This window comes from Schistocerca piceifrons, chromosome 2, assembly GCF_021461385.2.
Source record: "Schistocerca piceifrons isolate TAMUIC-IGC-003096 chromosome 2, iqSchPice1.1, whole genome shotgun sequence".
Classification (NCBI taxonomy): domain Eukaryota; kingdom Metazoa; phylum Arthropoda; class Insecta; order Orthoptera; family Acrididae; genus Schistocerca; species Schistocerca piceifrons.
This window is the reverse complement of record NC_060139.1, coordinates 187,956,870-188,028,958: the sequence shown is the minus strand read 5'-3', so window position 1 is coordinate 188,028,958 and position 72,089 is coordinate 187,956,870.

Below are 72,089 nucleotides of genomic sequence, written 5' to 3'. Positions count from 1 at the left end.
ATATCTCTGTATCTCCTCTACGTCCGAACAACATATCTTTGGTTCACTCCGAGACGCCTGGACACTTCTCTTGTTGAGAGCCCTTACTGGCACAAAGTAACAATGCAAACGCAATCGAACCGCGGTATTGACCGTCTAGCCATGGTTGAACTACAGACATCACGAGCCGTGTAGCTCCTTCCTGATGGAATGATTGGAACTCATCGTCTGTCGGATCCCTTCCGTCTCATAGGCGCTACTCATGCATGGTTGTTTACGTCTTTTGACGGGTTTAGTGACATCCCTGAACAGTCAAAGGGACTGTGTCTGTGAAACAATATAGAAAGGCAACGTCTGTCTTCAGGAGTTCTGGGAACCGGGGTGATGCAAAACGTTTTTTGATGTGTGTATTTCGTCAGCCGCAAGCTAAATGAATTATTGTAAACAATAGTACCCATTCAGTCCACACCCCAGAGGGGGAAAGGGAAGGGTTCGGGGTGGGGGGGGGAGAGAGATCATATCTCCTCTTCAGAATTTCACAGCTAACTTTCGGAGAATAAAACAACATGAAAATTGAGCGAAACGTCTCGAAAATGGTAAGGAATCGTTGAATGTCAATGCCTCAGCGCAAGACGTGGAAGTCGGTGGCCTGCCCTCTCTGTAAAGCAGAACAGGTGGAAATTTTGCGTTTAACATAGGAAACCTTTCTGTTGCTTACGTGAGGCCCTGCCAATACGTGTTGGATTACGGCCTGACCAGTAGCATTGCCCTCATTTTCGTCGGTTTATTTTAGAATTTAAGCATTTTCTCTATGAGACACGCCAATATACCCAGAAAAATTTTAATGACTTTGAATCTACGTTTGTATATTTTCACAAAACCATCGGTTGCAGTGCGTTAATGTACTGCTCTCATCCCAAAGAAAAATATGGAATAACGCTAAAGAATAAAAAAAATAATAAAAATGTCAACCACATACCACAGTGCTCTGTTACCATTCGGAGAATATTGCTGAAGTTTAATGGCTCTTCGTGAATTCTCAAGAAGGAAATACAAACTTAATGCTACCACCTCGTGGAACATTTGGTGTCAGAGAACCGAAATAGTAATTTCCACAATTAAAAATGTATCCACGATTGAAAATCGCAATAACAACTTTTAAGTACTCGTATCTCCATCTGCATCTACATCAATATTTTGCAAGCCACCCGACGGTGTGTGGCAGAGAGTACTTCGGGGTACCACTGGCTTATTTCCCCTTCCCTGTTACAGTCGCCAATGGCGCGTCGGAAAAGGAATTGTTGAAAAGCCTCGCACAAATGAGAGTTCTTAATGTAAGTTCTATGGTACTAAAAACTTTTAAGACTATTAAAATCGAATGAAACATCAAGCGTGACAAAATTCCTAATAGAGTTTTCTTTGAATACGCCCAGCGAATAGTCCCGTGCGCCTTCTGTTTCTGCAAAAAGTGTAAAACATCGGAGCGGCAGAATTACAGATCAGTGTTGCTGATGTCTGTGTGTCGCGGGAGCCTAAAACATATTCTATGAGCGAATAATGTGGCATTCCCGGAGGGATATATTCTTCTCGCAAAGCATGTGCACGGCTTAGGAAAAACCCTCTTGTGGGACTGGGGAAAATAGACTAACGAGTTGGGGAAAATAGACTAACGAGTATGCGGTTTACACCGGGTAGCTTTAGATTTCTGCGACTGGCGCAGTCATTGATCTGACAACACTCTCAACTACTAGCAGTCGTGATTCTGGGAATTGTAAATAACCGGCATTTGTATCCGCCCGTTGCCTTTTCCTTCTAAACAGTTTTAAAATTTTTGCCGAAATTTTCTTCGATATTGGCGCTTCTTGGAGTAGCATCTTGAAGAGAAACATTATTTGATATAGTTATGTAATTATTTCGATAAGCATGTTTTTCAGTGTATTTAAAAGATTGCATGATGTACATAATGTGAATGCTACCTTTCCAACGTCATGTTGTGTTCAATCTTGCACTGTGGGGCAAAATCCGGTGTCCTGGGCGGGACAAAACCGAGTTGGAAAAAACTTCTAATTCCTCTTCCAAAGAATGACTTGCTGGAAACTGCAAAGACACCACCAAAAAGAGAAAGGGTAAAGCAGTAATACTGATCTCTTCTCGATATAAAAATGAAATGTAATTTGAAGAAAAGGCTATGAGGTATAAAGATGAGAAGAAAAATTCGAAACGAAAACTTTTTTATAGGGAAGAAAGAAAAGGATCAAGCGGTAACGAAAGCGAAGTAGCAGAAAACGACAATTGGTAAAGGCTGTACCAGCTCAGAATAATTGAAAAAACAAGATTCTTCATCAGGCGAAGCAGACCCAGTCGAAACATGTATATTTTGTAGTGGGCTGTAATCGGATTCGTTACCAAAGGAAGGATGGATGCAGTGTTTATCTCATGAACAATGTTCCAGTACCGAAAAAGACAACTACTTCGTCTGTCATTTCTGTTCCTAATAAAATCTCTTTTCGGTTTTTTAATATGAGCAGTTATTGTGACCCTTGCCTATATTAGTGGAATATTTTGAATTGCTGAAGTTCTTTGTTAAAAACGAGTTTTGGTACTTAAAAATAATTTATCGTATTCCTTGGTAGTGTATTTAAGGATTTATCCCTTTTCATATATCTTTTCCAGCAACATAAAACTTTTTTCCTCTTTTGGAGTTTTTCCAGTCATTTAAATGTGTACCCCACTTTACCCAGAGGTTTCCTCGTATTATTTTGTATGTTGCGATGGTTTCTCTTAAACTGAAAGCGAACTACTATCATGTTCCTGAAAATATAAGAGATCTCTACACCTTAATTTGTAAACTTATTGATCACTGAAAGTAATCTTCATGAATTAAAAGATACACGACTTTATTCTACTTTCCCAGCAGTTTGCTATATTCAAGCGCGACATCTTGCAAACAATAGATACAGATGAACAGTTAAATTGCGTCTTCCTAGATTTCCGAAAAACGTTAGAGACTGTAGTATATTGTCGGTCCATAACGAAGACATGACCATATTGAGTCCTTCGGAAGTATGTGACTATCTCGGAGAATTGTCGACTACTAGAAACCAATATGTTACACTCGATGCAGAGTTTTCAACAGAAACGAAAAACACACACGCACACACACATCGCGTTTGGCTGACGGCAGCACTAATGTTCTCAGTACACACGAACGTTTATCACATAGCGCCAGCATATGTATCAGACTTTGGATTACAGATAATTATTTTCTCTGGTAAATTGCAGAACGGTGTAGAACGACTTACCGGATGGTTACAAGATATGCTGAACGAGTTGGTATAATTAACGCGGTCTAAGGCGCTGCAGTCATGGACTGAGCGGCTGGTCCCGGCGGAGGTTCGAGTCCGCCCTCGGGCATGGGTGTGTGTGTTTGTCCTTAGGATAATTTAGGTTAAGCAGTGTGTAAGGTTAGGGACTGATGACCTTAGCAGTTAAGTCCCATAAGATTTCACACACATTTGAACATTTTAATTAACGGCGGCTGACTTCAAACGCTGATAAAGCCCTTGAGGGAAACAATGTGATAGTATGAGATTACAGAATTATTGGTGAATGTCCGGTGCACATCATATGGCTTACGTATTTAGGGGTAATTCTAAGAAGTAATATGAAATGGGGCGGTCGCCTAAAATCAGAGGTAGAAATGGCGAATGGGAGACTTAGATTTGTTCGAAGCGTTCTGGGAAATAGCAGTGTATCTGTAAAGGAAACCGCATACAAGACGCTGAATTCTCCCATCATTTGGTGTCCTTATATAGGCAGCGGACTTAGAACGAATTCCAAGACGCTTGTTACGATCGTAACCGTCCGGTGCAACCCACACAAGAATGTAACAGAGGTGCTCAGGACGCCAAATAGGATACTATTCAAAAGAAAGACGATGATATTCACAAGAAATCATGTTCGGTAAACAAAGGTCTTAGTCATCTGCGAGTATAATGCGAGTATAACGATAAAATTATTGACAGGAGGCACTCGGAATCTCAGAGCAGTAGTCAGTGTCACTGGAATGCAGAGGTGATTTTTCCCGGAAGCAATTACGTCACCGGTTTGTGAGCTCTTCGTTGCCAGCTGATCTATTGCTCTACTTTTTTTTTATCTTGTGCATCATTCAGGTCTGTGTGCGCCGACTATTTCTCGACTCACTCGGACCTGTGGAAAAAAGTTAATTGGCCAGTGGGTCTGAGGGACACAAGGTGCGCTGCGGGCAGCGTGTACCTCAGGCGCTTACGGCAGATGGACCAGCTGTGGTATCCGTGCGGAGGCGAATATACGCTCATCTCGTTAACGCTTGAGGCTATTCTGGCATGGTCTACGCTTATGTGTCTGGAGCACTGCTGACGAGGCTTGGAATCCTATTAGGTGGAAGATGCTTCTTTCCGTATCATTTCAATGGTCGTAGAGGTGTGAATGATACAAGGATGATTTAGTTAGCATTCGAGTTGACAACCGGATAACAACTTTTATGGCGTTTCGAAGTTTTTTATATCTGAATATTGTTTAATTCGGCAGAAAGTTGTGATTAAATTTAGGATTTTTCAGTAGAGAGGGTACAGCACTTTACCTTGTATAGAGAGTCATCAACAGATGTAGCTGTAATTCCAAGCGAACTCCACGGAACTGCGTCTGAACTTCCGTTGTCTATGTTGTATATTAATGACCTGGTAGACAGTATTAACACTAAACTAAAACTTCTTGCAGATTAAGCAGTTATCTATAAAGAAATAGTAAGAAAAGTTGTACAATTTTCCAGTCAGATCTTCAGAGATCATACCATACCGTTACACTACATCTCAGCCATTCATACTTAAGTATTTGGAAGATAGTTCGCAGCTCCACTTTCAACCAATTTCTCTAACTTTCCATTCTCGAACAACACGTGGCAGAAACGGACGCCTAAATCTTTCAGTGCGAACTCTGATTTCTCTTATTTTATTACGATGCTCATTTCTGCCTATGTACGTAGACTTCAGCGAAGTATCTGCGCGTTTGGGAGAGAAAGTTGGTGATTGAAATTTCGTGGGAACACCAAGCCACGACGAAGGGTGCGTGCTACTGCCACTCGTTTGTCGTAGCCTTTGCGCAATCTCACTTATTTCGCGATAATACAAAACGAGCTGCCCTTTTCCAACTGTTTTTATGTGAATACCAAGCAGCAATAGAAGGAGACGGCCAAGAGTTGTGTAGGTGGTGTTTTTGATAAATTTGTTGTTCTGTCAATTAAAAGCAGTCTTTTCTTTGCTTTGCCTCAACATTATCTATTTGATCGTTCCTATTTAACTTGTTCGTGATTCTAATCCTGAGGTCTTTAGATCAGTGGGCAACATTTGAAACTGTATTATTTATAGTGTAACCTAAATTTAACGGATCTTGTTAGTACTCATATGGAGCACTGCAAACTTTATTGCTTAGAGTCAGCTGCCACGTTTTGCACTATCCAGATATCTTGTCTACATTTACACGATAACTCCATCATTCACCTTTAAGTATCCGGCAGAAGGTTCACTGAACCACTTTCACACTATTTCTGTACCGTTCCACTCTGGAACAGCACGTGGGAAGAACGAAACTTGAATCTCTCCGTGCGACCTCTGATTTCTCTTATTTTATTACAATGGTTATTTCTCTATATCTAAATATTTTTACAATCGGGGGAGAAAGTTGAAGATCGAAATTTCATCAAAAGATCTTGCCCAACGAAAAACGCCCAACTCGCGTATTACATCCGTGACACTATCTCCCCGTTCCGCGATAATACAAAACGAGCTCCCCTTTTTCGCACTTTTTCGATGTCCTCCGTCAACCCTTTATGATGCGGATGCCACAGTACACAGCAATACTCCAGAAGAGGACGGCAATCTCCTTAGTGGATATGTTCCATCTTCTAAGTCCTAATAAAACGTACTTTGGTTTCCCTGCCCCATAACATTATCTGTGCAATCGTTCCAATGTAAGTTTTCCATAATTTTTATCTCTAGGTGTTTAGTTGAACTGATAAACTTTAGATTTGTGTCATTTATCGTGCAACCGAATCTAACAGATTACTTTCAGTATTCTTCCTTATTCAGAGTTAGTTGACACTTTTCGCTCCATACAGATACCTCGTCTAAATTACTTTGCTATTATGTTATTAAATTGAACACTTACAGCCGTCCTTACGCTGTTATTTATTATATGGCTTCCAGTTTCGGTGCTTCAGTACACCATTTTGAGGCCTGAGTGGGTTGACTACAATCGTACATACGATTCATCAGCTGCCAATATGCGTGAACTGGTTTTCGCAGACTATATGTAACAACGATGTTGTTTCTCCAACTATCGACCTGCAACTGACTGGAGAAATATTTTTTTAATATTTCTTCAGGCAGTTGATAACTGATGGTTGGAGACACAACATCATTGTTATACGAGGGTAATCCCCAAAGTAAGGTCTCCTATTTTTTATAAGTACATAGACCTTTTTATTTCTTCAGTGGTTGACATCAGTTTACAGCTTGAACATTCGGCTATTTTTCGACATAGTCCCCATTTCTGTCGATGCATTATTGTAGACGCTGTGGCAGTTTTTGTATGCTCATGTCATACCAGCTCGCCGCCGTGCTGTTCAGAAAGCTATGAATCTCTTCTTTCACCTCGTCGGAGCTGAATCGCTGGGACCACAATTAATACTGACTGAGACTCCGAAAATATTCAAACGGGCACTTCAGAACCGGAGAAGAGGAATGTTGAGCAAGGCGTACACATTCTCCATTACAACGCTCGCCCACACATCGCTCGGCAAACCGTTGCTCTCCTGCAACAATTTCAGTTGGAACGTAATCACCCACCCACCCTATAGTCCTGCCTTGGCGCCCAGTGACTATCACCTGTTCTCTAGTTTAAAAGACCATTTGGCTGGAAAGCGAATCATCTCCGACGGCGAATTGAAAGAAGAGGTTCATAACTTTCTGAACAGCATTGCGGCGAGCTGGTATGACATGGGCATACAAAAACTGCCACAGCAGCTACGAAAATGCATCGACAGAAATGGTGATTACGTCGAAAAATAGCTAAATGTTCAAGCTGTAAACTGATGTAAACCATTGTAGAAATAAAGAGGTCTATGTACTTATAAAAAAATAGGAGATCTTACTTTTGGGATTACCCTCGTAGATAGCCTGCGAAAACCAGTTCACACATATTGGCAGCTGATGAATCGTATGTACAGTTGGAGTTAACCCACTCAGCCTCAGTTAAGGCCTGAAGATGGTGTACTAAAGCACATAAATTGGTAGCCATATAATAAATAGCATCATAAGGATGTCTGCAGGTGTTCCATTTTATCACGTAACTGAACGACTGAAGTCCCTCAGATCTCCAATCAGAAGGATGGACACATAAAAACATTTTGATCTTCTAATGACTCTACTTGACTGTCATCTGCAAACAATTTAAGAACGCTGCTAAGAATGTCTCCCAAGTCGTTTATATAGATCAAGAACAGCAGAGAGCCTATAACACTTCGTTGGTGAACACCGGGTATAGTTTTGGTTTCAGTAGATGGCTTACCGACTATTACGAGGTCTATTCAAGTTCTAAGGCCTCCGATTTTTTTTCTAATTAACTACTCACCCGAAATCGATGAAACTGGCGTTACTTCTCGACGTAATCGCCCTGCAGACGTACACATTTTTCACAACGCTTCTTTAGGAGTCTGTTTTGACCACTGGAAAATCGCTGAGGCAATAGCAGCACGGCTGGTGAATGTGCGGCCACGGAGAGTGCCTTTCATTGTTGGAAAAAGCCAAAAGTCACTAGGAGCCAGGTCAGGTGAGTAGGGAGCATGAGGAATCACTTCAAAGTTGTTATCACGAAGAAACTGTTGCGTAACGTTAGCTCGATGTGCGGGTGCGTTGTCTTGGTGAAACAGCACACGCGCAGCCCTTCCCGGACGTTTTTGTTGCAGTGCAGGAAGGAATTTGTTCTTCAAAACATTTTCGTAGGATGCACCTGTTACCGTAGTGCCCTTTGGAACGCAATGGTAAGGATTACGCCCTCGCTGTCCCAGAACATGGACACCATCATTTTTTCAGCACTGGCAGTTACCCGAAATTTTTTTGGTGGCGGTGAATCTGTGTACTTCCATTGAGCTGACTGGCGCTTTGTTTCTGGATTGAAAAATGGCATCCACGTCTCATCCATTGTCACAATCGACGAAAAGAAAGTCCCATTCATGCTGTCGTTGCGCGTCAACATTGCTTGGCAACATGCCACACGGGCAGCCGTGTGGTCATCCGTCAGCATTCGTGGCACCCACCCGGATGACACTTTTCGCATTTTCAGGTCGTCATGCAGGATTGTGTGCACAGAACTCACAGAAATGCCAACTCTGGAGACGATCTGTTCAACAGTCATTCGGCAATCCCCCAAAACAATTATCTCCACTTTCTCGATCATGTCGTCAGACCGGCTTGTGCGAGCCCGAGGTTGTTTCGGTTTGTTGTCACACGATGTTCTGCCTTCATTAAACTGTCGCACCCACGAAAGCACTTTCGACACATCCATAACTCCATCACCATATGTCTCCTTCAACTGTCGATGAATTTCAATTGGTTTCACACCACGCAAATTCAGAAAACAAATGATTGCACGCTGTTCAAGTAAGGAAAACGTCGCCATTTTAAGTATTTAAAACAGTTCTCATTCTCGCCGCTGGCGGTAAAACTCCATCTGCCGTACGGTGCTGCCATATCTGGGACGTATTGACAATGAACACGGCCTCATTTTAAAACAATGCGCATGTTTCTATCTCTTTCCAGTCCGGAGAAAAAAAAATCGGAGGCCTTAGAACTTGAATGCACCTCGTACTACGAACTGTGTGTCCTTTCTGACAGGAAATCACGAATCAAGTCCCACAACTGAGACTATATTGCATCGGTACGCAATTTGGTCAGAAGGCACGTGTGAGGAACAGTATCAAATTTAGAAATGTGGAAATAACTTGATACCCACTGTCGACAGCATTTATTACTTCGTGTGAGTAAAGAGCCGGTTCTTTAACTCGTTTTGGAGCACGGGCTATAGGAATTTAGTAAAGAAAAACCCTCGCGAAGTGAAACTCGTCATCGATCGTAGGTCTGGAACATACATTTGAACAAAACAATTTCTTGGCTTTTGTCCAAAGTGCGTGTCTATCACGCTTCATAGTCACTTCATTTAAGTGGATTCTGTTTCACGCGAAGCCGGCAGAATCAGCCCAGGTAGTTTAACTTTCTGCTTTCTTTGAAGTACGATTTTCGTCCCTGAGTGGTTCATTAGGAAAGTGACAGGCTGCGTGTTCAAACGTCTAGGGTTCGGCCCACAGTGGGGTATAGTATTATCACTTGTTTCACCTCTGACAGTCAGAGGAAGGCAAGATTATGATCATCTCCATTAGAACCATGCCCAGCAAAGCAGTGAGGTGTTCAAGGCAACCTTTACTTTCAAGCTTGTATGTTCCCTATTTTGTGCTTTATACGTGTCGTTTGGGTGAGTGGTCGGGGATTCGGTAGTGGTAAGTTCAAGCTGCCTGCCACATTTACCAGTTCAACACACTGTATTTAATATTACGCCTTGTAGGCAAAATAACACCATAAAACAACCTGGCAATAAAAGATCGCACGCGCCGCTGTATGCGCTTGCAGGTGACGTCATTTACCCAATACAAAATAATTATATCAAATCTCCTTCCACTTGGTAATTTTTCTAACAATGACACTGCAACGTCCCCTTAGAATCAATTTATACATGACTGGGCTTAAACTGACACACAATATTTTTAGCGCAACGCAATCTAACTTTCAATAATCCCTACAAAAGAATGGCCCTGACTAACATTAACCTATACCTTTCACAAATCACTTACCTCACAAAAATCTTCGTTACTCGAACTACTGCAATATAGCGAGCGCCACTACTGCCAGCTAAATAAAAGATTCTAACTACTGAGGGCACTAACTACTGATAGGCATAGTTAGCAAATGAAAGATTTTGATAGAGAACAAATGATGTATTTACCTTAATAGTCATAATATACGAGGGCCGTTCAGAAAGTAACCTCCGGTTGATTTAAAAAAATACACCAAGTTAAATAAAAATATTTTAATATATACATCTTACAACTACATCTTTGCACTATTTTTCTACATAGTCTCCATAGCGATTGAGGCACTTATCGTATCTCTTCACAAGCTTTGAAATTTCTTCTGCATAAAAATCACCCGCTTGTGCCTGGAGCCAGCCTGTGACCGCATCTTTGAGCTTTTCGTCGTCATCAAACCGCTGTGACCCGAGCCATTTCTTCAAATGCATGAAGAGGTGATAATCACTTGGCGCCAGGTCTGGGCTGTAAGGTGGATGGTTGATAACGTCCCACTTGAAGGACTCAAGAAGGGGCGTTGTTCTGCGAGCAGAGTGAGGACGGGCGTTATCGTGCAAAAAAACGATACCGGAAGTCAGCATACCACGGCGTTTGTTCTGTATAGCCCGTCGTAACTTTTTTATTGTTTCACAGGACACGTCTTGATTAATGGTCGTACCACGTTCCATGAATTCAACCAACAACACCCCTTTGGCATCCCAAAACACCGTTGCCATCAGTTTTCTGGCAGAAAAATCTTGCGAGGCTTTTCTTGGTTTGGTAGGCGGATTTGAATGTGCCCACATCTTTGATTGTTCTTTTGTCTCAGGGTTCACGTACTTAATCCAGGTTTCGTCACCGGTCACGATTCTGTTTAACAATGGTTCTCCTTCGTCCTCATAACGTGACAGAAAGTCTAATGCAGAGGCCATTCTTTGAGTTTTGTGGTGGTTGGTAAGAATTTTGGGCACCCATCGTGCACAGAACTTACGGTAACCCAATCTTGCTGTCACTATCTCGTACAAGAGAGTCTTAGAAATCTGTGGAAAACCAGTAGACAACTCCGACATTGAGAAACGTCGATTTTCACGAACTTTTGCATCAACTGTCTGAACGAGTTCGTCAGTCACCAATGATGGTCTACCACTCCTCTCTTCATCATGAACGTTTTCTCGTCCACTTTTAAATAAACGTACCCATTCACGGACAACTCCTTCACTCATAACTCTTGGTCCGTACACGGCACAAAGCTCACGATGAATAGCTGCTGCAGAATATCCTTTGGCTGTAAAAAACCTTATAACAGCACGCACTTCACATTTGGTGGGGTTTTCTATTGCAGCACACATTTCAAACTGCCACAAAAACTAAACTAGCGCTGGTACGACGTTCACTCGACCACAGCTTGATGCCGACTGACCTGTTGAGTGCATGAACGCACAGATGGCGTCGTTACTCCCCCCACAACCCGCACTGTGACCAATCGGAGGTTACTTCCTGAACCGCCCTCGTATATAGCAGTTCATGACATCCATTCTTACAAATTTCAAAACTCCGCCATCTCTCTCCACACATCCACCACTGCTGGCGGCTCACCTCCAACTGCGCAACTCTACGCGCTGTTAACATCCAGCTGCCCAACACTACAATGGCAGACAACAATGCAAACTAGCCACAGACTGCACACAGCACAGCCAGTGATTTTCCTACAGAGCGCTACGTAACGTTGCCAATAAGAAAACATAAACAGCCTACTTACGACACCTGTTGTACATGGAAAAACACCTCCACAGCAAGACTACAGTTTAGAACTGCAGAAATGCATTGATGATATTTGTGAATTATCGGTTCGCCTCATCGGTTAGTTGTAAGGAAGATAAGATGACACTAAATCCATTCATGTTCAATTAAAATATTGAATTAATCAATCCAATTACAAATTGTTGGGTACGAGAACGTCATTAACAAGCATGAAATTAAGCAAAAATTAATGACATCAGTTATCAATATGAGCTTATTCAGTGCTACTGATTACCTTTATATGTGCCAAAGGCACCTGAATTTCATGTGGAAGACTGCTGTAGGATGAATCAAACGATTAGTCAGAGTCTGAGCTGCTCACAAATGTCACTAAGCTGGGAAAGATCGATCCACAATTTCTAAAGTGTAATCTCTCTACGTTAAATAAGAAAACAAATTCCGTCGCTGAATAATTACGCAAATTGCGAGCTGCGCAGAACAGGAAGCATCGCAATGCTAAATGCGACACTTACTCAAAACAGCCGCATGCTAGCTGCAGGTGGACGCCTCTGGAACTCCGTGTGTGCGCTCAACCCTTCGCCCTGCAGTCACGAACACTTAAAGCTGTGTTACACATCGAGAGTGTCGAACAGAAAGTTCAATACCTATTGAGCTAACACACACGTCCGTACACCACGCGGTACTTGAATAATGGTGACAAAACCAGCAGCTGTATTGGAATCAAACGCCGTTTATTCTTTTCAACATATGCTACCAGCTTCGACACCAAATGGTGTCATCTTCAGGCCCCAAGCGTAACCCGCCATCCACTACAGCAACGACAGAGATAAACGAAATCTTCAAATGGGAACAGTTATCAAGCATGTACGCGCATATCCAACGAACAGAGCCGTATACAGCGGGGCCAAAATTAACTGGATTCCGTACCATGGTAGCAGTAACAAGCACCTACGAAAGAGGCTTGTCCGGCTGCTGTCCCACTTTCTCTTGATGGATTACCAGAGAGGTACACCACGAGCGTCAGACATCCAAGACGCGTGCTGTTGCGCTCCGTCCCACTCCCAAAAGCTATTCCGTGGAGGCGGAGGAGGGGCATTGATACGAGGGCTATCCACAAAGTACATTACGTTTTGGAATTAAATATAAATAAAGTATTGGAAATTTTTTTATTATATACAGATGAAAGCCACACTTCAATACTACTTTTCTACATAGTTGCCATTTAAATTAAGGCACTTATCGTAGCGATGGACGAGCTTGGAAATTCCTTCGTCGTAAAATTCGGCCGCCTGCGCCTTCAACCACGTGGTTATCTCTTCTTGAAGCTGTGCTTCGTCATCAAAACGCTGCATAGCCAACCACTTCTTCATTGCTGGGAATAAGTGGAAGTCGCTTGGTGCCAGGTCGGGACTGTACGCCGGTTGAGGAAACAACTCCCACTTAAAAGATTCGAGAACTTCACGAGTGGCATTTGCCGTGTGGGCCCGGGCGTTGTCGTGAATCAGCAAGATCTTTGCGCCCAACTTTCCCCTGCGATTGTTTTGTATTGCTCTTCTGAGGTTGTGCAGAGTTTGGCAATACCTTTGAGAGTTTATTGTAGTGCCTCTTTCCAGGAAGTCCACAAAAATCGTATTTCTACCGATTACTGATTAACCACGTGGCTGAAGGCGCAGGCGGCCGAATTTTAAGACGAAGGAATTTCCAAGCTCGTCCATCGCTATGATAAGTGCCTTAATTTAAATGGCAACTATGTAGAAAAGTAGTATTGTAGTGTGGTTTTCATCTGTATATAATAAAAAAATTTTCCAATACTTTATTTATTTTTAATTCCAAAACGTAATGTACTTTGTGGATAGCCCTCGTATTTTTGCCACTCTGCCAATTGAGAATTTCCCCGTTGCCTTCGAAATACTGAGAAAATAACGCAGAATTTTCTCAATAAGCGACTGTAGCTTACCTGTTAAGTCACTGGGAGTTGTTACTGTACAAGGCTCTCACCATCATTGGTTGAGAATTTTTGAGGGCAAGGAGTCAGCTGCTTTCCCACGCTGTGTACGGAAAGCCGACGAAGGTACACTCAAGCGGGAGAGCCATGGCCCACCGTAGCTTCGCTCAGACGATTCGCAGGGTGCTCATGCCTTTTGGAAACACACTTCGTATCTCCGCTTACGGTCGCCGCCACCAGAAGCGAGACCATTCAAGTCTTTCGGTCACGGAAACACGGATGTCTTTTTCCCGTAACCCTTGCTTTGTGCGCGCACCTCCGGCAGGTCTGCCGCCAGCTACTTCTGCGTCGCACCAGCAGCAGAAAAATTCTGCTCTCATGTTCCAGACTTAACAGACCTTGTGGCTTTTCTACTAAAGTTACCTATGATACACGGATTCAGAAAATATCGCTCTTGTGCAACACAGCTAGCTCTTTATTTCCATGAAGTAAAGAGTGCTGTCGACAAGGGATCTCAAATCGATTCGATATTATTAGATTTCCAGAAGGCTTTTTATACAGTTCTTCACAAGCGACTACTAATCAAATTGCGTACATATGGAGTATCGTCTCAGTTGTGTGATTGGATTCGTGATTTCCTCTCAGAGAGGTCACAGTTCGTAGTGATAGACGGTAAATCATCGAGTAGAACAGAAGTGATATCTGGCGTTCCGCAAGGTAGTGTAATAGGCCCTCTGCTGTTCCTGATTTACATAAATGATCTAGGTGATAATCTGAGCAGCCCCATTAGATTGTTTGCAGATGACGCTGTAATTTACCGCCTAGTAAAATCATCAGACGACCAATTCCAATTACAAAATGATCTCGAGAGAATTTCTGTATGGTGCAAAAAGTGGCAATTGGCATTAAACAAAGAAAAGTGCGAGGTCATCCACCTGGGTACTAAAAGAAATCCGATAAATTTTGGGTATACGATAAATCGCACAAATCTAAGGGCTGTCAATTCGACTAAATGCCTAGGAATTACAATTAGGAACTTAAACTTGAAAGACCACATGGATAATATTGTGGAGAAGGCGAAACAAAGACTGTGCTTTGTTGGCAGAACACTTAGAAGATGCGATAAAACCACTAAAGAGACAGCCTACATTACACTTGTCCGTCTTCTGCTAGAATATTGCTGCTCCGTGTGGGATCTTTACCAGGTAGGATTGACGGAGGACATCGAAAAAGTGCAAAGAAGGGCAGCTCGTTTCGTGTTATCGCGCAACTGGGGTGAGAGTGTCACTGATATGATATTCGAGTTGGGTTGGCAGTCACTGAAACAAAGGCGGTTTTCTTTTCAGCGAGCTGTATTTACGAAATTTCAATCACCAACTTTCTCTTTCGAATATTTTGTTGACACCCACCTACGTAGAGAGAAATGATCATCATAATAAAATAAGAGAAATCAGAGCTCGAACGGAAAGATTTAGGTGTTCCTTTTTCCCAAGCGCCATTCGAGAGTAGAATGGTAGACAAGTACACTACTGGCCATTAAAACTGCTACACCACGAAGATGACGTGCTACAGACGCGAAATTTAACCGACAGGAAGAAGATGCTGTGATATGCAAATGATTAGCTTTTCAGAGCATTCACACAAGGTTGGCACCGGTGGCGACACCAACAACGTGCTGACATGAGGAAAGTTACCAACCGATTTCTCATACACAAACACCAGTTAACCGGCGTTGCCTAGTAAAACGTTGTTGTGATGCCTCGTGTAAGGAGGATAAATGCGTACCATCACGATTCCGACTTTGATAAAGGTCGGTTCGCATCCTATCGCGATTGCGGTTTATCGTATCGCGACATTGCAGCTCTCGTTGGTCGAGATCCAAAGACTGTTAGCAGAATATGGAATCGGTGGGTTCAGGAGGGTAATTCGAAACGCCGTGCTGGATCCCAATGGCCTCGTATCAATAGCAGTCGAGATGACAGGCATCTTATCCGCATGGCTGTAACGGATCGTGCAGCCACGTCTCGATCCCTGATTCAACAGATGGGGACGTTTGCAAGACAACAACCATCTGCACGAACAGTTGGACGACGTTTGCAGCAGCATGGACTATCAGCTCGGAGACCGTGGCTGCGGTTACCGTTGACGCTGCATCACAGACAGGAGCGCCTGCGATGGTGTACTCAACGACGAACCTGGGTGCACAAATGGCAAAACGTCATTTTTTCCGATGAATCCAGGTTCTGTTTACAGCATCATGATGGTCGCATCCGTGTTTGGCGACATCGCTGTGAACTCACATTGGAAGCGTGTATTCGCCATACTGGCGTATCACCCGGCGAGACGGTATGGGGTGCCATTGGTTACACGTCTCGGTCACCTCTTGTTCGCACTGACGGCACTCTGAGCAGTGGACGTTACATTTCAGATGTGTTACGACACGTGGCTCTACCCTTCATTCGATCCTGCGAAACCTCACATTTCAGCAGGATAATGCACGACCGCATGTTACAGGTCCTGTACAGGCCTTTCTGGATACAGAAAATGTTTGACTGCTGCCCTGGCCAGCACATTCTCCCGGTCTCTCACCAACTGAAACGTCTCGTCAATGGTGGCCGAGCAACTGGCTCGTCACAATACGCCAGTTACTACTCTTGATGAACTGTGGTATCGTGTTGAAGCTGCATGGGTAGCTATACCTGTACACGCCATCGAAGCTCTGTTTGACCCAATGCCCAGGCGTATCAAGGCCGTTATTACGACCAGAGGTGGTTGTTCTGGGTACTGATTTCGCAGCGTCTATGCACCCAAATTGCGTAAAAATGTAATCAGACGTCAGTTGTAGTATAATATATTTGTCCAATGAATATCCGTTTATCATCTGTATTTCTTCTTGGTGTAGCAATTTTAATGGCCAGTAGTGTAGTATGTAAATGGTTCGATGAACCCTCTGCACGGCACTTGCAGAGTAACCATGTAGATGTAGATGTAGATGTAGATGCAGAAACACATCGTAGCCCCACCACACCCAGGCCTGTCAACCGAGAACGAGTAAGGATCACTGCAATGGTTCAATGGTTCAAATGGCTCTGAGCACTATGGGAATTAACTTCTGAGGTCATCAGTCCTCTAGAACTCAGAACTACTTAAACCTAACTAACCTAAGGATATCACACATATCCATGCCTGAGGCAGGATTCGAACCTGTGACCGTAGCGGTCGCGTGGTTCCAGACTGTAGCGCCTAGAACCTCTCGGCCACCCCGGCCGGCCCTGCCATTAAAACCATAACACAAACGGCGGCATCTGGAGTGGTGCCTTGACTAGGAAACATAGACTGCTGATAAATGACATCGCGCTCTGTTCAGAGATGAATAGCAGCTCTGCACTACTTCGGATGATCACAGCCGGCGAGTCTGGCGGCGACATGGAGGAAGGTCCCATTTTTCCAATTTTTTGAATAGGCTCGACCATTTTACATTTTCGCTATGGTTTAGGGAGTCATCGCATATGACTTCCGATCGTGGCTGATACTGATCGAATGAACTCTGACACTACAGCGATACGTCGGAGACAACCTGCGCTCTCATGTGTTAGCCTTTCATGCGAAAGGATCGTGGTGCCATTTTTCAACAGGACAACGCTCGTCTACACACAGCAGATGTCTCTATGAATTATCTACGTGATGTTGTTGTACTCCCGATCTCCAGATCGGTTCCTGACAGAACACGTGTTGGTCCAGCTTAGACGTTGACTACATCCAAGTGCCTCTATCCAGGCTATCGAAGACCAGTTACCAATAGATGTGGGCCGGATTGCGTCAGGAGAGGACAGAACAGCTTTATGACACCATTAACAACCGAATCAGTAGGTGTATCCATATCAGAGGGTGTGAAACGTCGTACTGATAAGTGAGCTCATGGTGACAACTCCTTTGTAAATTTCACTAGTTTTTAATCACGTTAGAAACCCTGCCAGCCTGAGAAGTTCCTCTTCGTTTCCGACCCCGTTTCTGGGCACTTCACTTTGTGGAGAGGAGAACATGCGAAATTAATTAAATTTTGCAGGCACAAGTGTGCACTCCTGGTACACATACAAATTATCACGCCACAGTACTGTAACAAGCCACAAAAAAATAGCACGTAAATGTGGAGTATCGTTCGAAATTTCGTTTCGGGTGCAGCAGAAATGTTGCAGCTTAGGAACGCCAGTCCAGAGGGCGCAACACTCCACTTCATCAATGGACTGCACTATTTCATTCTCTTTCCTCTCGGAGCGTGCTGCGGCACTATGGTACGGGGATTTCAAACTGCTCCAGGACTAGAGGCTTATATCCGCGAACAAACAAAAAACTCCAGAATTATTTTTCACTCTTCATCATGATTTGCGTTGGTCTGAAACTTCCTGATGGATTAAAATTATGTGCCGGACCGGGATTTGAACATTGGACTTTCGACTTTCGCGTGCACATGCTGCACCGAGTTCTTTTTTTCCATTTTTCCACGCTATATTCCTCAACGATTTGCTGAAGTTTAATACGTAAAACTCCTCTTCAGTGCAACATGATAATAGCGGTTTCTCTTATAAACAAACTCCTTCCAAGATAAACAGGACCCCTCTTCCAAAGCAAGTAAAACCCTTCTTCTGAAGCAAGCAAGACTTCTTTTATATGACGGCAGTCAAATGAGAACTGAACACCTGTCACGACCGCACCGTGGAATGATTCCACTCAAAATAAATCACGACACGCGTTGAGAGATTTATCCCACTGGGAGACGAAACGATCAATTTCTGTTTTGCCGGCAGGTTGGCCGAGCGGTTCTAGGCGCTACAGTCTGGCACCGCGCGACCGCTACGGTCGCAGGTTCGAATCGTGCCTCGGGAATGGATGTGTGTGATGTCCTTAGGTTAGTTGGGTTTAAATAGTTCTAAGTTTTAGGGGACTGATGACCTCAGAAGTTAAGTCCCATAGTGCGCAGAACCATTTTTTTTTTTTTTAATTTCTGTTTTGAAGAACTAGGTCGATCGCTAACGGATGGCGGGAAGATGCTACACCGAGTACTTTTTTTTTCATTTTATCACGCTATATTCCTCATCTTCGCTAGTGTGAAACCCATCTCCTCTATTAAACAATTTCTCATAGCTCTTAAGGTATGCATTTTACAACCTATGTTCACTTGACATTTTTTCTTGTTGGTAGAATGAAATTTTCACTCTACAGTGGAGTGTGCGCTGATATGAAACTTCCTGGCACATCAAAACTATGTGGCGGACCGAGACTCGAACTCGAGACCTTTGCCTTTCGCGGGCTTGCGAAGTTTTGATCTGCCAGGAAGTTTCATTTTTTCTTGTTTTCGTTCAAACTACCGCATCTTAAGGTTACCTTATAACCGCTCTTTTAATTAAGAACAATATTATCAGGCTTATTTTCGTTTAGGGGAGAGGTGATCGATAATATCGGTAATAGTTAATAGCATTAAAAAGGTTTTAATTAAAATGATCGATACATAATCTCTCATCAGAATAACACCCGCAGCAAAGTAGCGCTTCAAGGAAATTAAAGGCGGTTTAATGCGGCTACTTTTGTTTCTAAATTCCACTATATAAACCGTGCACGGGTATTGTTAGCTCTCTTGTCTTATTTTCAGCGCTCTGAATAAGTCTACGTAGATTCTGCGTGCGATGTAGCGGGCATTTCCGTGTGATATGCTACGGAAAGGATCAGGGCAGTTTTGTTAAATTGCAAGAAAATTGACTACAGTTAATTTATACGGGACAGACTTTTGCCGTAAGTTCACGGACTAAGAATATCTGTGCGAAAAAAGTAGCGCTCAGTATTAAATTCTATTACATGCCGAATAACTGATAATAGGATCTGTTGACTATAGGAAGAGACGTTAAACTGAATATAAAAACGGAATTGGACACTTAGCTTTGTGAAAATAAAAGCATACGAAGTTTGAATGACTGTATCGAAGTATAGTAATGGACCATAGCCCTTGCTATAATATCTTTGAGTGACGAACTGTGAAATTAGCGGACGATTTAGTTGCCGTAGTTGCTGAGAGTAATTGTAGGATCAACCATACCTTTCCCTCTATACAAAACGCAATCATTCATGATCATTTAATTATTACTGAATGTTGTTAATAAAAACACTAGATTGATTTCCATAGTTACGTGTTATTAGTAACTAATAAATAACACCCAAAGACGTTATTAACTATCGTGTCTCCGGTAACGCAGCAACAAATGAAGGGTGATCGATTGAGCAAAAAGTTAACAGTAGGTGACAACATCAGCTTCGTACGTCACAGAAGTCGACGACAGCAGATGGACGGAGGGCGCCTACACCGACCTTACAATCTCAGTAACAGCAGTACCAGTACATGCATTACACTGTCAGAGGTATCAGAACAGTGTTCGCTTATAACTTTCGACTCGTTCGTTTCCGGTGCAGGGACCATTACCTCAAATTGATACATTCATCCGTCTTCATCAGCCTTGAAAGTTTGTAACATCATCACGAAATCACTACGTGTGTATCTAAATTTACAGGCGCCTATAACTATGACGCTCTTTAGCGTCGTTGGGTAACTATTCCGGCCTTATGTTCCTAGGGAAAACTTGATTTACTAAGCCGACACTACAACTTCTAAAAGTGTCTAATGCACTACTGGCCATTAAAATTGCTGCACCACGAAGATGACGTGCTACAGACGCGAAATTTAACCGACAGGAAATGATTAGCTTTTCAGAGCATTCACACAAGGTTGGCGCTGGTCGCGACACCTACAACGTGCTGACATGAGGAAAGTTCACAACCGATTTCTCATACACAAACACCAGTTGACCGGCGTTGCCTAGTAAAACGTTGTTGTGATGCCTCGTGTAAGGAGGAGAAATGCGTACCATCACGTTTCCGACTTTGATAAAGGTCGGATTGTAGCCTATCGCGACATTGCTGCTCGCGTTGGTCGAGATCCAATGACAGTTTGCAGAATATGGAATCGGTGGGTTCAGGAGGGTAATTCGAAACGCCGTGCAGGATCCCGACGGCCTCCTATCACTAGCAGTCAAGATGACAGGCATCTTATCCGCATGACTGTAACGGATCGTGCAGCCACGTCTCGATTCCTGAGTCAACACATGGGGGCGTTTGCAAGACAACAACCATCTGCACGAACAGTTCGACGACGTTTGCAGCATCATGGACTATCAGCTCGAAGACCGTGGCTGGGGTTACCCTTGACGCTGCATCAGAGACAGAAGCGCCTGCGATGGTGTACTCAACGACGAACCTGGGTGCACAAATGGCAAAAGTCATTTTTTTCGGATGAATCCAGGTTCTGTTTACAGCATCATGATGGTCGCATCCGTGTTTGGCGACATGGCGGTGAACGCACATTGGAAGCGTGTATTCGTCATTGCCATACTGACGTATCACCCAGCGTGATGGTATGGGGTGCCATTGGTTACACGTCTCGGTCACCTCTTGTTCGAATTGACGGCACTTTGAACAGTGGACGTTACATTTCAGATGTGTTACGATCCGTGGCTCTACCCTTCATTCGATCCCTGCGAAACCCTACATTTCAGCAGGATAATGCACGACCGCATGTGGCAGGTCCTGTACAGGCCTTTCTGGATACAGAAAATGTTTGACTGCTGCGCTGGCCAGCACATTCTCCAGATCTCTCACCAATTGGAAACGTCTAGTCAATGGTGGCCGAGCAACTGGCTCGTTACAATACGCCAGTTGATGAACTGTGGTATCGTGTTGAAGCTGCATGGGCAGCTGTACCTGTACACGCCATCCAAGCTCTGTTTGACTCAATGCTCAGGCGTATCATATTACGGCCAGACGTGGTTGTTCTGGGTACTGATTTCTCAGGATCTATGCACCCAAATTGCGTGAAAATGTAATCACATGTCAGTTCTAGTATAATATATTTGTCCAATGAATACCCGTTTATAATCTGCATTTCTTCTTGGTGTAGCAATTTTAATGGCCAGTAGTGTATGAATTGTGAAATACCCTTTATAACCTAAGCGAGAAAATAAAGGAAGATAGGAGAAAATGGAAGGAACATGTAGACCGTATGGGCGAAGAAAGGTTCCCGGTAAAGAATAAATTATAAACGTACTGGTAGAAGATGTAGAAAGACCATGCAAGAGATGGGTAGCATGACAGGCAGTTTGCCTAATCTATAAAGTGAAGAACAAGAAGAACTTTTATTTTTCTGTGGTGATAATGAGAGCGTTATATCTATCCCCAGCACATGCCCTCTATCGAGCTTCGTAACTACTGCTGTACCTACAACAACGATCGTGGGAGTTACGGCCTGCGTCGCACACCCCACTGCGGATTACAAATGCAGATGTCACTCGGACAGGGATGGGAAGGCCCTGATAAGATTAACCGCTCATCTGGATGCTGTCTTGTGCGCGTGTGTGTGTGAATAGTCGCGGGTGACCCACTAGATGGACGCCGCCTCCTGCGCCCACTGGCCGGCAGGGGACTCCCCACCCCGCGCCTGCCGCGACCCGCCGCGCTCTCCCATTGGTCGGCGGCACCCGCGCCGGGCCCCGGGCAGCGCATAGCGCCCCGACGCTCGATTCGGGGCCGGCGGGCGCACGCGGTGTCGGCCGGGCGCGCGGGTCCCCCCAGTGCGGTGCCGAACTCCGCGGCCGAAGGAGTGCGGGCGTGACCGAATACCCTACACACACGCAGACACGCATTACACCCTCCTCTCCCGTCCCACTGTGCGTGCGCCTCGCTGTCTCCCTCTCCCGTCAGCTGTGGCCGCGAGTGCGATGTGCGCGCCGGTGTCCTGAGACGCTGCCCCGCCGGCGGCTCGTGGTGCAGTTGGTGTTGGTGGCGGTGGCTACTACGGCGGCGACACGACGCTCGAGGACGCGGCGCCCGGCTGCTGCCCCCCGCCGGAGATGATAATTTCCAAGGACCTCTTCCTGCTCGGCGACCAAGACTACCTGCGCCTGCCCACCGACAAGAAGAGGCCGCCGCCGCCGCCTGCCATGGTGCGCCCCGTCTCAGGCGACAGGTAGGCAGTCGCTGCCCTCAACAGCTGCTGCAGCTACGTAGCGGCGCGTCTCTATCCACTCACTAGCCCCCCCTCCCCCTTTCTACATCTCGCCACGTATCGAAAGCAAGAGTGATTACTTACCGGCATACTCCAGGTGCACTCTCCTCGCGTACCCTACAGTAGGATTTCGGAACGATCAACAAAAGCAAAACGAGGATAAGGGAATGTAGTCGAATTAAGTCGGGTGATGCTGATGGAATTAGATTAGGAATTGAGACACTTAAAGTAGTAAAGGAGTTTTGCTATTTGGGGAGCAAAATAACTGATGATGGTCGAAGTAGAAAGGATATAAAATGTAGACTGTCAATGGCAAGGAAAGCGTTTCTGAAGAAGAGAAATTAGTTAACATCGAGTATAGATTTAAGTGTCAGTAAGTCGTTTCTGAAAGTATTTGTATGGAGTGTAGCCATGTATGGAAGTGAAACGTGGACGATAACTAGTTTGGACAAGAAGAGAATAGAAGCTTTCGAAATGTGGTGCTACAGAAGAATGCTGAAGATTAGATGGGTAGATCATATAACTAATGAGGAGGTTTCCAGAATGAGATTTTCACTCTGCAGCGGAGTGTGCGCTGATATGAAACTTCCGGGCAGATTAAAACTGTGTGCCCGACCGAGACTCGAACTCGGGACCTTTGCCTTTCCCAGGCAAGTGCTCTACCATCTGAGCTACCGAGGAGGTATTGAATAGGATTGGGGAGAAGAGGAGTTTGTGGCACAACTTGACTAGAGGAAGGGATCGGTTGGTAGGACATGTTCTGAGGCGTCAAGGGATCACCAGTTTAGTATTGGAGGGCAGCGTGGAGGGTAAAAATTGTAGAGGGAGACCAAGAGATGAATACACTAAACAGATACAGAAGGATGTAGGTTGCGGTAAGTACTGGACGATGAAGAAGCTTGCACAGGATAGAGTAGCATGGAGAGCTGCATCAAACCAGTCTCAGGACTGAAGACCACAACAACAAAATGGTTCAAATGGCTCTGAGCACTATGGGACTTAACATCTGTGGTCATCAGTCCCCTAGAACGTAGAACTACTTAAACCTAACTAACCTAAGGACATCACACACATCCATGCCCGAGGCAGGATTCGAACCTGCGACCGTAGCGGTCACGCGGTTCCAGACTGAAGCGCCTAGAACCGCAAGGCCACACCGGCCGGCACCACAACTACAACAACACTGTGTTCGAACACTGGGAATGACCTCGAAGAAAACGATTTATTACCTTATGTCGTCCATGTTAGACTCTTGTAAGGAACTGCGTGATTATGACTAAGTTCTGCTAAAATAATTATCAGCGCCAGTCACTCTTTTTATTTCATCCCACGACGCGTTTCGAGAGCTTACACTCTCAGCTTCAGGCGGAACAATGATATTGTGTTACATATTCGCTTGCTGGATGCAGCGGACCAATAGCATATGATATTTGGTTTGTTTACGTTGTTGGTTCGTGTTCTGTATATTTATGACGAACCGCATTGTTCTGTGCACCGAAACTGATTGTAACTAACTCTATCACCGTTTAATGTTTCAAATGGCTCTGCGCAGAACCATTGGACTTAACTTGTGAGGTCGTCAGTCCCCTAGAACTTAGAACTACTTAAACCTAACTAACCTACGGACATCACACACATCCATGCCCGAGGCAGGATTCGAACCTGCGACCGTAACGGTAGCGCGGTTCCAGACTGTAGCGTCCAGAACCGCTCGGCCTCTCCGGCCGGCCCACCGTTTAAAATTTATAATCTTAGTGCTATATTACTCTAACAAGTGCCTCTTAAATATTCTGGTACAAAATGAAAAAGGGTCAGGGATTTTCTCTGCCTCGTGATGACTGGGTGTTGTGGGATGTCCTTAGGTTAGTTAGGTTTAAGTAGTTCTAAATTCTAGGGGACTGATGACCATAGATGTTAAGTCCCATAGTGCTCAGAGCCATTTGAACCAACATGAAAAAAAAACAACCAACCACTGGCTGCATCCAGCTAGCAAACATGTAACACAATATCATTGTTCCACTTGAAGATGGGAGTACAAACTCTCGAAACGCCTCGTGAGATGAAACAAAAAGAGTGACTGGCGGAGATAATACTTTTATTGAACTTTTGTAAACTAACACGAATTCAGAAAATACTGTTCTTGTGAAACGCAAATAGCTCTTTATGAGTCCTATCAACAGGGGACGTCAAATTAATTCCATATTTCTAGATTTACACAGGGTTTTTGACACCGTTCCTTACAAATGACTTCTAATCACATTGCGTGCCTTTCGAGTATCGTCTCAGTTGTGTGACTGGATTCGTGACTTCCTGCAAATGTCACAATTCGTAATAACTGACGGAAATCCATCGAGTAAACCAGAAGTAACATCCGGCGTTTCCCAAGCAAGTGTTATAGGCAATCTGCTATTCCTGGCCTTTGTAAACCATTTAGGAGACAATGTGAGCAGATCTCGTACATGATGTGCTGATGGTGATGTCATTTACTGTCTCGCAAAGTCATCAGATGGTCGACACCAATTGCAAAATGATTTAGACAAGGTATATGTACGGTGCAAAAAGTAGCAATTAACTCTAGATCATGAAAAGTGTGAAGTCATCCACATGAGTACTAAAAGGAATCCGCTAAATTTCGGTTACACGATATGTCACACAAATCTGAAGACTGTGAATTCAGCTCAATACTTGCAATTACAATTACGAATAACTTAGGTTGGAACGATCACATACATTATGTTATCAGGAAAGGAAACCAAAGACTGTGATTTATTGGCAGAACGATTAGAAAATGTCTGCTAAAGAGATTGCTTACACTACGCTTGTCCGCTTTCTTCTGGAGTACTCCTATGCCGTGTGGGGTCCACATCAGATAGGTCTGGCGGAGGACATCGAAAAAGTTCAAATAAGGGCAGCTCTTTTTGTACTATAGCGAAGTATGGGACAGATTGGCACGGATATGAGACACGAATTGAGATGGCAGTCATTAAAACAAAAGCATTTTTCGCTGCGGCACGATCTTCTCATGAAATTTCAGTCACCAATTTTCTCCTCAGAAAATGAAAATATTTTGTTGGCGCCGATCTACATATGGAGAAGTGAGCATCATAATAAAATAAGAGAAATCAGAGCTCGCACGGATGATTTAAGTGTTCGTTTTTCCCGCGCGCTATTCGAGAGTGGAACGCTACAGAAGTAGCTTGAAGGTGGTTCGATGAACCCTCTTGCCAGGCACTTAATTTGAGCTACAGAGTAATCATGTAGATGTAGACATCTCTGCAAACCGCGATAAAGTGACTGACAGACATATCCACAAATCACTTAGGAAAAAGGATTGCGTCTCATAAATATAATAATACCTTACTCCTGGTGCATAATGTGCATTCTACGCGTGCATCTACGCTAATAGCAATAAATTGCTTGGCAGAGGACAGTGTTCAATACCTTTCGCTGTATATGCACGACATATAAAGGAGAAGTGATCCGTGACATGAATACGACTACATACTGTCTTACTCCTGGAGTGCAACATCAACTGTATAGGGTGTTCGGAAATTCTCGTTACAAACTTCGAGGACCTGTAGAGGAGAGTGAGAACATAATATTTTGAATAGGAACCCATGTCCCGGACGAACCGTTTTCATTCTACGATAGTTTCAATTCAGATGTTTAACTGATTCACTTCTTCTTGAGAAAGTGAATTAGGCGTGACGAAGTTCATTTATTAGGTAACAATTCGAAATGCAACATAAGAAAACTCCATTTATCACTTAAGAATTTTACTTTTGTATCAACACTTAAACATTAGGAGTTTAACCTTTTCCAAAACGAAAAAGAACCCAGCGTGCTGTACGTTTAGGACACCACTGATGCATTACAACAGCGTGTGGCTACCAGCAACGTTGTTACAGACATTGTACCTATGAAGTATGCCCTACAAAGGGCTTTGCACGATACATCTCGCAACACATTGCGTGGGAGCTTAATTAAATATGATTGAAAATACTTTTTTAGTTTTTAGTAGCTGTATGTCCGATTACGCTGTTTCGTAAACGGTTGGCCCTGACTAGTATTATTACGCAATCTGACTGCATAGAATAACAACAAACAATGAAAGAAAATTTTCGTAAACACAGTAAAATTAATTAAGTCCCCAGCAACTATAAAACCTACAAAACCCAAGCACAAATGTAATTGTTCTATGTGTGGGAGTGTGACTCAACGTACACATCTGGCACGGTTCTTCTTCAACAAGACAAGAATTTTTAAATACCAATTATACTGACGTGATAAAAGAAAATTAGAAATACGATAATTGCGTAATGAGAGCAGAATTACACTCTAATACAAGAACACACGCCAGATGCTTTGTTGACTGAACCTGTAATGACGCATTATTTAGGACACTGAAATAAAAACAAACGGAGTTAATTACCTCATTTATATTGATGAAAATCATTCTAATCCTTACATTATATCTCAACCAGAACTCTCCAATATCACGTCTCAGCAAGCACTGCCTAATAGCACATCTCAACAAACACTCTCTGCTACAACATCTCAGCACAGACTACCACGAGACCTCGACAGGCACTCACTAGTACGAGCTCTCCCCAAGCACTGACTACTACGAGCTCTCGACAAGCACTGTGTAGGCGGCTTAATAATACTCTTTGGCGCAATCTCTGGCGCAGTGGCTCAGTGTAGCCACCTTTCAACATTCACAATTCATAATGGAAAAAGCGATTACAAAACATAAATAGCTACTACCCTCCTCATCGTGAGTAGTAGTCTCTCTACACATCAACTCAAATTTCTATAAATATGTTAAAAATTTTAGTAGACTGATCGCGATAAAAAATAAAATTACTATTCGCTGATTACAGGTTTCGGCTGACTAACAATCCTCACGTCATGCTTACTAAAAAGAAACGGTACTCATGTACAGTGTTGGCTTCACCTCAATCGTTACTAAGTGTACCTCAGACCATGCTTACTGAGGAATCGGTACCTAAGTACAATTTTGACCGCATCGACGTTACTAAGTGTGACGTGTCAACAGCAAAAAGTTGGTCAAAGCATGTCTTTTGGCGTATAATGACCAGAAGACTTTTAATAACGCTGTTCCTATCGCCAACATTGCACACGGGTCCTACTTCTTTAGTGAACATCATCTGAGGGTAGTTGTTAGTCAGCCGAAACGTTAATTAGCAAAAAATTTCTATTAATTGCTGGCAGACGGTACTTTTCAAAATATTTCGTGACACGTCCACAGTTCAAAAATGGTAAGTTATTGTGTGACATATATTTTTAGTATCTTACTAGGGTCGTACAACATCATCTGTGCAAATCGCGACAAATTTTTGTCAGAAGATGGTTTTCAATACATCTCGCGATATACCCATGATTCGGTGGTGAATTGCATAACGCAAGTACTAACCGTGACACTCTTGGGGTGCCATATCCTCAGTAGACGTCCATATACGCAGACCGCTATTAAGTGTTGGCAGTTCTCAATACATACTCACAATTCTCGTTCCTCTTCGAGTGCTGTCTTCTTACAGAACTTCGACGACCCTCACGGAGCTCTCTTCTCCACTGTCAACAGTTGTAATCAGTGACGCAATGTGAACGTCGAGTCACTCTCGGGGATTCTGCGACCGTGAAACTCCTTCTCACAAGTCCCACCTCTTCTGTCCTGTTCTCCTCAACGACGAGGAACGTGAGCTGAGATTCGCGCGTCCGTAAACGGAGTAGAGCGAGGTTGCCGAGTGGTAACACACTGGACCTCCGATTCGGGAGTATCGCGGTTCGATTCCCCGTCCGGCCGCCTAGCCTCAGATTTTACGTAGTTATCTTACCCGCTCCTGGCAAACCCGGTTATGGTTTCTTTAAAAGCGACAAGGTTGATTTCCTTCTCCACTACCAGCAATCTGAGCTTGTGCTTCGCGCAAATGACCCCATCGTCAACGGGACATTAAACCGTAATACTGTATCCGTAAATGTGCCAAAAATACGCTAACTTCTTGCATTTCACAGTGGTTACAACTTCAAGATATTCGCCAGTTCGGTGGAGTATTTCACTAAAACTCACATGGCATGCCCATGAGATATAACCTTTCAAACGTATTCAGCCTGTTCTCGGATGCCTGCCTGATAGCACTGACAACTCTACCCCAACGCCGCTGTTCTCGATCGTAAAGTGAAGGCCACCAGCCACTGCATAGTACGTTATGAGAGATAATACTTGAAATTTGGTATTCTGGGCAGACAGCATTTCACACTTCCCTATCGTGTGTTACATTTAGATCGCGAACGAATATAAGACGCGTCACTTTTTTAAAAGCTGCTCGTTCAATACCAGTTTTAATTGTGATCTCTTCGCTATGATTCTATTTTTCTATTAGCAAGCGTCTCACGTGTTTATCTTTTATGAGAAGTGGGAGAGTGTCACATGAGATAATTGCTTACCAGCTTATTCTGACGTACATATACACTGAGGGGACAAAAAATGGCTCTGAGCACTATGTGACTTAACATCTGAGGTTAGAACTTAGAAATACTTAATCCTAACTAACCTAAGGACATCACACAGAACCATGTCCGAGGCAGGATTCGAACCTGCGACCGGAGCGAAGGAGACAAAGGTCATGAGATACCTCTCAGTATCCGGCCGTGGTGGCCGTGCGGTTCTAGGCGCTACAGTCTGGTACCGCGATACCGCTACGGTCGCAGGTTCGAATCCTGCCACGGGCATGGATGTGTGTGATGTCCTTAGGGTAGTTAGGTTGAAGTAGTTCTAAGTTCTAGGGGACTGATGACCTCAGAAGTTAAGTCCCATACTGCTCAGAGCCACCTGAACCATTTTGAACCATACCTCCCAGTATCATGTCGGACCTCGTTTTGTCCGGTTTGATGTAGCAACTCGAAGTAACGTGGACCCACAGAGTCGCTGAAAGTCCGCTGCAGATATATTGAGCCATTCTTCCTCTATAGCCGTCCTAATTGCAAAAGTATTGCCGGTGAGAATCTTGTGCACGAATTGAGCTGACGATCATGTCCCATAAATATACCATGGAATTCGTGTCGGTCGATCAGGGTGGCCAAAACAATCGCTCGAATTGTCCAGAATGTTCTTCAAACCACTGGCGAACAGTTATGGCCCGGTGACATCAAATCGTTGTTCGGGATCGCGAAGTCCATGAATAGACGAAAATGGTCTCCAAATAGCCGAACATAACCATTTCCAGACAATGATCGCTTCAGTTGGACCAGAGGACCCAGTCCATTCCATGTAAACATGGCCCACAGTTATGGAGCCACCACCAGCTTGCACAGTACTTTGTTGACAACTTGAGTCCACGGCTTCGTGGGGTTTGCGCCACACTCGCGCCCTACCATCAGCTCTTAACAACTGAAATCGGGACTCATCTGACCAGGGCATGGTTTCCAGTTTCCATCAATATGATCTTATGCCCAGGACAATTGCTGCAGGCAGTATCATGCTATTAATTTATTTTTTTGTTTAGCAAAGGCACTCGCGTCGGTCGTCTGCTGTCACAGTTTATTAACGCCATATTTCGCCGTCCTATCCTAACGGATGCATTCGTCATACGTCCCACATTGATTTCTGTGGCTATTTCAAGCAGTGTTGCTTGTTTGATAGCGCTGACAACTTTATGCAAACGCCGCCGCTCTCAGCCGTTAAGGAAGGCCGCCGGCCACTGCATTGTCCGTGGTGGGAGATAATACCTGATATTTGGTATTCTGGACACACTCTTGACACTATGAATCCCGGAATATTGAATTCCCCAGCGTTTTACAAAATGGAATGTCCCATGCTTCTAGCTGCAACTACCATTCCGCGCTCATAATCACGTCAGAAACCTTTTCACATGAATCCCCCGAGTACAAAAGACAGCCCCACAAATGCACAGGCTTTTTTATATTCATCAAGAGGAGTGACTGGCGTATTGTGACGAGCCAGTTGCTCGGCCACCATTGACCAAACGTTTTCAGTTGGTGAGAGATCTGGAGAATGTGCTGGCCAGGGCAGCAATCAAACATTTTTTGTATCCAGAAAGGCCCGTACAGGACCTGCAACATGCGGTCGTGCATTATCCTGTTGAAATGTAGGGTTTTGCAGCTATCGAATGAAGAGTAGAGCCGCGGGTCGTAACACATCTGAAATGTAACGTCCACTGTTCAAAGTACCGTCAATGTGAACAAGAGGTGACTGAGACGTGTAACCAATGGCCGAGCTGATAGTCCAAGCTGCTGCAAACGTCGTCGAACTGTTAGTGCAGATGGTTGTTGTCTTGCAAACGTCCCCATCTGTTGACTCAGGGATCGAGACGTGGCTGCACGATCCGTTACACCCATGCGGATACGACGCCTGTTATCTCGACTGCTAGTGATACGAAGCCGTTGGGGTCCAGCACGGCGTTCCGTATTACCCTCCTGAAGCCATCGATTCCATATTCTGCTAACAGTCACTGGATCTCAACCAACACGAGCAGCAATGTCCCGATACGATAAACCGCAATCGCTATAGGCTACAATCCGACCTTTATCAAAGTCGGAAATGTGATGGTACGCATTTCTCCTCCTTACATGAGGCATCACAATAACGTGTCACCAGGCAACGCCGGTCAACTGCTGTTTGTGTATAGAAATCGTGTTGGAAATGTTTCTCATGTCAGCACGTTATAGGTGTCGCCACCGGCGCCAACCTTGTGTGAATGCTCTGAAAAGCTAATCATTTGCATATCACAGCATCTTCTTCCTGTCGGTTAAATTTCGCGTCTGTTGCACGTCATCTTCGTGGTGCAGCAATTTTAATGGCCAGTAGTGTAGTTAGCATAGAGGAAGTCAAAGAACATTTTCCTGTGCTCTACATGCGAATAGAATGTGAAGTTATCCCAGTGTATGACAGGACAGTAAGTACCCAATGCCATGCACTTCACAGAGATTCGCGGAGTACGGATGTGTCTGCAGATATGTGAGATTTGCGCGAAAGCTTCTTTCTGCTTGCGCTCTGGCACGCTATGCGTTCCAGTGCGTCATTGCCGCAGTCGTATCCGAATCAAATGTACCTTGTACGGTGGCTTAGTCAGCTGTCTGGCTTACAGTGACAAAGGCACCATTGTCCGGCTGGTCCTCAATGGGTCCGCGCGCACACACCTCTCTGTTACTGTGACGCCCTTATTTCAGGACAGATTAACGCCGCGTCCCGCCAGAACATACACGCGCCCAAGTAGCTATAAAGTGTGCTTCCTCATTGAGTGCGCTTTACGGCGCACTGCTAACGAAGGGTAGGCGAGGGTAGCTCCCTGGCTTCTGACGTTTATGACGCTTGTGCTCGTTGGAGTGCGGCCCCTAGGGTAATTGCCGCGCCGACTTTCTGCTACTCTGTACGCCGTTATGTGGGGAACTTTCGTAACCGGTTCCGCCACGGTGGCTTCCAGGCGCTGTAAGCGTCAACAGTAAACCTTCCGTAAGTAACGTTCTATCTCATTATTCGTTGCGAAATGCCGATCTTTGTGGGGAAAGGTTACCCTGCTATGCCATATTGGCCTCTTTCGTGGATATGTGTGGATATTGTGTCACAGTCGTAACTGTTTAAAGTAGGTTGCTGTTCGCATAGCATACAGTGACGTGTTTGTGTGTTTGTTGACCATGAGGATTCTTCTCTTACAAGCCAATCCTACTTTAGTAATTTTTTATATTTATGGTACTTGAAGTTCGGAACTCCAATATCCTGCCAAAGCAGTACAATGCAACTCTCAGAAATTCTCGAGAAAATCTTCTTCGAAGTTAGAATGTTTTACTGCGGCAAGAACGGCCTGTGTTCGGTTCCCTGCACAGGTAAATTTTTAAACAAAGGTGCATGTCCTCCGAACATTTCTCTAAAGCGTAAAACACTCAAACAAAACAAAACAAAAATGTTGTAGCATTGGAGACTGGTAATAGCTGCTTCTAGTCTTGTTTCGGTCATTATTTTTTCTTTTTTTTCTGTTCAATTACAGCCCCTATGTCATTTAAATGTATAAAATTCAGCAAATATATCCTAATTAACAGATATATTAATAATTTTTATGAAAATCGTTTGTGAGTTGAGGAAAAACGAGATGAAGTTGCAGCATTTGTATAGCGTGCTCCAACCCATGAAAATGATTGTTTTCCTTGTTTCTACAACGCTTATCACTCTGGCCTGTGTGAGACCACATCTTTGGTATAGTTGATTTTTTCTTCATTTTTGCCCCAAGAAATCGGTTCGTAAATTTTTTAAATTTAATCTTTATTAACAATCTTTTATAAAAGATTAGTGATTAAGAATTTATATTTGCAATGAAAACTGGAACCTTGCGTACAATAGAGGTAAAAAAGATGTGCCTTTCATAGAAAAATTATAAGTAGACAACTGTTAATTAGCGTAACTTTGATGAATTTTATATTTTAATGAGTAGGCAATCTAATTCAATGAAAAGAAAACGAGAACACTAATGACCGAAACGAGATTCGAACCTAGGAACGTCAATCTCTAACGCTACTGATTTTTTTCTCTTGGCGTGTTTTACGCTGAAGAGAAAATCTCGCAGAACATGCACTTTTTGTTTAGAAATTTGCCTGTAGCGGAAATCGAACCCGGAGCACCCATGGCGCGGCCAAGTGTTCTACCACAGAGCCACGCAGCCCATCGAAAAATCGCTTTAGCTACCGTGAATTAACGACACTTGGAAAACTTCGAGGACAATTTTCTCAAGATTTTTTTAGAGTTGTATCGAACTGCTGAGGTTGACTGATTTCTGATTTCTGAACTTCACATACCGTAAGTATGCAAAATTTTCAAAAGTCCAATTACCATGTGGTCCCCTCGTCAAAGAGTACTTCTCGTCCCCATCTGGTGAGGGGAACCGACTGTGTCACTTACCAGCATTCTACGTACACTCACGTGCAATGCTTGTTAGCGTGTAGCGTGTTCCAATGCCTTTGGATCTTAATATAGCAATGACTCGAGTGGCAACGACACGAAAAGCCCTTTGTAGTTTTCCAGTGGTATGCGTAACCAGATTGTAAGTAGGCCATTTAGGTTTTTATGTTGGTAACGCCACGTAGCGCTCTATATGAAAATCACTGACTGTGCTGTGTGAAGTGTGTGGCTGGTTCGCATTGTTGGAATATTCGCTATTGTAGTGTTGGGCAACTGTATGTGAACAGCGCGTAGCGTTGCGCAGTTGGAGGTGAACCGCCAGCAGTGGTGGATGTGGGGAGAGAGATGGCAGAATTTTGAGAGTGGACGTGTGTCCATCAGAAAGAGTAAATTAGTAATACTGGATATCATGAACTGATTATATATATATATATATATATATATATATATATATATATATATATATATATATATAATGACTTTTGAACATTATGGAGGTAAATACATTGTTTGTTCTCTATCAAAATCTTACATTTGCTAACTATGCCTATCAGTAGTTAGTGCCTTCAGTAGTTAGAATCTTTTATTCAGCTGGCAGTATTGGCGCAAACTGTATTGCAGTAGTTTGAGTAACGAAGATTTTTGTGAGGTAAGTGATTCATGAAAGGTATAGGTTATTGTTAGTCAGGGCCATTCTTTTGTAGGAATTATTGAAAGTCAGATTGCGTTGCGCTAAAAAAATATTGTGTGTCAGTTTAGTGATGATCAGAATAAGTAAAGAGAGAAATGTCTGAGTACGTTCAGTTTTGCTGAAAATCAAATGTCGTAAGAGGTTTATCAGCACAGTAATTCATTAATTTTTCTAAGGGGACGTTTCATGATGTCTAGCAAAAGTTACGTAATTCCAGTAAATTAGGAGCCGGTAGCCTGTGGACGCGGAGTTGACAACAGATGGTGCCCCAAATACGTTCTGTCTGCGCATAGCAGGCGAATTTGGCGGCCACGTCGTCACATGAGTTCACTGTCGCGCTCCTCAAACGACTGTGGTACAGTTCTGGCATTGTGACAAGGACGTTTAACCTGCTGAAAGATGCTTTCGCTGTCGAGGAAGACATCAAGCATGAAGATATGAAGGTGGTCCGCAATAGTACTCACGTAGTCCGTAACTGTCATGCTGCCTTCGATTACTACTAACGGTGCCATGGAGGCCCGGGGTACGTCCATGGCATGGTGCATGTATCGAGCAGCCGTTCGCCTCGATGACGGGGTATCCGCAAACCATAATCGACCTATAAAATTAGTGAGAAAACAGTCTAGATCGCGAAGGTTATTTTATTTGAAATGACCGGTTTCGCCCTATTGTTCGGGGTTCTTCAGAATAGCACCATTAGTTGAAGATGGCTTACGATAATGTTGAAACTGGTCATATTAAATAAAATAACCATCGTGATATAGACTTTTTCACTAATTTTATGTACACTACTGGCCATTAAAATTGCTACACCACAAAGATAACGTGCTACAGACTGCACGAACAGTTCGACGACGTTTGCAGCAGCATGGACTGACAGATGCTGTTATATGCAAATGATTAGCTTTTCAGAGCATTCACACAAGGTTGGCGCACCTACAACGTGCTGATATGAGGAAAGTTTCCAACAGATTTCTCATACACAAACAGCAGTTGACCGGCGTTGCCTGGTGAAACATTGTTGTGATGCCTCGTGTAAGGAAGAGAAATGCGTACCATCACGTTTCCGACTTTGATAGAGGTCGTATTGTAGCCTATCGCGATTGCGGTTTATCGTATCACGACATTGCTGCTCGCATTGGTCGAGATCCAATGACTGTTAGCAGAATATGGAATCGGTGGGTTCAGGAGGGTAATACGGAACGCCGTCCTGGATCCCAACGGCCTCGTATCACTAGCAGTCGAGATGACAGGCATCTTATCCGCATGGCTGTAACGGATCGTGCAGCCACGTCTCGATCCCTGAGCCAACAGATGGGGACGTTTCCAAGACAACAACCACCTGCACGAACAGTTCGACGACTCTTGCAGCAGCACGGACTATCAGCTCGGAGACCATGGCTGCCGTTACCCTTGACGCTGCATCGCAGACAGGAGCGTCTGCGACGGTGTGCTTAACGACGAACCTGGATGCACGAATGGTAAAACGTCATTTTTTTTCGGATGAATCCAGGTTCTGTTTACAGCATCATGATGGTAGCATCCGTGTTTGGCGACATCGCGGTGAACGCACATTGGAAGCGTGTATTCGTCATCGCCATACTGGCGTATCACCCCAGTGTGATGGTATGGGGTGCCATAGATTACACGTCTGGGTCACCTCTTGTTCACATTGACGGCACTTTGAACAGTGGACGTTACATTTAAGATGTGTTACGACCCGTGGCTCTACCCTTCATTCGATCCCTGCGAAACCCTACATTTCAGCAGGATAATGCACGACCGCATGTTGCATGTCCTGTATGGGCCTTTCTGGATACAGAAAATGTTCGACTGCTGCCCTGGCCAGCACATTCTCCAGATCTCTCACCAACTGAAAACGTCTGGTCAATGGTGGCCGAGCAACTGGCTCGTCACAATACGCCAGTCACTACTCTTGATGAACTGTGGTATCGTGTTGAAGCTGCATGGGCAGCTGTACCTGTACACGCCATCCAAGCTCTGTTTGACTCAATGCCCAGGCGTATCAAGCCCGTTATTACGGCCAGAGGTGGTTGTTCTGGGTACTGATTTCTCAGGATCTATGCTCCCAAATTGCGTGAAAATGTAATCACATGATAGTTCTAGTATATTTGTCCAATGAATACCCGTTTATCATCTGCATTTCTTCTTGGTGTAGCCATTTTAATGGCCAGTAGTGTATCTTGTAGATCTTAGAAGTTACATAAAATTAGTGAAAAAAAGTTATTGTTTCTGGCTCCCAAAAATGTTACCAAAAATTTTAACTATCGACCTGGTGTAACAAGCAGGCGACAATATTCCGTCGATCTCGGCGATCATGTGGCCACTGCAATATAACTGACAATGTCGTTGGTTCAACATGAGAAAACGTAGGCTCGTATGCTGCGGAGGCACATTCAACGATGTGGGCAGAACTCCTGCCTGCGTCAGCATTGGCCGCTGTCGTCACATCTGTCAGAGATTCCCGCGTATCCCGCTTTACAGAGCGGCGAAACCTCCTACCTCCTCGTCCTGAGATGCGCTACACTTTGTTGCCTAATCGAAGTTCCGCCATCCTTCAACTACTTCCCATTGATGCTCAAAGACACTAGCACACGAATAGCCGACTAGCTTCTGTATTTGCGACATGCTCGTTCTCGGGTGCTGGGCAATGTGGAACCATATAGTTTCATTTGATTAAAGCGATCTATGCTTGGGTTTCAGGCAAGATCCCTCGATTTGTTCGGTACTGACTGCTGTATCAATACAGTTGGAGAATGTCTGCTACGCTGTTCGGGTTTAGCGGGAATACCACAAGGGCTGAAGCGTGAACGCGAATTTGCATTGAAGAGGAAGGCGTGCTATGGTATTATGAGCAGCTGTGAAAATCCATTGCGCCAGGGTGGCGTAACAGTTAGAGCACCTGCCTAGTGAGCAGAAGACAGAGTTTCGACTCCCAGTCTTGGCACAAATTTTCGTTCATCGCTTCAGTCTGCATTTGTTTTTCTGTATGCGCCGTAATCTCTGACACTTCTTTTCATGATCGCTACTCCATTTCGATGACACTCCAGAGTAATCGTCCTGACTTCCTCGATTACCGGTTCTCCTTACTTACCGATCAGGGTAACTTTGCTTCTAACGAGACATAAGCAGTTTTCAAACTCATTATTCAGACGAATTGCTCCTTCAGGGGAATGTTATATCCACCGACACCATCCGCCTGATATGAAGCGTGACGTCGTACAAATGGTAACAACTCATAGAGATCCAGTAAGTTTTATAAAACGCGCCATAAGGAGAATACAGCTATTCTCATGAAATGACACTCTTCAGCTTCAGCAACTCACGACTCAACAGTTATGTCAATCCTAAGGGCCCGGGTTTGATTCCCGGCTGGGTCGGAGATTTTCTCCGCTCAGGGACTGGGTGTTGTGTTGTCCTAATCATCATCATTCCATCCCCATCGACGTGCAAGTCGCCGAAGTGACGTCAAATCGAAAGACTTGCACCCGGCGAACGGTCAACCCGACAGGAGGCCCTAGTCACACGACATTTACATTTAACTCAACTGTTACTTGCCAACTTAAGCTAGACCTTGGGATACGCTACAGATCTGAATGAGACCACAACTAACTATTTGTATACACATTATTTGGCTTCAGCAACTCTCAACTGTCACGTTTTAATCTAACATTGAGCTCGCGTTACGCTAGATATGTCACGACAATCTACAGTTGAAAAATGATATAGAAAAAAATTCTATCCATTTTCTGGCGTCCACAGTGCTGCAGTATTCTACAAATGGTAACATTTTTCGCCTGGGCTTTATCAAATAATTACATTTATTTATTTTTGTGTCGGACCTGGTGGTCCAGTGGTAAAGCGTGTGTCGGGAAAGCGAGAGCTCGTGGGATCGAAATTTTCAGTCTGTCTTCAGCATAGCCTTCAGCTCTCAACGATGTGAGGAGTCGGGCAGGAATGACGCATGGTTCGGATCCCACGGTAACCTGTGGCTCCCCTTTCCCCGGTAGGATAAATGGGGTAGATCAGGGACACGCAAGTCGTCGAAGTGGCGTCCAATTCAACGAGATGCATCGGCAGTTGGGCCTCCCGAAATTACTGTAATTATTTATTTATGTAGCTCTCCGGCGCCCGACTCGCGAGTCGGCAAGGCTGAGCGCATCCAGGGCACCTGTGAAGATGCCCAACGCACTCTGAACGAAACATCAGTGAGATAACATTTTAATGGACCACGACCATACAACCCGAAACATAACCAGTGGTGAAAGGTTTCAGTGTATGATACTTATTTACGACAACGATTTCGGCTATTATGCCGCTCTGAAGCAACACCTCTAAGATCATAAAAGCTTTTGAAAAAATTCAGTTTTAAGGGTACGTTGGGTTCTTAGTTTTGTTTTTCGAAAGCTAAACTATTTTATTTTTAATATACCACTTGCTATCTCGCTATGAAGTACGTCAATGCCTATTTATTACTGTGATTACGTTTTCGTGTCATTTGCATAATAAAACAGGATTCATCCTCACTCTAGAAAAGGAAGTAGCACTTCACTAACAACATTATGACAACCAGGTGTGTAAGCATCAGAAGAACATTACTCACTATAATAATTCCTATTGAATTCATGGCAATACTATACCTATTTATCTGTTACAGCAATTACAGCTATACTGGGTACCAACAATCGTAACTGTAGTGTCAGAGACACATTTTAAGTATTTTTTTCATACTGAAGTGGGAAGTGGTAAAAAATATAAAAATAGTATTACTTTTAAGAAAAGCAATTAACAACAAATCTACCCCAAAAATGGAAATTTTTTATAGCATTTAATGTTGTTACAGCTATTACCTGAGAATGGCATAACAGCCATAAATTGCGATCAGTAATAAACTTAGGAACAGCAGAGACGGAAATATTGTCATTTCTAAAATAAATATTGTTAGCATGGTCTTTTATCTCTCTTTGCATGGGTATTACGTCGCAAATCGCAACGCCATTACATTGGAGTCACGAGCGGCATCGAAATGTTCTGCCCATTCTGTAGGAGCTGTATTATTTTGACCCAAAGGGTACTGTTTCACCCACTGTATGTAAAGGGCGCTACCCCCGTCTACCAATACTCGAGTAATACACGTCGGTCTAGGACCATTATCAAATAGAATTGGTAGACGAAATATTGAAGATCCACAGAAGAGCGGCACGTTTTGCCGCTGTTTCGTTTAGAAAGCACGAAAGCGACTCGGAGATGCTGATCCAACTCCAGTGCATTGTACTTGCCGGCGTGATTTACTGCGAAAGCTCGGCAGCTGTTGGTCTAATCGCTCCAGCACAGTAGCTCAGCGTGTTCGGTCAGAGGGCTGGCTACTCTCTGTATTAAAAAAAATAAAAAGAAAACTTTTAAAAAACCATGTGAAGTATTCAACGATGAACTTGCTGCGGGGTCACGAGACACCTGCCCAGATAAAATCATGAGAACAATGACGAAAAAAATGAAAAAGGTCATTAGCGTCGCTGCCTCGAGAGCACTGGATCCAACCTTCGATTCCCGACCAGGTCGGTGATTTTCTTTGCTCGGGGACATGATCCTTGTGTCGTCCTAATCTCGAAGATGGGCAAGTTGTTGAAGTGGTGTCAAATAGAAAGCCTTCACCAAGCGACCGAACAACCCAAGACGGGGTCCCTGGTCAATAATGCGATTCTAATATTTCATTTTTATTGTCAAAATTTCGAGGGCATTCGTTCGTAGAAGATTCAAGTAATGTATTACTTCGTCCTACGTGAAAAGATCATGAAGTAGAATGAAGCTTCCACCAATAATTATTTTTCCCACACACCATTCGCAATTGGAGCAGGAAAGAGAGGGGAAAGTCACAGACATACTCGAAGTTCCCACATCATAGGTTGGTTTGCGAAGTATAAATCGTGTCCCAGAAGGATTGGTCAGTTTTTCGGGATATGACGGGTACGCTCATCCGACGCAAAAAAATTCATATGGATACATGCCATATTCCGAATGCTTTCCGAGGTAGGTCATATTTAATGTCAGTTTAGTATGTTTTTCGTGAATAACTTGAAAATCGCGGCCTGTAGAAAAACGTGTTGCAGTAGAAAATTAAATTAAATTTCCATCAAAAATGTACTATTTATTTTTGCTCTCGGACTAATAGTTCGCGAGAAGAGAGAGCGAGAATATGGAAAATATTGTAGGCCAATCTGAGATAGTGTGGTACGTTGTAAACAATGAAAATGTACTGAATAATACAGAAAATAAATAACAATGTACGTTAAATGTGTTCTGCCTCGCAAAGCATTCGGAATATGGTGTATGTCCATTTTTTGACTCATAGGTCTTTTGACTGGTTCGATGCGGCCGGCCACGAATTCCTCTCTGGTGTCAACTTGTGTTCGTCTCAGAACCTACCTACGTCCTGAATTATTTGCTGGATTATTCCGGGCCGGCCGAAGTGGCTGAGCGGTTCTAGACGCTTCAGTCTGGAACCGCGCGACCGCTACGGTCGCAGGTTCGAATCCTGCCTCGGGCATGGATGTGTGTGGTGTCCTTAGGTTAAGTTAGGTTTAAGTAGTTCTAAGTTCTAGTGGATTGATGACCTCAGATGTTAAGTCCCATAGTGCTAAGAGCCATTTGATTATTCCGGTGTCTGCCTTCCTCTACAGTTTTTACCCAGTACTATGGAAGTTATTCCCTGATGTCTTAAAAGATGTCCTATCATGCAGTCCCTTATTATTGTCAGTGTTTTCCACATATTCCTTTCCTCTCCGATTCTGCGCAGAACCTCTTCCTTCCTTACTTTACCAGTCCACCTAATTTTCAGCATTCTTCTGCAGCACCACATCTCAAATGCTTCGGTTCTCTTCTGTTCCGGTTTTCCAACAGTCCGTGTCTCACTACCATGCAATGCTGTTCTCCAAACGTACATTCTCAGAAATTTCTTCATCAAATTAAGTACTATGTTTGATACCAGTAGACTTCGTTTGGCCATGAATCCCCTTTTTCTCAGGGCTAGTCTGATTTTGATGTCCTCCTTGCTCCGTACGTTCAAAAATGGTACAAATGGCTCTGAGCACACATGACGTCATCAGTCCCCTAGAACTTAGAACTACTTAAACCTAACTAACCTAAGGACATCACACACATCCATGCGCGAGGCAGGATTCGAACCTGCGATCGTATCAGTCGCGCGGTTCCGGACTGAAGCGCCTAGAACCGCTCGGCCACCGCGGCCGGCTTGCTCCGTCTGTCTTTCGTTATTTTGCTGCCTAGGTTGCAGAATTCCATAACTTCATCTATTTCGTGACCATCAACCATGATGTTAAGTTTCTCGCTGTTCTCACTTCTGATGCTTCTCATTACTTTCGTCTTTCTTCAATTTTCTCCCAGTCCATTACAATGTTCATTCCATTCATTCAGCAGATCATGTAATTCTTCACTTTTACTGAGGATAGCAATGTCGCGAGCGAGTCTTATTTGAATTTTAATTCCACTCTTGAACCTTCCTTTTACCTCCTTCATTGCTTCTTCGATGTATAGATCGAACAGTAAGTGTGAAAGCCTACATCTTTGTTTTGCATCTTTTTTAATTCGAGCACTTCGTTCTTGGTCTTCCACTTTATTATTCTCTCTTGGTTCGTGTCGTATTGTATATTAGCCGTCTTTGCCTATAGCTTACCCCTATTTTTCTCAGGATTTCGAACATCTTGCACCATTTCAGATTGTCGAACGCTTTCTAGAGGTCGACAGATCCTATGAACGCGTCTTGATTTTTATTCAATCTTGCTTTCATTATCGACCGCAACGTCAGCACTACCTCTCTGTCCGCCCCGATAGCTGAATGGTCAGCGTGACAGACTCCCCTCCTAAGGGGTCCGCGTTCGATTCCCGGCTGGATTGGGGATTTTCTCCGCTCAGGGACTGGGTGTTGTGTTGTCTTCATCATCATTTCATCACCATCCAGCGCGCAGGTCGCCCAATGTGGATTCGAATATAGTAAAACCTGCACCATGGTGGCCGGACCTACCCAACACCGACTCAAAGGAAGGCCTCAGCGCTTGTTGGTGACGTCACGTCAGCTAGGCACGGCGAACACAAGGTCAGTTGCAGGCAGAAACGCCTGGGCGTGTTTATCACTATAAATCTCTCATTTTTGGACAAAATGTTTGGTATTGTTTTGGATTCTGCAGTTTTATTTAGATGAAAGATTTTCTTACTATCGTATAGCTACAAATGAAGATCATAGTTCTGTATTAATGAATCCTGTCGAAACAAACGTAGATCAATATGAGAAAATGCTTTGCCCCATTGCAAGCTTCGGAAATTTTACATTCAAGTAATTATATTTACTTGATCCATTTTGTTACCCAAACTTACCCCAACCCCCTTACAATGAACTCGTTTCTTTTATTATTTATTTATTTTCGTTTGACATCGTCACTGGAAATGTGAATTAATTTACATGTGTAAATGTCCAACTGTTGCCAGTCATTAGATTATAGTCGTTTTCAACGAAAGGAATTCTAATCAGGAAAGAAAATAGCTTCATACATCGAAAATACTGCTGAGCTTAAACTTTTTGAACATGCACATTAGAAAAGATAAATATTCCCCTCTTGCAACTGAAAGGAGAAACTTCATAAGATAAAAAAATTTTATTTTATAAAACAAGTATCTCTCTTTTGCCTCTTCTTCTGTCCCCCATCCCCTCTCCCAACGTGTACAATCGCAAGGTATTTCATTAACATTCAGTGCTCCTCACCCCATAGTCAACCAAGACACCTAAAGAAGAGCACCAATATGTTCACAGTTTCTTGTAAAAGCGACCCAGTACAAACGTAACTTCCCCAGATTTACAAATAAGGTAAAGAAGCACGAATTCTGTTGCTGCTGGACCATGAAGTTGTATTTGTTTGTCAATCCTTAAAACAGGTGGAAATTTAAGTTCAGGAGTACACTATTTGTTAAGAAGTGTAATGAATTGCACAATTAATTGATTGCAGAAATCTCTCAAAACAATGTGTGTTGGTCAACTACCGCCAATAGTTTCACATTTTCCTGTGTCAGAGAGGGAGACACCAGCATTATGAGTATGCCTGCAACAGACCTGGCGTTCGCCGTGCCTAGCTGACGTGACGTCACGAACAAGCGCTGAGGCCTTCCTTTGAGTCGGTGTTGACCTACCCCGCAAGGGGCATAGCTGCCAATGGCGCCAAACGCCCATTTCCACTGCCTCTCTGGTGCCTTTACCTTTCCTGAAGCCAGACTGATTTTTATTTTACAGCTCGTCGACTGTCCTTTCCAGTATGTCCATATGAAGTTTCCTGCTTCGAACAGTCCTTCCTGTCATAAACCCGAATACCGATCATTCCTCCAGGGACACATCTACGTAGATGTAGTTATTGATGCAGCTTGTTACTAGTCTTGGTTATGGAGACAGGACTATGATACACGTCACTAGGAATTTCTGTTTGCACAGTTCCTCGAGTACGGAGCCCGCATCTCGTGGTCGTGCGGTAGCGTTCTCGCTTCCCACGCCCGGGTTTCCGGGTTCGATTCCCGGCGGGGTCAGGGATTTTCTCTGCCTCGTGATGGCTGGGTGTTGTGTGCTGTCCTTAGGTTAGTTAGGTTTAAGTAGTTCTAAGTTCTAGGGGACTGATGACCATAGATGTTAAGTCCCATAGTGCTCAGAGCCTCGAGTACGGATTCACCTCATCGGTCGTCGTTGGGCACCACGTTTATGCAGTTGATCCACGGGTTCCCAGGCAGGCGCAGGGCCTTCTGGTAGCTTCTGCGGGCCCCGTCTGATCGCAGCGGAGGCGGGAGACCTTGGCGTTTCCCGCGGCTGAACGCGTGCGGGTCCGGCCGGCTGCACAGCTGGCCAGATTGTTTATCTGCAGGCTTAACGCCGCCGTTTTTGCTGACCTGCCGCGTGGAGGCTGGGGTGGTGGGGGATACGCCGCGAAGCTCGCCGATGACGGCCAGCGGCGCATATCTGCGAGAGGCGGCGGCGCCGGAGCGGACGTCCGCTGCATCTGCGCATGCGCTCCGCGAGTGACTCTGTCGGTCACTGCTTGCATCCTGAGTTATGCACGGTGTTTCAGAGTGAACACTCAATACAAGGTGCGTCGGAAATCGGTGAACGGACACAGAAAATAAAGGAACCGGGAATTACGAGGGGTGTTCAGTAAGTTATGCAACACTATTTTTTCGGCCAATTTTCGTTGAAAAAATGCTGAATTTTTTGTGGAACTTTGTGGAATATTCCCCTACAGTTCCGACAGGCGGTGATGCTACACGTAGCCTCCAAAATAGTGCTTGTAACAGAGGTGCGTGGTGCGTTCCAAGCAGAGAGCTGTCATAGTTTCTATTGGCGGAAAACCAGAGCATAGCAGATGTTCATAGGTGCCTGCCGAATGTCTACGGAGGCCTGGCAGCCAACAAAAGCACTGTGAATCGTTGAGCAAGGTGAATGTAATCAAATGTTTTTTATATTCCAATCTTTGACGACAGTATAATTCCTTCGACGATAACCGGTTTCAGTCAGTAATGACCATCTTCAGATCTTTTCTACACCGATCAGAGACTGGAATAAAAAAAAATTGACAGTACCTGGATATACATCTACATACATACTCCGCAAGCAACCTGACAGTGTGTGGCGGAGGGTGCCTTGAGTACTTCTATCAGTTCTCCCTTCTACTCTAGTCTCGTATTGTTCGTGGATAGAAGGATTGTCGGTATGCCTCTGTGTGGGCTCTAATTTCTCTGATTTTATCCTCATCGTCTCTTCGCGAGATATACGTAGGAGGGAGCAATATACTGCTTGACTCCTCGGTGAAGGTATGTTCTGGAAACTTCAGCAAAAGCCCGTACGGAGCTACTGAGCGTCTCTCTTACAGAGTCTTCCACTGGAGTTTATCTATCATCTCCGTAACGCTTTTGCGATTACTAAATGATCCTGTAACGAAGCGCGCTGTTCTCCGTTGGATCTTCTCTATCTCTTCTATCAACCCTGTCTGGTACGGATCCCACACCGGTGAGCAGTATTCGAGCAGTGGGCGAACAAATGTACTGTAACCTACTTCCTTTGTTTTCGGATTGCATTTCCTTAGGATTCTTCCAGTAAATCTCAGCCTGGTATCTGCTTTACGGACGATCAACTTTATACAATCATTCCATTTTAAATCACTCCTAATGCCTACTCCCAAATAACTCATGGAATTAACTGCTTCCAGTTGCTGACCTGCTATATTGTAGCTAAATGATAGAGTGTCTTTCTTTCTATGTATTCGCAGCACATTACACTTGTCTATATTGAGATTCAATTGTCATTCCCTGCACCATGCTCCAATTCGTTGCAGATCCTCCTGCATTTCAGTACAATTTTCCATTGCTACAACCTCTCGATATACTACAGCATCATCCGTAAAAAGCCTCAGTGAACCTCCGATGTTATACACAAGGTCATTTATATATATTGTGAATAGCAACTGCCCTACGACAGTCCCCTGCGGCACACCTGAAATCACTCTTACCTCGGAAGACTTCTCTCCATTGAGATCACTGTTTATATCCGCGACTATGTTGCAGCTGTGAATGTAATCATCGCAGCAAGGTCGAGCAGACCTGTCCCATCTCTCGCCGCGTGCCTGCCGGCCGCAAATAGCTGTGACTACTGCAGTGTTGGAACGTGCGGACACTCTCATTCGAGGTGATCGACGGGTTGCAATCAAACTCATCGCTACACAGCTGGGCATCTCAGTTGGTATTGCTGACACACTCGTCTACGAGTTGCGGTACTCAAAAGTGTGTGTCCGAAACTCGCACCTTCTGACTTGCATCTGTTTGGCCCAATGAAGGATGCCTTCCACGGGGAGCAGTACGTGGATGATGGGGAGGTTGTTCATCGGCAGGACGTTGATCCGACGTCGACCAGTAGAGTGGTATCATGCGGACATACGTGCCCTTTCGTCCCACTGAACGGAGATTATGTTGAAAATTAGAATTTCGTGAGGAATAATTGGTGTATTGCAGTTCTGATTAAAATCAAGCTGCTTTCAGAGTAAAATGTGTGCATTCCTTATTGAACGCCACTCGCACAAATAAAATACCTTTACTGACCTTCAAAGTAATCGACACACTTCTGAGATTGGTTATGAAGCTTTCGGGAAGTGTCAGCAAACGCATCTTGTGGAATCGCTCGAAGTCATGTGGCCACGCGCAGAGTCTGCGAAGCATCCAGGGCTCCTTTAAGGAAATAACACAAAATGGAATGTGCCTGAACCAAATCCGGAGACTTAGGAGTGTGCTGAAGAACAGCGACCTTGTGTTGAGCGCGACACTTAGCGCGCGCACGTTGTGGATGCCCAACAATGCGTGACCAAGATGCTTGGAGCGAGTCCGCAAGAAGCGTTTGCTGACAGTTCCAGCAACTGTACAGCCGATATAAGAAGTGTTGTAGCTAATGGCGATTTCTTTGAAGGCCAGTAAAGGTATTTCGTTTATAAATCTTGTTTCCACTCCTTTCTGATACCATTAATCGAACTTTGTATTTTGGGAAGTGTGAAGTACAGCCTAATTCTTATCAACTGTTCAATATAATATAAATAGCTGATCTACATCTACATCACACTTCGCAAGCCACTTAATGCTATGTGCCGGGGATACTTTCTGTACCACTATCTGATCCCTCCAACCCTGTTCCAGTCGCGAATGGTGCGTGGGAAGAATGATTGTCGGTAAGCCTCTGTATTGGCTCTAATTTCTCGAATTTTCTCCTCGTGTTCCTCGTGTTCAATACGCGAGATGTATGTGGGGGGGGGGGGGGGGGGGGAAGTAATATGTTGTCCGACTCCTCCTGACAAGTGCTGTCTCGAAATTTCAATAGTAAATCTCTACGTGATGCACAACGCCTCTCTTGTATCGTCTGCCAGTGAAGTTTGTTTAGCATCTCCGTAACGCTCTGTCGCCAGCTTAACGATCCGGTGACGAAACGCGCCGCTCTTCGTTGGATCTTCTCTATCTTCTCCATCAGCCCTAAATGATAGGGATCCATATACAGGGTGAGTCACCTAACGTTACCGCTGGATATATTTCGTAAACCACATCAAATACTGACGAACCGATTCCACAGACCGAACGTGAGGAGAAGGTCTAGTGTAATCGTTTAATACAAACCATACAAAAAAGCACGGAAGTATGTTTTTAACACAAACCTACGTTTTTTTAAATGGAACCACATTAGTTCTTTTAGCACATCTGAACATATAAACAAATACGTAATCAGTGCCATTTGTTGCATTGTAAAATGTTAATTACATCCGGAGATATTGTAACCTAAAGTTGACGCTTGAAACCTCCGACAGCTGCAACATACATCGCGCTTCTACAGAATGATCTGCCAACGTTGCTCGAAAATGTCCCACTGGAAACGCGTCGACGTATGTGGTATCAGCATGATGGTGCACCTGCACATTCCGCAATTAACACTAGGCTGACCCTTGACAGGATGTTCGACGGGCGTTTCATAGGACGTGGAGGACGCATAAATTGGCCAGCCCGTTCTCCTGATCTTACACCTCTGGACTTCTTTCTGTGGGGTACGTTAAAGGAGAATGTGTACCCCAGATGATATGAAACAACGTATTGTGGCAGCCTGCGGCGACATTACACCAGATGTACTGCGGCGTGTACGACATTCATTACGCCAGAGATTGCAATTCTGTGCAGCAAATGATGGCCACCACATTGAACATCTATTGGCCTGACATGTCGGGACACACTCTATTCCACTCCGTAATTGAAAACGCAAACCACGTGTGTACGTGTACCTCACCCCTCATGGTAATGTACATGTGCGTCAGTGAAAAAGACCAGTGTAAAGGTGTTAGCATGTGGACGTAATGTGCTGTTCCAGTCTCTTCCGTACCTAAGGTCCATCACCGTTCCCTTTGGATCCCTATGTAATTCGGTGCTCTCCGATACACACGATCGAACAGCGGAGGAGTGGTACTCAAGCGCCAACTTTAGGTTACAATATCTCCGGATGTAATTAACATTTTACAATTCAACAAACGGCACTGATTACGTATTTGTTTATATGTTCAGATGTGCTAACAAAACTAACGGGGTTTCATTTAAAAAAACCTAGGTTTATATTAAAAAACGTACTTCCGTGCATTTTTTTATGGTTTGAACTAACCAATTACACTAGCCCTTCTCCTCACGTTCGGTCTGTGGAATCGGTTCGTCAGTATTTGATGTGGTTTACGAAATATATCCAGCGGTAATGTTAGGTGACTCACCCTGTATATGAACAGTACTCGAGAATCGGACGAACAAGCGTGTTTTAAGCCACTTCTTTAGTGGTTGAGTTACATTTCCTTAAGATTCTTCCGATGAATCTGAGTCTCGTGTCTTCTTTTCCCACTATCTGTTCTATATGGTCACTCCACCTAAGGTCGCTCTGGATAGTTACGCCTAGATATTTTACGGCAGACGTTGTCTCCAGCTGTTTGTCATCATTAGTGTAGCTGTACACTAGTGGATTTCTTTTCCTATGTGTGCGCAATATGTTACATTTATTTACGTTCAGGGTCAACTGCCAGAGTCTGCGTCATTCATCAATTATTTGCAGGTAGTTCTACAAATTCTTACTATCTTTTGGCGTTGCTACTTTGGTACAAATAACTGCATCATCTGCGAATAGCCTTAAAGAGCATCCGACGCTTTCTACTAGATCATTTATATATATCGTGAACAGCAACGGTCCTATCACACTTCCCTTTGGAACTCCGGATATTACCTTTACCTCTGTCGATTTAGTTCTGTTAAGAGCGACGTGTTGAGTTCCATCTGCAAGAAAGTCTTGAATCCAATCGCAGGTCTGCTCCGATACTCCGTAAGCTCGTATTTTTTTTTTCATTAAACGGCAATTTGGGATGGTGTTAAATGCCTTACTGAAGTCAAGGAACACGGCACCAGCCTGAGCGCCGTTGTCCACTGCGCTGTGGATCTCATGGAGGAACAGAGCGAGCTGAGTTTCGCAGGATCTCTGTTTGCGGAATCCATGTTGATTTTTATAGAGGAGCTGTTCGTTTTCCAAAAACGTCATAATTCTTGAGCATAAAACGTGTTCCATATTTTTACAACAGATTGACGTCAACGATATAGGTCTGTAATTGTGCGAATCTGTCTTACTGCCTTTCTTAAAAACGGGAATGACCTGCGCTTTTTTCCAGTCGTTAGGTACCTTTCGTTGCGTAAGCGATCTACGATAAACTACTACTACTTCTTTCCTGGCCAAACTCAAAATCCAAGTCGTCACTTTGCCCACTTCCGACAACAAGATATTCTATTTTTTCCATATTCACAGCTAGTCCACCTGGTTTGTAAGCGTCCATTATTTTTCTCATTTGATACATGGCATCGTCGTTATCCAAAGCCAAAAGTATTTGATCGGCGGCAAACAGTAATACATCTAAATTTACATCTACATACATACTCCGCACTCCTCCATACGGTGCGTGGCGGAGGATACCTCGTACCACAACTAGCATCTTCTCTCCCTGTTCCATTCCCAAACAGAACGAGGGAAAAATGACTACCTATATGCCTCTGTACGAGCACTAATTTCTCTTATCTTATCTTTATGGTCTTTCCGCGAAATATAAGTTGGTGGCAGTAAAATTGTACTGCAGGCAGCCTCAAATACTGGTTCTCTAAATTTCCTCAGTAGCGATTCACGAAAAGAACGCCTCCTTTCCTCCAGAGACTCCCACCCGAGTTCCTGAAGCATTTCCGTAACACTCGCGTGATGATCAGACCTACCAGTAACAAATCTAGCAGCCCGCCTCTGAATTGCGTCTATGTCCTCCCTCAATCCGACCTGACAGGGATCCCAAACGCTCGAGCAGTACTCAAGAATAGGTCATATTAGTGTTTTGTAAGCGGTCTCGTTTACAGATGAACCACATCTTCCCAAAATTCTACCAATGAACCGAAAACGACTATCCGCCTTCCCCACAACTGCCATTACATGCTTGTCCCACTTCATATCGCTCTGCAATGTTACGTCAAATATTTAATCGACGTGACTGTGTCAAGCGCTACACTACTAATGGAGTATTCAAACATTGCGGGATTCTTTTTCCTATTCATCTGCATTAATTTACATTTATCTATATTTAGAGTTAGCTGCCATTCTTTACACCAATCACAAATCCTGTCCAAGTCATCTTGTATCCTCCTACAGTCACTCAACGACGACACCTTCCCGTACACCGCAGCATCATCAGCAAACAGCCGCACATTGCTATCCACCCTATCCAAAAGATCATTTATGTAGATAGAAAACAACAGCGGACCTAACACACTTCCCTGGGGCACTCCAGATGATACCCTCACCTCCGATGAACACTCACCATTGAGGGCAACAATACATGTAAAGTCTGATGTTGTGCCGTCACACCCAAACTTCTGCACTGTCTATTCCACTAACCAAGAACAACTTCTAAAAGCAACTTAAATGAGGTTGGTGACATAGAACATCCTTCTCTTAATCCTTTACTTGTTTTAAAACTTCCCAATATCTTACAACTAACCTTCACAACTGCCTCGCATTGGTGATACAGCCGTTGAAACGTCCCCTTTGAACAATTATACATGACTGTGCTTCAACTGACACACAATATTTTGTTAGCGCAACGCAATCTGACTTTCAAAATTCCCTACAAAAGAATGGCCCTGACTAACATTAAACTATACCTTTCACAAATCACTTACCTCACAAAAATCTTCGCTGCTCAAGCTACTGCAATACAGCGAGCGCCACTACTGCCAGCTAAATAAAAGATTCAAACTATGGAAGGCACTAACTACTGATAGGGATAGTTAGCAAATGAAAGATATTAATAGAGAACAAACAATGTATTTACCTTGATATCATCATATATAAATATAGCAGTTCATGACAAATTACAAATCTCCGCCATCTCTCTCCCCACATCCACCACTGCTGGCGGCTCACCTCCAACTGCGCAACGCTACGCGCTGTTAACAGCCAGCTGCCCAACACTACAATGGCGAGTATTACAACAATGCAAAGCAGCCACAGACTGCACACAGCACAGCCAGTGATTTTCATACAGAGGTGGCGTTACCAATAAAAAAACCTAAACAGCCTACTTACACCGCGATCTGAAAAAAATTTGAGTCACACTGTCCATCGCGGAAGAATAAAAAGCGAATTGCAGGTCAAAGTCTGGGGTAGTACGTGAGCCTTGGTTCGTAACTATATCTTGAGAAATTTATACTGTGGAGTGAAAATGTCTGCTCTAGGAATCACAGCGAGGCGACGCGGTCGCGACAGTGACAGCGCAGACGTCGACGGCGCGCTCCGGGGCGAGCACCTGGCGCGCCGCGTCTATTTCTGAAGGCGGTGCGAGCTTGGCCGCCCACGGCCGCGTGTCACACGATTCCTCCCCTGGAAGCTGTGGGGCCGTACGCGTGACAAAAGCGGAACGCACTGCCGAGTGGCCGACCTCTGCCCGTGACGCATCGGCCGCTCTGTTCTCTGTCTCGTACAGGCACTGGGGTTCCCTGTGTCAACACCCCCACCCGCTGGTTCGCGAATCAGGAAATCCATTCACATTTCTCAGAGAAAAGGTGTGGAGACGCTTACACGCAGTACCTTGTAACACACACTGAGCTGACCAAAGTCATGGGACAGCGATACCCACACATACAGATGGCGGTTGTATCGCGTACACTAGGTATAAAAGGGCAGTGCGTTGGCGCGACTGTCATGTGTACTCAGGTGGCGCATGTGATAACGTTTGCGACGTGATTATGGCAGCTATGCCCGCATACCCACCGTCGTTGAGACTGTACAAATATCTTTCGCCGTTTCCCCTCGACAGCGGAGCTGATCTCTAAAGTTTGTCTATACCCTACTAGCCACTAAAATTGCTACACCAAGAAGAAATGCAGATGATAAACGGGTATTCATTCGACAAATATATTATACTAGAACTGACACATTTTCACGCAATTTGGGTGCATAGATCCTGAGAAATAAGTACCCAGAACAACCACGTCTGGCCGTAATAACGGCCTTGATACGCCTGAGCATTGAGTCAAACAGAGCTTGGATGGCGTGTACAGGTACAGCTGCCCATGCAGCTTCAACACGATACCACAGTTCATCAACTGGCGTATTGTAACGAGCCAGTTGCTCGGCCACCATTGACTAGACGTTTCCAATTGGTGAGAGATCTGGAGAATGTGCTGGCCAGCGCAGCAGTCAAACATTTTCTGCATCCAGAAAGGCCCGTACATGCGGTCGTGCATTATCCTGCTGAAATGTAGGGTTTCGCAGGGATCGAATGAAGGTTAGAGCCACGGGTCGTAACACATCTGAAATGTAACGTCCACTGTTCAAAGTGCCGTCAATGCGAACAAGAGGTGACCGAGATGTGTAACCAATGGCACTCCATGCCATCACGTCGGGTGGTACGCCAGTATGGCGATGACCAATGCATGCTTCCAATGTGCGTTCACCGCCATGTCGCCAAACACGGATGCGACCATCATGACAAATATGTTATACCAGAAGTGACACATTTTCACGCAATTTGGGTGCATAGATCCTGAGAAATCAGTACCCAGAACAATCACCTCTGGCCGTAATAACGCCTTGATACGCCTGGGCATTGAGTCAAACAGAGCTTGGATGGCGTGTACAGGTACAGCTGCCCATGCAGCTTCAACACGATACCACAGTTCATCAACTGGCGTATTGTAACGAGCCAGTTGCTCGGCCACCATTGACTAGACGTTTCCAATTGGTGAGAGATCTGGAGAATGTGCTGGCCAGCGCAGCAGTCAAACATTTTCTGCATCCAGAAAGGCCCGTACATGCGGTCGTGCATTATCCTGCTGAAATGTAGGGTTTCGCAGGGATCGAATGAAGGTTAGAGCCACGGGTCGTAACACATCTGAAATGTAACGTCCACTGTTCAAAGTGCCGTCAATGCGAACAAGAGGTGACCGAGATGTGTAACCAATGGCACTCCATGCCATCACGTCGGGTGGTACGCCAGTATGGCGATGACCAATGCATGCTTCCAATGTGCGTTCACCGCCATGTCGCCAAACACGGATGCGACCATCATGACAAATATGTTATACTAGAAGTGACACATTTTCACGCAATTTGGGTGGATAGATCCTGAGAAATCAGTACCCAGAACAACCACCTCTGGCCGTAATAACGCCTTGATACGCCTGGGCATTGAGTCAAACAGAGCTTGGATGGCGTGTACAGGTACAGCTGCCCATGCAGCTTCAACATGATACCACAGTTCATCAACAGTAGTGACTGGCGTATTGTGACGAGCCAGTTGGTTCAAATGGTTCTGAACACTGCGCCACGAATGCAGAGAAGTGGTATTATACTATTGGGGACATTCATCTGAAACTTGTGGCAGTAATCGACGGTGCTGCGAGAACTGTGGACTACGTGAACATTATTGCTGAGCGTTCGCATTTCTTCGTCTTTGATGTCTTACCGACATCGATGGGATCTCCCAGCAAATGGTTCAAATGGCTCTGAGCACTATGGGACTTAACATCTGAGATCACCGGTCCCCTAGAACTTACAACTACTTAAACCTATATAACCTAAGGACATCACACACATCCATGCCCGTCGATCCTGCGACCGTAGCAGTCGCGCGGTTCCAGACTGAAGCGCCTAGAAGAGCTCGGCCACACTGGCCGCGATCTCCCAGCAGGATAGCTACTTTTGTCACAAGGTGAAAATCGGGCTACAGTGGTTTGACAAGCATGATAGTGGACTCACGGTTATGTCCTGTCCACCAAATTCGCCGGAACTAAACTCGAACACATCTAGGACACTATCGGGAGCTATCTTCGCGATGTCAAATCACCGGGCCGTAATCTACAGGAATTGTGTGATAAATAAGCACACAGCTGATGCCGAATACCCGCAGATTCCTGCCAAGGCCATATCGAATTCATGCCCCGCAGAAACGCTACAGTATTGCTTATCAGAGGTGGACCAATAAGCTGTTAAAAAGGTAGTAATATTGTTTTGGCTTGTCAGTGCCTTATGTCTGGCCACACGGTGTGTGTCTATTGTTGACACCAAGGCTTGTTTCCAGAACGTAGAAGAAAGGAGTTTTGTCCAGCCAGTAGTCCTTGTACTGTATTGGGCGAGTTGCTTTTCCATGATCACAGATGTTTTCCATCACATGTTGAAAATAAACTTTGAAGACCCTTGGCAGGAAACTGCATTTTGCCATTAGCAGGAGCAGGAAATGACCGCCGGCCGGTGTGGCCGTGCGGTTCTAGGCGCTTCAGTCTGGAACCGCGTGACCGCTACGGTCGCAGGTTCGAATCCTGCCTCGGGCATTGATGTGTGTGATGTCATTAGGTTAGTTAGGTTTAAGTAGTTCTAAGTTCTAGGGGACTGATGACCATAGATGTTAAATCCCATAGTGCTCAGAGCCATTTGAACCATTTTTGAGGAGATGACCATTTCTGTTCCTCGGGCTGACTGATCAAAAGGGCTAAATGTCAAAACAAGTTTCGTGGAGCTGCTTGCAGCTCGCAAAAACTGGGGCGTCGTCTACAACCTCGCGAGTATTGTAAATGAGTCTGGTCATCTCTGGAATAGAAGAGGCGTTTAATGAACAAGTCAGAGGTTTCGCGTTAACACGAAGTTTCCATCAGATTAGTGGAAACGGCGAAGGAGACTCGTGGAATGTTTGTGCACGTGTACGATGTTGATGCGGTGAGTAAAAAGTGCGTGTCTGAGCGGTTTAAAATTTTTGTAGACGTATAGGACGATGTCGAGGGTGAACCGTGATGGGGTCAACACGCACAATCCCAGAAAACATGGGAGGAGTGCGATGGATGTTTGCGTATGAGCGGTTGCTGCCTTTGGAAATGAGAGCAGATAAGTTGAAGCAGTGTAAGCACTATTGTTCTCGACAACTCGCAGACGTCGCGGATACCCAACAGCGCGTGACCACGGTGCTTCGAGCGATTCCGCAAGAAGCGCTTGCTGGCAGTTTCCAACAGATTTACGACCGATTTCAGAAGTGTGCTGCAGTTAATGTTGATCACTTTGAAGGCCAGAAAAGTATTTTGTTTGCAAGTCCTGTTTCCGTTATTTTCTGAGACCGTTCACTAAACTTTTCGGATGACCTTATAATAATATTTTGTCTTTGATACCTGAGCGCAACCCTTTAACTTTCCTTAAGAAATTCGTTACTGCGAACTATATTCGTCTTTCATCTTTCCCTTATTTCATATCCAGTATTGTTTAAAAAAAATGGTTCAAATGGCTTTGAGCACTATGCGACTTAACTTCTGAGGTCATCAGTCGCCTAGAACTTGGAACTAATTAAACCTAACTAACCTAAGGACATCTCACACATCCATGCCCGAGGCAGGATTCGAACCTGCGACCGTAGCGGTCGCTCGGTTCCAGACTGTAGCGCCTAGAACCGCATGGCCACTCCGGCCGGCAGTATTGTTTCCATATATTAGAACAGGGGTAGCCATTATTTTGTAAAATATTAGCTTTGAAGCCTTCCTTGTGCTGTCACCCAGTGTTCTGTGAATTGGGCCACTTATTATTTGAAACTTGTTTGATATACTAGTGACGTGGTTTCCATACTTATACCTAATATCGCAGCCTAGCAGGTGAAAATGTGACACCTGTTCTATTGATTGTACATGTTGTACTATTTAGAAGCGTACTGGAAATTTCCTTTTGAAAGCCATGTAGTTCTTTTTAACGGACATTTTTAGATCATAGTCGTTACATATTTAATTTAGGCAATCTGTTGGAAAATGGCAGTCATTTTTTGTCTTCTAAATAATTATTTTGTCATTGGAGAAGAGCAGAGTGTTTAATGTTGCTACTGTCTAACAGAATTTCGTGGGAGAAAGGCTAACCCCTTGTTGCACTTCTCTGTTGGTATTTATTGGTCTTGTGTTCTCTTTCCCAGCGTTTATTATAATTTCTGTCTGCTGAAGCATACTATTTTTTACTTGTATTAAATGTCTCGAACACCCTCATTTCTCCATGACGTTCCAAAGCTTGCTTCTGTTCGCTGTATCGAAATCCGTTTCATAATCTGTGAATATTACGTGAATATCCAGGTTGTATTCTCAACGTTTTTTCAATTAACTTGCGAGCAGTAGAAACGTTGCCACTATAAAATCGACCCCTCCTACAACCTTTTTTTATCTTCCGTGGTCTCCTGTGATCGCAAATTTGTTTATGGAAGACTTCGAGGAAAGTGCATTGGAATCGTCGCCTTTGAAACCCACCCGTTTCTTCAGATATGTTGATGATACCTTTGTTGTTTGGCCTCATGGTAGGGAGAATTTGAATGGCTTTCTAGAACATCTGAACTCGATCCACCCGAACATTCGTTTTATGATTGAGGTGGAAGAGGATGGTTGCCTTCCCTTTCTTGCCTTTTCGGTTAGGAGGAAGGATGATGGATCATTGGGACATGCACTTTACAGGAAATGTACTCACACCGACATGTATTTTTTTTTATTTTAATCTTATGGGACTTAACTGCTAAGGTAATCAGTCCCTTAGCTTACACACTACTTAACCTAAATTACCCTAAGGACAAACACACACACCCATGCCCGAGGGAAGACTCGGCCGGGACCAGCCGCACAGTCCGTGACTGCAGCGGCCTAGACCGCTCGGCTAATCCCGCGCGGCGACTTGTATTTACAGGCTAATAGTTGTCACCATCTGGCTCAGCGTGAAAGGGTTGGTTCAAATGGCTCTGAGCACTATGGGACTTAACTTCTAAGGTCATCAGTCCCCTAGAACTTAGAACTACTTAAACCTAACTAACCTAGGGACATCACACACACCCATGCCCGAGGCAGGATTCGAACCTGCGATCGTAGCGGTCGCGCGGTTCCAGACTGTAGCGCCTAGAGCCGCTAGGCCACCCCGGCCGGCCGTGAAAGGGTTCTTCGTACGTTGGTACACAGGGCACATGTCATTTTGGACACTGAGACTTTGCCAATACGTTTCGTCGAAATGGTTATAGTGACAGTCAGATTGAACGTGCGTTGCGCTCTCGACCAACTGTGCATCGGGTAACTGATGATAATACTGAGTCGACACCTAAGTCTACTGCCTTTTTGCCTTACGCAGGAAGCATTTCCAACAAGATCAGTCGTTTTTTACGGAAATACGATGTGAAATGTGTTTTCCGACCTCTATCTAAAATCAGAGTGCTGTTGGGCTCCGTTAAGGATGATCTTGGGTTGTGTAAGGCGGGCGTATATCGCATTCCTTGTAGCTGTGGCATGGCATATATTGGTCACATTATCAGAACCGCGGAGGACCGATGTACTGACAAGGGAACCTCCCCATCGCACCCCCCTCAGATTTAGTTAGAAGTTGGCGCAGTGGATAGGCCTTGAAAAACTGAACACATATCAATCGAGAAAACAGGAAGAAGTTGTGTGGAACTATGAAAAAAATAAGCAAAATATACAAACTGAGTAGTCCATGCGTAACATATGGAACATCAAGGATAATGTGAGCTCAGGAGTGCCGTGGTCCCGTGGTTAGCGTGAGCAGCTGCGGAACGAGAGGTCCTTGGTTCAAGCCTTCCCTCGAGTGGACCGCACCGCAAAACCGTGCAATTAGTAGACGAAAGGACGTGCCTCGACAATGGGAACCGAAAACATTTGATCACAAGGTCATAGGTCCACCGATTCCTCCACAGGGAAACACGTCTGATATATTCTATACGACACTGGTGACGACATGTCCGTCAAGTGAAAGGAATATGTTGTCGACCCACCTAACTTGTACACTTGGCAAATGGGTAAAAAGATTCTTCTACCTTGCCCGATTTAGGTTTTCTTGTGGATGTGATTATCACTCCCAAAAAAGTGATCGCATCGGACGGATAGACGGACAGATAATAATTGTCTGAAACCAAAAAAATTAAAATTTACAGTCGAGGGAAGACTTGAACCAAGGACCTCCGGTTTCGCAGCTGCTCACGCTAACCACGGGACCACGACGCTCCTGAGCTCCCACTAACCTTGATGTTGCTTATCTTGCACATGGACTACTCAGTTTGTATATTTTGCTTACTTTTTTCATAGTTCCACGCAACTTCTTCCTGTTTTCTCGATTAATCTGTGTTCAGTTTTTCAAGGTCTATCCACTGTGCCAACTAATAACTAAATCTGAGGGGGGTGCGATGGGGAGGTTCCCTTGTGAGCATAAACGGCACACTCAATTACAGCAGCCAAGTAGATCTGCTATTCCCGAACATTGATTGGATACTGGCTCTGAGCACTATGGGACTTAACATCTATGGTCAGCAGTCCCCTAGAACTTAGAACAACTTAAACCTAACTAACCTAAGGACATCACACAACACCCAGCCATCACGAGGCAGAGAAAATCCCTGACCCCGCCGGGAATCGAACCCGGGAACCCTGGCGTGGGAAGCGAGAACGTTACCGCACGACCACGAGATGCGGGCGATTGGATACTGGTCACCCCATGTTATATAACAACACGGAGATATTGGCATGCACGTCCAGCTATTGGGCCAGTGTTATTAAGGAGGCAGCTGAGATTAAATTAGCTAGCAACCTTGTAAACAGGGACGGAAGTTTTTGTTTAAACACTGTTTGGAATCCTGCTGTCTCCCTTGTCAAAGAAACAGAGGGACAGCCTCACCTGCTAGTTCGTAGTCTCACTATCGATATCTTTGGTGGCACTAGTGTTCACTGTGTGTGTTATCTTTCTTGCAATAGTCCGAGGACCGAGGTTTTAAACTTGCCTGTCCGGTGCAATTTGCCTTGAAAATGTCGTGGTGTGCTCCCGCCGAAATATCGGCGGTCGCTGTTAATACAACCTGGCTGAATTTCCGTAAGTTGTTTGAAAACATTTAAACGCAATTACTCCGTAATGAACCACTGGAGGACACGGGGCCCCTCATACAAAAATTCTGCGGTAATATCCCTGAACAACCTCCGAAATTTTGTCGATGGAGGTCATTTTCACCCTGTATATGCCTATATTCAGAGGGTGCTCGTATTATAGCAGAGATTCAGACCCTGTGTAGCGGTTATGAGATCCGGAGAAGAGCTAGTGGCGAGCTAATGCTATGAACTGGTCCGTGAGACGGGCGCAACTCGTTTAATTGGCAGCTCCCGACGTGCAGATTCACTTCCTGGAGAGCGAAGCGCGCGGCTCGTAATGAGGACAGCCGCGTCTCCGGAAGCGGCGCAGGTGGTTTGTGTGTAAACACGGAGAGCCCAGGGTGGGTTCGGCCTGGCGCACGGCGCTTCCGCCTGACTGTGCGGAATGCACCAGTCTCAGCGCCCCATCAGCGCAGACGAGGCGGCTGCCTGTTGCCCGTTTGGGGAGGCGCTCGGCATCAGCGGGCCTCTCTTCCCGTGTCCTGGAATAAACTCACACAGCACTAGCAGGGCTGTGCGGCAGGGCGAGGATGCTAGATATTTTCCTTGGTTTAACACAGTGTGTATCTAATGAACGAAGACAGTGACTAAAAAATAAATTTTGTTGTGAAGTTTTACACATATTCTACTGCCTGCCCTCCTAGGTCAAAACACAACTCCATCTTTCAATAGTGGTACGACATGTACACTACTGGCCATTAAAATTGCTACACCAAGAAGAAATGCAGATGATAAACGGGTATCCATTGGACAAATATATTATACTAGAACTGACATGTGATTACGTTTTCACGCAATTTGGGTGCATAGATCCTGAGAAATCTGTACCCAGAACAACCACTCTGGCCGTAATAACGGCCTTGATACGCCTGGGCATTGAGTCAAACAGAGCTTGGATGGCGTGTACAGGTACAGCTGCCCATGCAGCTTCAACACCATACCGCAGTTCATCAAGAGTACTGACTGGCGTATTGTGACGAGCCAGTTACTCGGCCACCATTGACCAGACGTTTTCAGTTGGTGAGAGATCTGGAGAATGTGCTGGCCAGGGCAGCAGTCGTTTGTGGTAAACTTGTCGTCAACTACCGCCGCTTGGGCGATTTTGATGAAACGTTTCACGGTAAAAAGGGGACAGTTCGAGTTCGAAAAATATTTGCTTCCTATTATGGTGTGTCAAATTATGGCGTGTCAGTCTGTTGGTATGGGGGGCAGTATCATTTCTTTCCTGACAAAACTCGTACTTGGAGAGTGTTCCTACGGCTGCCCACATAGCTTCCGTGTGGATGGCCTTCACCAGATGACCTGCTGAGTCTTTCCGTAGCTGACGTGACGTTAGTCACCTCTTCGTGCCTCCTGTAACGGAGTCGAGTGGACCTGTTAGCGCTCCTTGCCTTCCAAGTCTCTCCCTTATGTGGCTGCAGGATTGGAATCTTTCCGCACACTGTTGGCTGGAGTTTGTCGTGTCCCCTTCTCGCTGGAAGCGCCCTGGAGTGCGTCCCTGGAATGCCTGCCACACCCGAGGCCCCGCTGTTGGCACGGACATGCCCAGCCGCCTTGGCTCCCTGGCGTTCTTGACATCGCTGTGCTCTTGCTGGCACCTCACATCACCAAAACCCGCAGGTGGCGCAACACTCCAGCAACATTCCAGCTGTACCCTGCTGTAAACACTGATTCCATCTAATTAAGAACGTCATCATCAATCTTCCGCATCCGTGTCGTTCCTGCGTGTCATCTCACCATACTTTCAATCTACCAACAAATCGGTTTGGTCCACCATCTTAAGGCAAGTGAGGGAACTGCTTAGTTACCTGAGTTACGCGGTCGAGATGTCGCACTTCTGGTGCTGAACTTAATGATGTCTAAAATGTCTAGTTAAAGCACCTTCAGCCTATACAATGACTTATCTTCATAATAGGAATCTTTATACAGGGTGTTACAAAAAGGTACGGCCAAACTTTCAGAAAACATACCTCACACGCAAATAAAGAAAAGATGTTATGTGGACATGTGTCCGGAAACGCTTAATTTCCATGTTAGAGCTCGTTTTAGTTTCGTCAGTATGTACTGTACTTCCTCGATTCACCGCCAGTTGGCCCAATTGAAGGAAGGTAATGTTGACTTTGGTGCATGTGTTGACATGCGACTCATTGCTCTACAGTACTAGCATCAAGCACATCAGTACGTAGCATCAACAGGTTAGTGTTTATCACGAACGTGGTTTTGCAGTCAGTGCAATGTTTACAAATGCGGAGTTGGCAGATGCCCATTTGATGTATGGACTAGCACGGGGCAATAGCCGTGGCGCGGTACGTTTGTATTGAGACAGATTTCCAGAACGAAGGTGTCCCGACAGGAAGACGTTCGAAGCAATTGATCGGCGTCTTAGGGAGCACGGAACATTCCAGCCTATGACCCGCGACTGGGGAAGACCTAGAATGACGAGGACACCTGCAATGGGCGAGGCAATTCTTCGTGCAGTTGACGATAACCCTAATGTCAGCGTCAGAGAAGTTGCTGCTGTACAAGGTAACGTTGACCACGTCACTGTATGGAGAGTGCTACGGGAGAACCAGTTGTTTCCGTACCATGTACAGCGTGTACAGGCACTATCAGCAGCTGATTGGCCTCCACGGATACACTTCTGCGAATGGCGCATCCAACAACGTGTCAATCCTCATTTCAGTGCAAATGTTCTCTTTACGGATGAGGCTTCATGTCAACGTGATCAAATTGTAAATTTTCACAATCAACATGTGTGGGCTGACGAGAATCAGCACGCAATTGTGCAATCACGTCATCGACACAGATTTTCTGTGAACGTTTGGGCAGGCATTGTTGGTGATGTCTTGATTGGGCCCCATGTTCTTCCACCTACGCTCAATGGAGCACGTTATCATGATTTCATACGGGATACTCAACCTGTGCTGCTAGAACATGTGCGTTTACAAGTACGCACAACATGTGGTTCATGCACGATGGAGCTCCCGCACATTTCAGTCGAAGTGTTCGTACGCTTCTCAACAACAGATTCGGTGACCGATGGATTTGTAGAGGCGGGTCAATTCCATGGCCTCCACGCTCTCCTGCCCTCAACCCTCTTGACTTTCATTTATGGGGGCATTTGAAAGCTCTTGTCTACGCAACCCCGGTACCAAATGTAGAGACTCTTCGTGCTCATATTGTGGACGGCTGTGATACAATACGCCATTCTCCAGGGCTGCATCAGCGCTTCAGTGATTCCATGCGACGGAGGGTGGATGCATGTATCCTCGCTAACGGAGGACATTTTGAACATTTCCTGTAACAAAGTGTTTGAAGTCACGCTGGTACGTTCTGTTGCTGTGTGTTTCCATTCCATGATTTATGCGATTTGAAGAGAAGTAATAAAATGAGCTCTGACGTGGAAAGTAAGCGTTTCCGGACACATGTCCACATAACATATTTTCTTTCTTTGTGTGTGAGGAATGTTTCCTGAAAGTTTGGCCGTACCTTTTTGTAACACCCTGTATATGTGTTTGGAGAGAGAGAGAGAGAGAGAGAGGTTGATTTTTGATTGAGATTTTTACTTTAAGTCGTAACTGGTACCTGAATTTTGGTTGCTGCCTCCTTGAATGATCAGCTTCTGCACCAGTTGGCGACGTATTACAATTTGGAGGAAGTTATTGTTCTTTAAGGTTTAAAATACGACTCTGTTAGTTACTTGGCCCTACTGCGGATAGCTTTGGGCCCAAGTTTTCTTAGCTTTTCATACCTAAGGGACCACTGTTGTAAGTAAATAAGATCAAACAGCAATCTGCTTTTCGTGAGAAAAGGAGATTGCTTAGCACACTTCCTTCAAACTACACGTCCTGCTGCATCAAAATTGGTCAGTGGAGTTCAGCACCATACTATTATACGAGAACGTAATCCAGTTACTGCAATTAAGAAATTATGAGAGATTGTTACGTATTGAACGAAAACTATAGAGAATTCATTTCCTTCCCTGTATTTTAGTGAACTTTGTACACTTACAGTTCTGACGATTGATAGCCGGCGACGACAATGAAGTTCACCTCCTTTTCCAAAAGCAAGATATTTCTATTCTTCACTTCCAGAAAATTTGTGCACATAAATGTTTGGCAACTATTACACCTACTTTACTCAGTTTTATCACTGAAACAGCAATTTTCATTACATGTAATAATACGTCCTGAGCGACGCCCTAGCAACACGTCAACCGAGCGAGTTGGCGCAGTGGTAGCACACTGGACTCGCATTCGGGAGGACGACGGTTCAATCCCGCGTCTGGCCGTCCTGATTTAGGTTTTCCGTGATTTCCCTAAATCGCTCCAGGCAAATGCTGGGATGGTTCCTTTGACAGGGCACGGCCGACTTCCTTCCCCATCCTTCCCTAATCCGATGAGACCGATGACCTCGCTGTTTGGTCTCTTCCCCCAAACAATGCAATCCAGTCCTAGCAACACGTCCTCTTTCCACAAGATACAGATTAACAGTCCTCTTTTTTTTAATGAATCAATTGTCTTTTGTTTAGAGTCCATACTCAAAGATTCACAACTACTATCGTTGCGGGGATTGCACGCTAAAGAGTTTGTTGCTGTCCAGCTGCGCTTCACTTTACTTCAAGTACTTTTTGAATCAAATTTATATTTACGGTATTTACATACATTACTGGGCGTCTCAGAATAAAATCAGGCACAAATTAGTTTAAAAAAAGGGGCAGTGAGGCTCACATAACATTACAAGCCTCTAAATCTTCAGTTTTATTTTATTTCTGCTACCAGTTGCAGCGTTACACTACATCATCTTCACGGCCCCTGACCGACGAGTAAGAACAATCCCACCCCTCGTAAATCAAAATAGGGGCCAGCATATAGTCACTGATATTTGTGACTTTTCAACAAAGTGATGGTTGAAGGGACTGCTTTGTAAAAAAAAGTCTACGGGTACAAGTGACTGTACGCTGCCTAATTTTGATTGTACAACAGGTGAGGTTCTTCCCACACGGTGGTCAGGGGGCCTGAAAATGGAGTACTGTCACGCTGAAAATGGTAGCAAAAATAAAACTGGAAATGCAGACGGATGAAGGTGTTTTGATTTGACATTTTATACTGAACAGCCAAGGTCCCGCAGCCATACAGGTTAAAGATGGTTTACGTCTTATTCAAGTTCTTACGTCTACTTCTCACGCGTCACGGCCGAGAAAGATGACAGTTAAGCACAGACGCACCAATCCCCACCATCAGTGGCCAAATATCTCCTTGGTTACTTCCAGTGATCGCTATTGACCAGCGACGCTACTACACAATCGATACTACATTTGGCCATCTCTGGTTCAATACAAAATTTTCTTACAAAATTTTAACCATTGTATATACTCGTACATTCAAGTAGTTATGTAGGTGTAAATGATTTCACCGGTGTAAAAATGTAAAGCTGCGCCCGTCTCAACAGTCGGTTTGAACATTGCGGTGTTTTGCCAACAGCAATCGCCGTTGAGCATCGACGCTACTACACAATCGATACTGCATTTGACCATCTCTCGTTCAATATAAAATTTTCTTACAATATTTTACCCTTTGTATATACATTCAGTGGCATAGGCCTTGCCGCAGTGGATACACCGGTTCCCGTGAGATTACCGAAGTTAAGCGCAGGCGGGCGTGGCTGGCACTTAGATGGGTGACCATCCAGTCGCCATGTGCTGTTGCCATTTTTCGGGGTGCACTCAGCCTCGTGATGCCAATTGAGGAGCTACTCGACCGAATAGTAGCGGCTCCGGTCAAAGAAAACCATCATAACTGTGGTGTCACCGCCAGACACCACACTTGCTAGGTAGTAGCCTTTAAATCGGCCGCGGTCCGTTAGTATACGTCGGACCCGCGTGTCGCCACTGTCAGTGATTGCAGACCGAGCGCCGCCACACGGCAGATCTAGTCAAGAGAGACTCCCTAGCACTCGCCCCAGTTGTACAGCCGACTTTGCTAGCGATGGTTCACAGACTACATACGCTCTCATTTGCAGAGACGACAGTTTAGCATAGCCTTCAGCTACGTCACTTGCTACGACCTAGAAAGGCGTCATATTCAGTTACTATGTCTTCTGAACAGATAATATTGTGACTCATGTACCGTCAAGAGCGACGTTCATCATTAATGGATTTAAGTTAAGTATCAAATTAGCTACGTCCGCTTTCTGAATTCTAATTCCTTGTCATGTTCCAGACCTCACGTCAGTATAGTCCTTCCCTCCTCACGCCAGCCTGCGTGAGCTAAAACGCGTGCATTTAGGCCTCCTCTAGTAACACGGTGTTGGCTCTTCTGACAACACAACAATAACGACCAGGAGAGCTGTGTGCTGACCACACGCCCCTCCTATCCGCATCCTTATCTGAGGATGACACGGTCACTTGTGGCCGTAAGACGGAGTGCTTATATACATTCAAGTAGTCATGTAGGTGTAAATGATTTCACCGGTGTAAAAATGTAAAGCTGTGCTCAACTCGACGGTCGGTTTGAACGTTGCAGTGTTTTACCTACAAGCGTGGTCGTACTACAGGTGGTATGCCTTTAAACCGACCTCCCCGAGAAGGCCCTACAGTACGATGCGGATTCGGAACTCTTATCGAAGGCGGCCGCACTCGCCGCCCGACGCCGGCAGCACCGTTCGCGTGTTGGAACGCACGGCATGTGAGAGCTCCAAGGCCGGGCGGTGGAAATTTGGCGCCCAGCTCTGCTGAAGGCTGCGATCGGCGTGTCTGCCGCCGCTGCGCCTGGCGGACGGCTCGTAACCTCCCACGTCCCAAACCCGTCCCAACATCTGCTGCGCAACCGAGCTCTTCTTTTTGGTACACCCGCAGGTGGTTCCGCCGGTATCAACCGGAACGGAACAAAAAACAGAAAAAAAGGCAGATTTCGCGATTCTCGAGGGGCGGGAACAGTCACTCTCCCACGTTACAATTCCTTCCTCTCGTTTCCACTGACCTTCCCTTGTAGAGTTACTACTCCTATTACTCTCCGTCCTTCGTATGTCCTACTTTGAAGTCTTTGGTGCGAGCAGTACTATGTTTTTTTTTTCTTCTTCTTCTTCTTCTGCTGCCTTATTACACGAGTTAATCTCTGAGACTGGTTGTGCCAAACCATTCAGTAACCGAGCCACATAATCACGTCTCCGAACTATCCGTGTGCAGCACCGCCAATGCTTGCTAACACAGTGACTTCTGGTGCAAGACTAATCGCTTCAAATCCCTTTAATAAAAGGGAGGCCGCCAAGGCACCGGACAGAAGCGACTAGAACCGCCCGGCCACAGTGGCCGGCTATTGCTTGTCTGTTAGCCCCGACAACTCTGAGCAAATGGCGCTGCTGTTGACTGTTAAGTGAAGGCCGTCGGCCAAAGCGTTGTCCGTGGTGAGGAATAATACCTGAAATTTGTTATTCTCGGCTGTTGTGTACATAGTTCCGCATAGGAAGTTCGCACGGTCGCCTAGTAAACTGAGCCGCGTTGTCAACGTTTGCTGGCGTAGCGTAGCTGGCATTGATGTGCCTCACGTGGCTACAGGAAGAGTTTGGGTTGGGTCGTTTGGGGGAAGAGACGAAACAGCAAGGTCATCGGCCTATTGGATTAGTGAAGGACGGTGAAGGAAGTCGGCCGTGCCCTCTCAGGCGAACCATCCCGGCATTTGCCTGGAGCGATTTAGCGAAATCACGGACACCTAACTCAGGATGGTCGGACGCGGGATTCTACATCTACATTACATGATTACTCTGCAATTCACATTTAAGTGTCTGGCAGAGAGTTCATCGAACCACAATCATACTATCTCCCTACCATTCCACTCCCGAAGAGCGCGCGGGAAAAACGAACACCTAAACCTTTATGTTCGAGCTCTGATTTCTCTTATTTTATTTTGATGATCATTCCTACCTATGTAGGTTGGGCTCAACAAAATATTTTCCCATTCGGAAGAGAAAGTTGGTGACTGAAATTTCGTAAATAGATCTCGCCGCGACGAAAACGTCTTTGCTTTAATGACTTCTATCCCAACTCGCGTGTCATATCTGCCACACTCTCTCCCCTGTTACGTGATAATACAAAACCAGCTGCCCTTTTTTGCACCCTTTCGATGTCCTCCGCCAATCCCACCTGGTAAGGACCCCACACCGCGCAGCAATATTCTAACAGAGGACGAACGAGTGTAGTGCAAGCTGTCTCTTTAGTGGACTTGTTGCATCTTCTAAGTGCCCTGCCAATGAAACGCAACCTTTTGCTCGCCTTCCCCACAATATTATCTGTGTGGTCTTTCCAACTGAAGTTGTTCGTAATTTTAACACCCAGGTACTTAGTTGAATTGACAGCCTTGAGAATTGTACTATTTATCGAGTAATCAAATTCCAAGGATTTCTTTTGGAACTCATGTGGATCACCTCACACTTTTCGTTATTTAGCGTCCACTGCCACCTGCCACACCATACAGCAATCTTTTGTAAATCACTTTGCAAGTGATACTGGTCTTCGGATGACCTTACTAGACGGTAAATTACAGCATCATCTGCGAACAACCTAAGAGAACTGCTCAGATTGTCACCCAGGTCATTTACATAGATCAGGAACAGCAGAGGTCCCAGGACGCTTCCCTGGGGAACACCTGATATCACTTCAGTTTTACTCGATGATTTGCCGTCTATTACTACGAACTGCGACCTTCCTGACAGGAAATCACGAATCCAGTCGCACAACAGAGACGATACCCCATAGGCCCGCAGCTTGATTAGAAGTCGCTTGTGAGGAACGGTGTCAAAAGCTTTCCGGAAATCTAGAAATACGAAACAACTTGAGATCCCCTGTCGATAGCGGCCATTACTTCGTGTGAAAAAAGAGCTAGCTTCGTTGCACATGAACGATGTTTTCTGAAACCATGCTGATTACGTATCAATAAATCGTTCCCTTCGAGGTGATTCATAATGTTTGAATACAGTATATGTTCCAAAACCCTACTGCAAACCGACGTCAATGATATAGGTCTGTAGTTCGATGGATTACTTCTACAACCCTTGTTAAACACTGGTGCGACTTGCGCAATTTTCCAATTTGTAGGTACAGATATATCGGTGAGCGACCGGTTGTATATGATTGCTAAGTAGGGAGCTATTGTATCAGCGTAATCTGAAAGGAACCTAATCGGTATACAATCTGAACCTCAAGACTTGCCCGTATCAAGCGATTTGAGTTGCTTCGCAATCCCTAAGGTATCTACTTCTGAGAAACTTATGCTAGCAGCTGTTCGTGTTTCAAATCCTGGAATATTCCATTCGTCTTCCCTGGTGAAGGAATTTCGGAAAACTGCGTTCAATAACTCCGCTTTAGCGGCACAGTCATCCGTAACAGTACCATCGGCACTGCGCAGCGAAGGTATTGACTGCGTCTTGCCGCTTGTGTAATTTACATACGACCAGAATTTCTTCGGATTTCCTACCAGATTTCGAGACAATGTTTCGTTGTGGAACCTATTAAAGGCATCTCGCACTGAAGTCCGTTCCAAATTTCGCACGTCTGTAAATTTTAGCCAATCTTCGGGATTTCGCGTTCTTCTGAACTTCGCATGCTTTTTCCGTTGCCTCTGCAACAGCGTTCGGACCTGTTTTGTGTACCATGGGGGATCAGTTCCATCTCTTACCAATTTATGAGGTATGAATCTCTCAATTAGTGTTGCTACTATATCTTTGAATTTGAGCCACATCTCGTCTACATTTGCATAGTTAGTTCGGAAGGAATGGAGATTGTCTCTTAGGAAGGCTTCTAGTGACACTTTATCCGTTTTTTTAAATAAAATTATTTTGCGTTTGTTTCTGGTGGATTTGGGAGAAACGGTATTGAGCCTAGCTACAATGACCTTGTGATCACTAATCCCTGTATCAGTCATGATGCTGTTTATTAGCTCTGGATTGTTTGTGGCAACCGTAGCGGTCGTGCGGTTCCAGACCGCAGCGCCTAGAACCGCTCGGCCACCCAGGCCGGCCTGCCATCTGCGTTTGTTAATATCTTTTCCACGACTTTTTGTCACCGGTGGGCGTCAAAGGTTCAAGCTCAATTTTTTATTTAGATGCGAACGTGTTGAAGTCATAGTCGTGTCCTACGCAGCTTGACAATACGAATAAGATCGGTGAGAGGAAGTTCGCTCGGTCCCCTCCTAAAGTGAGCCGTGTTGTCAACGTTTGGCAGTGATGTGCCCGACGTGGCTACAGGAAGAGTTTGGGTTGGGTCGTTTGGGGGAAGAGACCAAACAGCAAGGTCATCGGCCTATTGGATTAGGGAAGGACGGGGAAGGAAGTCGGCCGTGCCCTTTCAGGCGAGCCATCCCGGCATTTGCCTGGAGCGATTTAGAGAAGTAACGGAAGACCTAACTCAGGATGGCCGGACGCGGGATTGAACCGTCGTCCTCACGAATGAGAGTCCAGTGTGCTAACCGCTGCGCCACCGAGAGCAACTGCCTTCAGTCTGACCTGCAGCCGGTTAAGTGGTCATTTTCGTAGGTCCCCCTGGCAGTGTATAGACACAAACGGTAATCACGCCGAGCATCAGCAGTGGGGCACTATAGTAGCCTCTATATTGAAGTGCCCCGTCTAGAGGGATAGACATAGAGGGGACAGAGGTAGAGGGCGTGCGGCGGCCACGTGGTGCGCTGCTAGCGCTGGGAGGCTGTCTGTGGCGAGCCGTGGCGGCCGTGCCAAATTTAGCGCCGACCAAGGCCGCGCTGCGCCGCCCGCAAGGACGCCCGCCGCCGCCGCGACGCCGACGCCGGTGCCGCCGCCGACGCCGACGGCCGCCCCAGGCGAGAGCGCCGAGGCGTCTGCTGCTGACAGTCGCTGACCCCGCAGCCGCCGACCGCCTCACACGTAGGACGCGGAGGTTTAAAGCGGCCCCTAGACTGCCACTAACATTGTGCAATACTTGGTACTGAGCGAAATTATTCATTGTGTACGTGTAAGCTGAAGGACAACCATGTTTATGGCTCTTCTGAAATTAGATTTTCATTGCACAAACAGGTTGCGCTTTACAGTCTCTGACTACACTACTGGCCATTAAAATTGCTACACCAACAAGAAATGCAGATGATAAACGGGTATTCATTGGACAACTGACATGTGATTACATTTTCACGCAATTTGAGGGCATAGATCCTGAGAAATCAGCACACAGAACAACCACCTCTGGCCGTAATAACGGCCTTGATACGCCTGGGCATTGGGTCAAACAGAGCTTGGATGGCGTGTACAGGTACAGCTGCTTATGTAGCTTCAACACGATACCGCAGTTCATCAAGAGTAGTCACTGGCGTATTGTGACGAGCCAGTTGCTCGGCCATCATTGACGAGACGTTTTCAGTTGGTAAGAGATCTGGAGAATGTGCTGGCGAGGGCAACAGTCGAGCATTTTCTGTATCCAGAAAGCCCCGTACAGGACCTGCAACATGCTGTCGTGCATTATCCTGCTGAAATGTAGGGTTTTGCAGGGATCGAATGAAGGACAGAGCCACGGGTCGTAACACATCTGAAATGTTCGTCCACTGTTCAGAGTAACCAGTGGCACCCCATACCATCACGCCGGGTGATACGCCAGTATGGCGATGACAAATAAACGCTTCCAAAGTACGTTCACCTCGATGTCGCCAAACAATGATGCGACCATCGTGATGCTATAAACAGAACCTGGATTCATCCGAAAAAATGACGTTCTGTGATTCGTGCACTCAGGTTTGTCGTTGAGTACACCATCGCAGGCGCTCCTGTCTGTGATACAGCGTCAAGGGTAACCGCAGCCATGGTCTCCGAGCTGATAGTCCATGCTGCTGTAAACGTCGTCGAACTGTTCGTGCAGATGGTTGTTGTCTTGCAAACGTCCCCATGTGGTGACTCAGGGATCGAGACGTGGCTGCACGATCCGTTACTGCCATGTGGATAAGATGCCTGTCATCTCTACTGCTAGTAATACGAGGCCGTTGGGATCCAGCACGGCGTTTCGAATTACCCTCCTGAACCCACCAATTCCATATTCTGCTAACAGTCATTGGATGTCGACCAACGAGAGCAGCAATGTCGCGATACGATAAACCGCAATCACGATAGGATACGATCCGACCTTATCAAAGTCTGAAACGTGATGGTACGCATTTCTCCTCCTTACACGAGGCATCACAACAACGTTTCACCTGGCAACGCCGGTCAACTGCTGTTTGTGTATGAGAAATCGGTTGGAAACTTTCCTCATGTCAGCACGTTGTAGGAGTCACCACCGGCGCCAACCTTGTGTGAATGCTGTGAAAAGCTAATCATTCGCATATCACACCATCTTCTTCCTGTCGGTTAAATTTCGCATCTGTAGCACGTCATCTCCGTGGTGTAGCAATTTTAATGGCCAGTAGTCTAATTTCATATATCTTGCAACTAGATTAACAGCATGGTACATCACCTTGCAATGTGATGTATGTATCCAGACTGAAGCGACGTATAAAAATTTATACCAAGACCAGTATTCGGAGCCAGGTCTGCTGCTGCTCTAACCACTACGTCTCCCGCTCACAGTGGCTTTGCACACACTAGTATGCCTCCCTCCACAATCCAAATTCCCACTCACGCCTCAGCCCATTTTGTGTTCGACTTAAACAGCAGTGTGGAGGCTCTCCAATTATATTG